Genomic DNA, 62,230 nt, shown 5'->3' with positions numbered 1-62,230 from the left:
CCCGATTTTATCACAAAGAATATTAATACTCCGTCTAGTGGATCTACCAAAAAGAAAGCCAGGTCTGTCTTAAAATACAATTTCAGTTTCTATATTAGTATTTTCAAAAAATGTCGTAACACCTTTTCACATTAAAAAAACTAAAAATATCAAGATACATTTTTCCCCCCCAAGTTCTTCAATAAACATAGCCTTTGATTATTACACTATTACTTTCAGAAAAAATTATCTTATGATTATAGTTCAAGTTTACAAAACCTGAAGTATATAGAATCATTGCTGGTAAAAGAAGAAATGGAACAATCCTTCTCCAAATAACAATATCTATACAATTTTTAACCAGCTATATAATGGAAAGTTATTATGATAAGGAAACAGGTTCTCCTCTTAAATATATTAGATTCTTCAAAAAAGAAAAAAAATCAAAACATATCAGCTAACTATTAGTTTTTTGTCCTTTTCATTAATTTCTAGTTTTCTTAAAGAATTTAATAAAAAAAGTTAGTTTTATTAAATTTCAAAAGACTGGCTCATTGAGCCCAGGAAGCAGTCATAGGCCTAGTGTAAAATTTTGTGCTCTCCTAAGTTGGCACCCAGTCTTTTCTGAAAGCAAGCCATGCAGGTATTGCTGTTTAAATCTTCTAACTCTATAATGTACAGCAAAGCATTTCTTGTCCTCAACAGAATACTTAATACTTAAGTAGCATTTTGCAGGAACCCTGGTGGTCTGTGCGCAGGATCAGTTTCCAAACTACTGCTGGGAAAGTGGAAAATACATTTGTCAGTGTTAACCAGACTGCCTTCCTAGTTGCTATCTTATCTGAAATTGATAAATAATAATAAATCATAGGACACTAATATAAAATATATATATTAAAAAATTGGCCAGATACATAAATAATACTACTTGCACTACAAAACCCCACAAATCTTAAATTTTGATTTTGTTACATCTCAGCATTTTATGGAACTATAATGCCTAAAGACAAAAACCAGGCCCATAGCTCAGAATGCAACCCCACTTGTAAAGGGCTAAATTTGCTGCATGTCTGCTTCCAAAGATTTAGGGTCAGAGTGACAATGCTATAAAATAAGGGTCAAAGCACAAAAAGACCAAGGCCACAGAACAAAGCGCTTTTCCTGTCCTGAAAGAAGTTGCTTTTTGTAAGCCTGCCTTCTGACTCAGACAGTAAATTTGTCTTTTTCTTGACATCATCCCTACATGACTTCTATAAAATGCCAGACAACTGTATGACTTATGAAAGGTGAGACCGAAGTTAGAAGAAATCAACTCTACTGTAAGGGAATCCACTAGTTAACAGCAGAGGAACACCTCCTAGTAATTGCTATAACTTTTCCAATCCTTAGCTGTATTTCTGCAACTTCATTATTTAATTAGTCACTTCAGTAGAAGTTTCAAGTGTCCTTAACATGTTTGGGGTGCAGACTCCTAGTCATACTATCTACTTCGATTATTGTTTATTCAATAGCTGAGGAAATATGCAGGAGCAGTAACTCAGAAAGCTGTTTTAATCTTCCCCCCACCCCTCCATTAAATATTCATAGAAGAGACCATCTAACACACAGATGCATATACTCACTTTCAAAAGCGTTTACGGGTTAGTTCCCCACTTCCCCATCAGTGAGACCCACTACTCACAGAACTGAGCTAACACAAAATAAAATGGTGCTTTCTAAGGCTGACTGACACAGATTGCTAAGCAGTGAAGTTCATTTTTCCAGCTAGAAAATGAACTCCACTTAGGATATGCTTTTTCAAAACAACAACAATAGTTTTGCCAAATGAAAGGAACTTTATCCACAAAAAAAAAAAAAAAAAGAAAAAAGATAAGGATGCTGGGTGTCTCTTATGGCTTTATATTAAGCTAGATTTTCAATATTTCACTAACAAGCTTAAAGTAAAACCATGCTGAATTAACTAGAAGTTAATATATTAAGAAAAAGATTTATAATCCAATACCTAAAGCACACTAGTAGTAAAAAAAAAAAAATCAAAATTGTACTCTCAGCCCTATGAAACTGTCTAGTAAATATCCACAAACCAAAAAGACGACATGAATCTCTGAAAAATTAGCATATGACCTTTTTTTTTTAAATAAAAGGCTAGTTCACAGTACGTTCTTTGAGCAATTACCAGCACTGCAAGAAGTCTCTCTCCATCATAACCCAAACCTACATGAAAGAATTGGAATTATCACTATGTTGTGCATTATCTTTTGCAGCAGGTCTAAAGCATGACATTTTGAAAATCAGATCTTTCTTATTTAAGTAATTATTTTCCCCTTCAAAACAGATGGCTTCTGCTCTCAAAGTTACTATATTTATTTTTTTCCCAGTCCTACTAAGTTACTTAAAAGCTGGAACTGGAGATTCAGATATGTGGAATTAGGTTAAAAAAATATAAAAACTTACCTTTTGACTGTGGAGATCTACAACAGTTTTTGAGTTTCAGTGCCAGCAAAACAGAAGTTTTATCTTTTCAAAAGGAAGCAGATTCCTTTACTTTTACTCTGCATTAAGGTATAATATGTCTGATTCCTATTTTAAGCATTAAATGTAACATTTAAGAACATTATGGGTTTTTTTCTTCCTAAAAATTTAATACAATCAAAAAATATCTTATTATAGGAAAAGCCTAGTGTAATATATGAAAAGCCTACTCCAATCATCCTACACTTTCTGAAGGAAATGATTACTCCTCATCTCTCAAGAAGGACTGGTGCGAGTATACTGATTTTCCTTGTGGTGAATAGCAGCCCGCAAGTTAAGGAACTGATGCAAACTGGCAGAGTTCCCCTTCTAATTCTGAGTCATATGCGTCATCTTTTTGTCAAAAGCTGGGAAGAAAAAGAGTTTCTCTTCCAGCCTGCCACATGAAACCACCTGCTTAAAGATAGAACAAACCAATACTGCAATACTGGTCTGCACATGGGTGGTACTTACACATTTGTTCTTGCTTCGTTCAAATAAACAAAATTCTGAAGACAGCCTTAATGTTAACTTAATGACAGAACTTACATCTTTGATTTAGGGCCAAAAATCAAGCTGGTAAAAGGAAAAAAAAAAAGGAGACAAGAGTCATGTTGTCATGAAAATGCTTATTCTTAAATTGGTAGTGTCTTACCTGCAAAAGACTAAGGATTCAGTTTCTTAAAAGCTTACATGTATGCTTGGTTTAAGCACTTGACTATTCAGCTAGATTATCAGCTTAAAAAATTCACATTCTCAAAATCAAGAGTTCATGTGTGTGATTAAGGCCTCCTTATCACTGTACATGATTATCAACTAATTCCTCAACACCCCACCCCCAACAAACCCAAAACCCTCCCCTAAAACCCAGAGAATCTAACAACTTCAGAGGGTTAAAAAAAAAAAAGGCACATGTGGAATTTCTTTTATGCATATTGAAAATTAAGAAGTGAGAAAACTATTTTCTTCTTTCACAGATTCATCAAGGTCACTCATTGTTGGACTATATACTGTGTGATGACAAAATCTCTCTTCCAAAGGCTCCAGCACCGATTAAGGTTGGGCACACCATTGCCAGCAGATTACATATTTTCAAATTGCACTGGAGTTGCTGATCAGACCTGCAGAAAACAGGTGCAAATGTTTACTGTAACAATGCATTGTAGTATTTCTATTGATTTGTGGCAGTGCCAGAGTGATTGTAAGTAAGTATTCTTTATAAAAACCCCCCAAAACGTGAGAGCAGTTAAAGCAAGAATAAGTTTTGCACAACTTACTACAAACGTCTAACAGAATGCAAGGATAACACTACTTGAAAAAATGGTACAGCGTGTTGGAACAATCATGCCATTTTAATCTTAGATTAGCTTTTTTATATAGAAGTACACATAAAATATATAATAATACATTATATATACATATATAAAATTAGAGAGATAGGTATAAACACACACACTTCTAAAATGCTCTTGTGTTGAAATTTGTACTGTGGCACAAGCATTTACATGGCTGGGTGCATACATTTCAATATAATGAGACAATTTGCATTGCTAAAATAAGAACTCTTGAGTGCTTTTCAAGAACCATGACATCACCATTTGCATTACAGGTTATTATTTACAAGCATTCAGGATGTTCTGTAAATCTATAATGAACATCGCAACTGTGAAAACTAATTTATTACATAATGCACTGTTACATAAATTGTTTAAATTGTGCACAATATACACAAATTACCTCTCCTCCTCAGGTAAATATTAAATACAGCACCTGATTGCTTATCTTCAACTAATTTTTATTTTATTTTTTAAATTTGATACATTATATTTTCCTTGATAAAATTATGGACACGAAGTACCTGTCTGATGCCTTATCCTGTTTGTGGTGTGGTTTGGGGTTTTTTTTGTTGTTTCGTTTTTTTTTTTTTTTAAAAAAAACGAAAAGAATTATTTATACTGTCTTATTAATTTGCATAATTTTGCAGTATTTTCTAAGAAATTTGTAAGAATATATTTTACTCACGATATATTCCATTTTCCTTGATACTTAACAAAAGGCATTTAAGTTTCAGTGCAATGTTACCCTACCTCCCAAACCACAGTATCTTTCAGACAAAGGGCTCAATGTAGCACATGAGAGCAAATTAAAAACAAACAAAAAACCACCACTGAATAAGTTATGCCTTTTTGACAGTGGCAAGAGTGAGTGAGGTAAGACACTGTGGAAGATATTTCTTAACTTCTAATTCAGCAAAGCATAAGAACTGGCTTAACTTCCTCCTCATTCAGTGGGGCACTCAAGGATATGAAAGCAAGTTAAATAAATGATTTAGGAGGGTAATCACAAAGAGCAGCTTTCGCCCGGGGGAGACCCTGGGAAAGTCTCCATAGGCTCCCTCTTTTTCAACACAGGGCCACAGGCACCCGTAACTGTTCTGGGGTAAGCTGCTGCTTTGAATTGCCCTCTAGTGTTAGCCTTCATGAATTCCTACCTCAATGATAAATTCTGTTCAGGTTTTTACATAATGGAAAGTGGGTCAGCAATATAAGTTATATTAATCTAAAAATAAAACAAACAAGAAGTTTGAACAGCATTTCAAATGATCACTTTCAGGTCAGAGGACTGTGAGGTTGGCAAATTAAGTATTACACACCAAAAATGCAAGAAGAAATCTATATATCTAAATAGCAAAAAAAAAAAAAAAAAGACAATAAATTTAAGAGCTAACTTCTGAACATTCTTGTATTTTATATTTCTCTTAGTTTCTTATGCAGTTTCACAAAAATATCAACTTCTGAAACAAACACTCAGTATTCACAGGCAAATTCGCTGTAATTCCAGTGACATAGCTGGGATCAAAACCTTAATGAAAATTGAAGAGTTGCTGGTGTAAAAACAGAACACAGGCTAGCAGTACTAATACCCTGGAAGGAATTATTCTCTCACAGCTAATTCAAGAGTCTCCCTAGTTACACTCTAAACCTGGATGCAAAACAGGCACCATGCAAATGAAGATCCAGATTTTAAACCTGGTAATTCGAGAATGAAAAGTGCAAGCATTTTCCTGTGAGTTTATTTCAAACTGTATTTTATCTGCTCTTGAACTGATTAGAGAGGCCACGAATTCAGGACTTAAAGAAGTATGGAGAACATGTTAGTAACACTTGCATATCATACAGGCTATGGAGTTCCGCGTATATAGCGTTAAAGATGAGCATATGACCTTTTGTTTAAAAAAAATACTCTGGTCATACAGAACTACAATCCCTAACTAACACTCACTCTGCCTGAGAACTGAAACATATTGTTAGAGTTAGGTGATAAAACAGATGAAGAAAATACACATTTGACTGCAGCTTGTATAACTCCTGTGCCTGGCATTAAAAGCTTTATTCTCCCTTCTCCTGAGAACCTGGAAAAAATATTTTGGTTTTGGAGAGCATGGGCACAGGGTAACCAGTACATAACCATTCTTTTTGACATGGAGGTTTTTTGCCTGTGCAAGATACTGACATAAGTGTGACAGTATCAACAGAGAACTCTGTTCTGCAATAGACTTTTGAATATATATTTTGATTTACAGATAGACTTTCTCATAAGAGCCATTACAACGTTTCACAACAGATGGAGCATCCTCCTTTTTCTAATTCTTGATCCTGACTGAAGTATGGACTAGCTTGTAACAGGAGGAAGCAAACTGTTTTCAGAATTACTAAAGTAACAATACACTTAAGACTACAGTATCTACCCATTCTACCAAGAGAAAATTTTGGTCCAAAAGAATACAGAAATTCTAAAGCAAATATTTTTTATTTATCAGATCCACTGCATGCACTGGAAATTCTGTCTAAATCTAAAAGGGACTTATATTATGCTATATCTATTTTGAAGTAGGAAATTACCAGTTAAAGTTGGGAAGATCACAATCATGTTCATAATTACAATACTTTCAAAATGTTTACGTTCACTTTCATATTAATACTTAAATCCATTTCCTTCTGTGGGGAGAGGTGGAACTTAAAAAAAAAGTCACTCTTCATATCAGCTAAAAAGTGAATGGATAAAATAATTAAAATCTTTGGCCTGAAGGCTTAAAAAAAACAACAAAACCCACAAAACAAAAAAACCCATAGGACACTCACAGGAAGTAAAAAAGCAAGCCCTTAAAATTTGGTGGGTTAATGGAAAGGTGTAAATATTTTAGAGATATTTGCACATTACTAAGATTTAAGTACTGCACAAATTTAAAAAATAGATATTGCTGATTTCTTGCTTTGAATATATTATCTTAGCAGTATATTTTGCTAAAACCCACTAATTTTCTCAAAAGATTGCTGTAAAAATTTAAAATAATGTAACAGAGAAAACTTGTTCTCTGAAAAAAAGAAATCCTGCCCCCTACAAACTTAAAAAAAAATTTGCTGTGAATATCCATGTATTTAAAATAAATTCAAAATTAACAAAGCTAGAAACAGTGGTTTATTCAAACACACTACTCAATTAAAGGGCATGTGTGAAGATGCAGTTGCTTTCATGTTAGTGTGTGAACAGCAGTCTAAAAGAAGGTGGCTTAACAAGCCATCAATACAGTAGTTGAACATTTAAGAAGTCTGATTAGATTTCTCATTCCCCCACCCACAGCTTAAATGTATGGGTTTACATAAATTTCTATTTAGTTTTTTGTTGAAATAAATAAATAAATAATAACGAAAAAGGGCAATACCTTATTTCATATATTTGCATTTGAGTGAGAAGAATAAGCATTTAAATATCCCAATTAGCATGTTTCAACTATTTTTCCTAAAGAATTTGTATGTAATTTGTTTTTCTTTTCCTATTGCCTTGCAAGACCATTTTATCAACAGACAAGGAAAAATGAGGTGTAAGTAACCAGTCTTAAATCCTTCCTATATACATGTTTCATTAAATGTCTAATCTAGTAATAAAAGTTAATGTCTATTTAAATCTAATAGTATACAAAACTCCATTTTAAAATAATGTTAGGGCTGGATCTAGTTTAAACTAACAAAACCCAGAAAATTCAGTTGTTTCAGATTTCAAAACTTAAAACAGACATGCCTAAGATATCATAGGGTGTCAAACAATGACTGATTTTACATGTGTTGTAATAACTAGCCATGGGTTGCATTTATAGCTACATATCTCTTTCAGGAAAATTATTTAAGTTGCCTTTGAAAAGCAAGAGAAGTCCCTAAAGAAAGCATAGATGAGTTCACAAAGTAATCTGCAACAGTTCTTTTAGATGAGCAATAAGCATGCATTGTGAGCTTTCGAATTAGGATTCAGTCAACAAGGTCTTTAGAGCCCCAAGTGTATACCTATAGTGCAAATTGTAAAAGTGGCGATGAAAGTTACACATGAGAAGCACTTCAGCAAAGTCTGTACATTTTTTTCTTTTCAGCCTCATTACAATTAGATATTGCAAAACAGTTTACGAAGTCAAGCATACAATTTGCAATAGCCACACCAACAATTTTTAACGGGCCAGCACTGCAGCCCTTATTTCAGACTCAGCTTCCAACAAAATAAATGGTAGTTTTGCTAAATAAGAACTACAATAGCAGAAGCTAAGAGTAAGAAAATAAAACAAACACACCCCATATCTCCCTTGAAAGTTTCACCTACTCTTTGGGCCATGAAACAGCCATGCTGACCACCAAATACAAAACAGTTCAAAAAAAAAAATTAATATGGGCCAAATTTCAGCATAAAAATGTTCTAGAGCCAATCAACACTTAGAAAATAGATTCTAATGATAACTGACAACTGCAGCACTCTTGAAAGATATTTGAGCTTGTAAACAAGTAAGACTCAATTATTGCATTACTGCAAAACTCTTCTCTTTGGACTTTGTAAAAATTATTTAGATTTGTCTCAAAGTTCAAAATACTTTAATATCTTTTATTCATTAAAGGAAATAAAGTTTGCATCTAATGAGAACATGATTCTGCAAATCCTTATTCATGGCAGTGAGTCATTAGGACTACTTGTGTATTTAAAAGTTTGCAGGATTAGGCCCTAAATTTAAAATCCCTTTGATTTACAGTTGTGAACCAGAAACCATATTTTTTTGCTGAATAAGAATCTATGAGAAATACTCGGAACTTGTGTCAGACCAAGGAACACTCCATCAAACTTTCACCTTTTAAATATGTCACAAGGGAGCCTTAGATACCTTTGCCTTGCAATATAATCCTGATTTTCATTAATAAGAATGTAATTGCTTTTGTACAGAAAACCCAAAAAAGAATGAACAAATTCAAAGAGGTGTTCTGTGATATTCCTAAGAGAACTAGAAGAAAAAAGGAAAAAAAAAACCCAGAAATGCAGTACATTCGGAGCAGAGTTTCTAGACAGACTGTGAAATATTTATTTATTTGTGAGCATATTAGGCATGTTACCCGAACACTGTTACAGCATTAATAAAAATACTTTCACTGTGATTTTTAGTCACAGAAAGAAAGAAAAGATTAAAAATTAAAGAATTAGCTACTCACTAATCACAAACTACAAAGCTTATATAAAGTTATGTTTCACTTCCTACACTTTCTGTATTCAACATTTTGTTTCTCAACTGATAATTTTCCATAAGAACTCTAAACTACTCTAAAATCATAGTATTATATGAAAAAATATATTCAGAACATGCCTGCCACAAATACTTCTATAACAGGAGGTGAATTACTGGTAAAAGCCAGCAACTCTTCAGTTACACTAGCCATTAGTTACAACAATGAGGAAATATGAAATTTACACCTCACTGGATTTGCTTGGTATAAATTAGCAGTTGCTGGGGTAATCTAAAAATTTGGGTTTTTAAAAACTTCTCTTATTTTATGGTACAATTACTTCCTACAAAAAAACGTGCTCTTGAAGACAGACAGATTTGATTAAGGATAAAAACTGGATTCCAGCTGAAAGCTGGAATTGCTAAAGTCACGACATGTTCATAAAATTTGTTGCACTGTAATATATTTTGCTGAAGATAAAGTCTTACAGTTTTTACTACTCTGTGTAATACTTAAACAAATTTACTCAATCCAAGAATAGTTACTGTTTTAATTTCAATTGTTTATGTAAATGGTTAGTTAAGATTATTCATATACAAGTAGATAGGTTATGATTACTCTGAATGGATTTCTCAGTTTCAGCCAAATTGGTACTTTTAGTACAAAGCAGGACTTGCAATATGAGTGGAGCATAGTCCATATTAATTATTCTTAAGTGTTCACCATTTTACTATATATAACTATTTACTGACAAATAGATAAAATAAATAAATTTTCTGACTATTCTGGTACAGATGGAGGGCTCTGAAGACCATTTTTTCCTGTTTTCTGCTTCTTTGCTTGTCAGGTAGCTAGTTTATTACTGCCTTTAAAAACAAATTTTGCACAGTACCTTGAAATCCACTCAGCTAGCTCTCTATTCTATTCTTTAACACACCCTCCCAACAAAAAAGTAAAGTTATTTAAAAATATATATCATCCATACTTTGGTTTTGGATTAGCAACATTGCATTTGGAGTAATTCCCAAGACAAGAATATGAGAACAATACTATATAGAGAATTTATATAACTCCAGTGATCAAGGCTGTTGCAAACTCAGCTTTTTATACATATTTTTGGCCACTTCATTTCCTTCTGAGCACAGCTTGTGCTAATGCTTTTACTGAGTCTTTTATAATTTTACAGAAGGAGTGTAAAGAAGAATTACTTTAACAAATAAAAAAATCTTGAATAAACCCAGCAGAACTGGCCTATTTTGAATAATCTGAATAAGTTATACTACTGTACACATTTTTTAAAATAAAGAACATATGTAATAATAGAAATGTTAATATAATATATACCATGCTCATGCTCCATCAACCTTCCAGAGAGTTTTTCAATCACAGGAGTAAGCCGTTCTCCAAAATCAGCTCTCTATTGAAAGGTCGAAACCTGCAATAAAAATGTCATGTATTATAACATATTTCCAACACTCACAGTTTCATGGTTGATCCCCAAACATAGATGTAGGTCATCGGCTTGACCCTTGCATTGTCTATGTTACAGGAAATCCTAATTTTAAAAATACTTATTTTTTTTTAACCAAACTGACTTGATTAGGAACACCTGTGATATGCCTCTTTATTATCAGAAGCCTCCTGAAACAAATCAGATTAGCATGTTTCTGCTTTCATTCTTCCCGCAGCATTTTAAGATGAAAGTAAGAGGAAGGGGAAAAAAAAAAAGGGGGGTGGGGGTGTTGGGTGTTGTACACCCTCCCCCCTGCCCCCAATGTCTCCCTCCACCCTCAAACAAGCAAACAGGTAAGTATAAATTGCTTAATGGATGTGTGATGACTACTCTCATATTTCCTAAAATATGCTATTGACTGGTAAGTATTTAACTTCTAGTGTTTTTCTTTAAGGAGCTACAATTTTTTTTTGCTCTTCAAGGCAGTACCATTATTGCCTTTACTAAAATGTAGCCTACAAATATTAGCTACTTTAAAACATATAATGGAAATATTACAGTGATATAATATACTCTGAGAGATGAAATAAAATTTTAAAACTTAAAAAAAGCTATGAGAGTAATTAGCCACGATCAGGTAAGAACAAAGTATAACTTGATAAAGGTAGTAACTATAGTCAAATATCTACTGGAGGAAACAATGCATTCACACAGCCAAATTCTTAAATTTATTTTGACTTTTTCACTGCAGATACCATGACAAGATACATCCTATGCCTAATAAATGAGTAGCAGATGCCTAGATCAGGTCACCTGTTTACAAATATTTCCATAAATTTGTTCTTTATTCTTTAAGTGTATTCCAGAAAATACTAAAACCCCCCTCACAGCTATGGAACTATAATAAGCACCCTGCTTTAACAAGAAAAAGGAATTTGTCTTTATTTTCATGTATTCTACACATCTTCTATTTCACGTTTTTAAAAAACAGTTTCTGTTCTTAAACCAGAAACACAAAAGTTCTTCTGAAAATTCCCCCCCCATGCTTATATTGAGATTTAACATACTTAAAGATAATATTAAAACTGGACTTACATAAAAACTTTTAAAATGAAAATACAAGCTCAAGCCCTATTCGATGTGTAATTATCTTTTTCTCAGACCAAATCTTCAAGTGAATTTTAGTTCACGCTAAATAAAATAATTAATTGCAACTAGATTCAATGTTGAAAAGTTTATTAATAATCTATTTACTGTGGATACACTCATTGCAGTGTCTGAAAACAAACTGAATAGTCACGGGATGGGGGGGTCCTATTTCTAACAGTGGTTTCCTTTAGACATTAATAACGATCACTGAAAGTCACTGCTATTTTTCAGTTTTGAGGAATATAACAATATTGTCTTCAGTTTAAGACAACATCTTGGGAAACTTTTCACAAAATAAAGCTAAATGTACATAATTTACAGTTTCTACTGTTGTGTATGTGGTAATAAATGTGTGTGTGTGAGGTCATCCTTATACACTAGCAACTGTTCATTACCGAGATATGGAAAAGTGTTTAGAATTATATGAAGTTATAAAATTTAGTATTCTCTGTAAAGAGAACCTGTTTTTTTAAATAATACCCTAAAATATTATCAGATGGAAATATTAAAGTAAAAAATTGCCAAACTTTAAGTGTTAGCTGCACTAGAGCTCAAGTTCTGCTACCCTCCTCTAATATTTGTGCGAGCCTGCTGGAGTTCTCACACAACAACATACGAAGCTAAGATCAAAAGTATTCCTCAATTGTGGTACTATCAACTGTCTAGTGAATAGATGTAGCCCAAAGTTTTTTTATTAGAAATTATGTATTTTTAAAACTTACAATAAAGGGTTAAAAAAAAAAATCAGTCACTGCCTTACACCTTATTAAACACGGGCAGAAATTTTTATACCTAGCTCATTCTAACCATTTCTGAAATTGTCCAGTATCCAAAATTACGACCTTTTTCAATAAAGAGATTCCTTTGGAAACCTAACTTACCTAGCTTGTTATGTATTAACACACCAGTTACCTAAAATTCTACGTAACTCCTGCCAATAATGCACAAAACAAAAATAAAATTGCAAAGTAACATTTTCACTGAGTAAAAAAAGTTACCGGACATCTGTGGCTACACATCTCCACTCTGCCTGATGTCCCCTTCGTATTTGTGGGGCATATATTTTTTTTTTTTATATCTTTAAAATACATTACTAGTTCTATTAAAAGAAATAGATGGCTGTGAGAAGCGTCACAGAGGACTATGTACAAGAGGAATTTGGACATCCTGTTAAAACAAAATTTTTCAAGTATTACTGATAATAGAAAAGGTCATAATTTTTGAGATCAGGTTCCAGTGCTAGATGTTAAGTGTTTAGAACTTGTAGTAATCTCTATGTGTAAAAAAAAAAAAAAAAAATTAAAAAAAAAATCTGTGGAGAACTTATTGGTGTACATAAGGTTATTTTTAGTTTTACAAACTTTATCATAAATATAGTTTTCTCTTTGTACACAAAAGCCTACAATTTCATTCCCTATTTCTTTCACAATTAAAACTAGTCCAAGATGTGCTCTACCTTTGACAGTTTGTAATGAATGTAAATTACTGGAATGACTTGCAATGGGCCTTTGGGTGTGGGTGGATGACTGAATCTACACAACAGAATACCTGCAGCATATTCGTAAAATATAGTGATAAGCTTCTCAGTTGTCCCTTATATATTCAGCAGTTAATTGCTTCCCAATGCCAATAACAAAAACAGTAAGGTCCTGTAAAAGACATGCTAACTGTTACATGACTACTTTTTATGTAAAGAAAGGTTGTGTGCTTGTACACATGTACAAGTGTTACAGAAAAGCATTGATACACCTGTTAGGATGGCTTTTGACATTCAAGATGGATGAGATGTGCTCCTTCCCTACAGTGTTCACAGGCAGGGTGTACATACACAGGTAGTGTGTATGCAGTCCCAGTTGTACTTCACTACAGAATCTGACTTACTAGTCATAAGGATAATTAAGGAAATAAAAACTACAATTTAGCAGCAAAATTCCTTCCATGATTTTGGATGGGATAGTAAGAAGTTCAGAATTCCAGAAGCTAAGCAAAAAAACCAACCAAACAAACAGAAAAAGAACCCCATGACACCTGGTTATCGTATATACAGTCTGCCTTTAAAATGTTACTACGATAAGCTTCCTATGTAACACTAATCTAACACATGAAAAAGTCACATAGATATATAGTCACACTTTCAAATTACTGTTATTTCTGAAAATTAAAAATCTCAGAGTTAGTCCAAACTTCAGTAGATTTATATCCATAAAATGAAAGGCTACCTCTTGGAAACTGTCAGTACAACTTAGTGGGCTTAAAAACAAACACAAAAAAAACCCCAAAACAAACAAAAAAAAAAAGACAACTGAAGCTTATTTGGATGTTTTTCCTAAGAATCAAGATAAAAGATTAGACTGAAAAGAAACAAATTTAAAAAAAAAATACACACACTATGGTACATGGTATACCTAAGCAATATTCTATTAAGCACAGAACTTTAACTTTCACTTATTGATATAATACAAATATATGTTTAGATCTTTAAGTTCATTTGATATTTCCTCTGAATGTAACTTTTCCAGGGCCAAGTAATCCCAGTTAATGTTTGACATTTTAACTAAGGTGAAAAATGCAGGCAGTTCTACAATGGTCTATATAAGCTACATGATTTTTTCTCCAAAATACCCCCAAATGAGGAGTACATCAAATATAAGAAAGGAAAACCTACTTAACATACACTGTATATTGATACTAGATTGCTTACTGCTTTCATTTTAGCCACACCCACCTTTATGTAATTGTAAAATATGGGAATGGTGCAGCTGAGAAATAAAAAAGCTGAAAAGAACAGTTGTTTTATGTACTCAGATATGTGCTAAGCACAGTTTTTAATTAAAATGAAAAATAGGTATAAATTGCATGCTATTGAACATGACTGTCAAATAGTGGGAAAAAATGCATACGCACCTGTACAATACTGAATTATAGATTTTTTTCCCCCCTAAATTAGCTGTGAGTCAGGACAGTTATTTCCTTGAAAGTGAAAGTCAGTGTCTGTGAGTGCACTTCCACTGTTGAATAGTGTAAATCTTTTCAAATCCTGATATTTCAAAGTATACACAGCTACAATGAAACAGCTTTGTGCACATTCCCATACTAACTGTTAAAAACGTTTCTGAAAACACTCTGAAAGTAATGACGCAAATCTAAAGAAAGAAGTGCTAAATTTCAATAGGATCTTAACTAGTATCGCAATTTCAGTGATTAAACTGAATTTTCTAGCTATCAGGGCATAAAGGTATAAACTGCAGAGACAAACGAAGCAGCTAGTCCCAAGAAAAAAGGACTGAAAAAGTGTAATTTGTGTACTGGATTAAAAGAATCCAGGGAAACTAAGGATTCGAGGCAGAAAAACCTCCTTGAACTATTGTATTTCTGCGTTACACAGAAAATACCTTGAATCACAGTCCAGTTGCCATGCTGGAAACGCTAAGTTTTGCATTTCACTTTAAGACTACTCGCTCTCAGCCATGTACACAGAAATCTTTTGTACAGCACTTCTGCACCCCAACTCTTCTCTACGTCCCTCCTACGTTCTTCGGTTAACTCGTTATTTTCGGTGGCGAGGGTGCTAAGCGCAAGGCGGCCGGTTCTGGCTTTGAACGCCGCGGAGGGATGGGCGGGGGGGGGAGGGCGGGGGGGGCGGGGGGGGGGGGGAGAGGAGCGGGGAAAGGCTGTGACCCGGTCCAACCTCCCAGCCCCAGCACCGCGTCCCCACAGCCAACCAGGGGGGGCAGCAGCCGGTCCAGTCGCTGCTGAACGGGCGCCTTAACGGGGGCCCGATGCTGCCTTCGCTGCGCATCCTGCGCACCCGCCAGCTCGACGGCAGCCCCGAGCGCCCGCCGATCACACGGCATCGGGGAAAATATCCATACGCCTTCCTGTCTCCGGAAAAAATAAACAACCAAAAAAAAAAAAAAAGGTCGGGCGGCCGAAAGTGAAGAGGGAAGTAGGAAGAGGAATAAAAAGTAACGCTAGAAATTGTAGCCGGGAAGGAGCCCGCTGGCCTGCCAGCGCCTGAGCTTACCGCGCCGCTATGGAGCTCCCCACCCCGCCGCACGGTGTTGTCCCTGCCCGCGCTCCCACCGAGGAACCGCCACGACAAAAAGATGTCTTGTGTCTGTGCGCGCAACTCCGAAACGCGAGCGCCCACGCCAAACCCGGCCCCGAGAGGGTTAAACGGCGTCGTGGAGGAAAAGGCACCGTGTCGCACATTATGTGTGTGCGGCGGGGGAATCGCTCAGCAGATAGACTGCGAGAGCGATTTCGGCGCCTATCACAATAAGCACGATCGCGCTTCTACAGCTACGAGAGACCGAGAGCTGCTGGCCACCGAGAAATGACATAGAAACAGCCACCAAAAAATAGCTAAGCCAATGACAAATAGCGACCCGGGTGACAGAGACAGAGAATTTTGTAGGCGGAGAAGAGGAGGTGAATGGCCAGCTCTGATCACAGTATTAGGCTGGGCTGTCTGCGGGGAGGGTATTTACTCGGTTTTGGGGTGTGTGGGAGGAGAGGAAAAACACCTACAAATAGCTGGCACGATTCAAATGGCCTCGGATTATGTTTTCCCCCCTCTAGTTCAGGAAGGAAACTCGCGTTTTAACGCTGAGGGGGAAAAAAATAGCCCTGTGCAATACGCGATGCGGAGCACTTTGGTCCTTCGTTAATACCCAAAGGGACAGAGATGATAAATGTGATAGCGTGTGGCAGCATAACCGTCACCCAGGTTTCTGCTAAAGGCGGCTCCGATATCGTGACACGGGAAATTAAGCGCTTAAGTGGGAGGTGGAGAAAGCGCTTAAACAGAGAAGTTAATCTGCTAACATGGAAAGGAAACAAGCGGAGAAAAAAAACGAAGGTTGTCCTCTTATTTGGGGGGGGGGGGGAGAAGGGAGGGGGAAGAGAAAGAGCGAAGGGGCATTAATCCGGGTTACGAAAACACGGGGAGAGAGGAAGGAGGAGGCGGGGAGGGGGGGGGGGCGGGGGGCGAAAAAGGGAGATGTACATGTAAGTGGGGAAGTCATCCTGGCTGCTGCTGCAGAGCCGGGAAGCGGAGCCGCCGTGTCCCGAGCGCTGCCCCGAAATTTCCACGGCGGAGAGGCGGGGGAGAAGGCGGGAGGGAGGGATCCGCGGAGGGGGGTGGGGGTGGTAAGGAGCGGGGGGAGATCAGAGGAAAGCCTGTCATGTCATGTCACGGGAGAGCGGGGCGCGCACCGGGGCCGCTGCGCGACCCTCCGCTCCGGCTGTCCCGCGCCTCCCGCCCGCCCCGAGCTCCCCCCACACGTCTCCGCGCCGCTCTCCCCCGGGGCGAGCCGCCCGGGGTGGGAAGCGGGGCTCCCGGGATCCCCGCCTGGGCGAGATGCTGCCCGCCGCCGTCCCGGGGAAGCGGGGTTACCTGTCGGAGGAGGCAGCCGCTCCCGCCCGTTCCCACCCTCTGAGGCTGAGGGAAGCGAGTGACAGATCCGCCCAGCAGCCAGCGGCGAGATCTGCCACCGCCTCCGGGAGCCTCCCGCCCGCTGCCCGCCGGGCTCCTGAGGCGACTTTTCCGGGCGGCGACGAGGTACAGGTTGCCCCCGTTTTCCGATGAGGGGCTTCCCCCGCCCGCCCAGTTCCCTCTGCCCCAGCCGCGCCCGGTCCCCCCGGCTCTTACCGCCTATGCCGGTGGCGGCACCCGCTCCGAAGCACGGCGGTGGTAGCAGCGGCGAGAGGGGGGAGCGGAGGGAGGTGACTTTTGGCGGCAGCCGGCGCGGCGGCGGGCGGTCCCGCGAGCCGCGGCTCCCCCGCGGCAGCGATGCGATCGGGCATCACTCGAAAATGGCGCCGAAAGAGCAGGGCTCTTCATTCAAATTCGTTAGAGCCAGCCCCGCTGCCCTGGGGCATGCCGGGAAGGGAGGGGGGGCGCGCGGGGGGAGAGCCGCTCGGGCTGAGGCAGCGCTACGGACACGGCGCTCGCTGTCAATGCTGCCCCTCCCCCCCCCCCCCCCCCCGCTCGCAGCCAGCGCGCGCTCCACGCCCTCCCCGCTAGCGCGCGCTCCCGCGCTACCAACCCAACCGCCACTAATGGGGGGGGGGGGGGGAGGAGGAGGGGGGGGAGGGAGAGAGAGAGAGAGAGAGGGAGAGAGAGAGAGAGAAATGTCACCCGGAGTCCCGGCCCATGGGGGAGAGGTGGCGCGTTAGAGATGTGTGTGGGAGAGAGAGAGAGGGGGAGCGAGACCTCCGCCGGCCCCGCGGACTTGTCAAGGTAAAGGCGCCGGGGGGGTGGGGGGGTGGGCAGCGCGTTTTGGGAAGGTAGGGAAAGGAAGCCGGCGGGGGGAGGGGGTTGTGTGCCAGAGGACCTGAGGAAAATATGAAGAGCGCCTTCCCCCCCGGCCCCCCCCGCGCCTCCGAGGACCCCCGCGGCTCCCGCACTGCTCAGGTTGCAGCCCCCCAGCCCCCCCCCCCTTCCCCCCCAGCCGCGCACCCCGCCGAAGCCGCAGGGTTTGAAGCGCTCGGCGCTTGCCCCCATCGCGCGGAGGCAGCCCGCGGGCCCGATCCCGCCCTGGCAGCCGCTGCTCCCCCTCCCCCTCCCGCCGCCTCACGCGCTCCGCCGCACCGGCTCCGCGGCAGCGGCCCGGCTCCCGCCCGCCGCGGCGGCAGCGGCCCGGCGACCCCCCCCCCCCCCCCCCCGCCCCAACCACCACCCCTCCCCGCCCCCGCCCGGGCTCGCGAACAGCCTCTGGCGGAGCGCGGCTGAGCGGTGCTGTGTGGGCGCATCTCAGGGCAGATTGGGCCCGGAGTGCCGTACGCTGGTCATTTGAAAAAAAATATCTCTCCGAGGAACTTGACGGAGCGAGGTTCAACTCTGAGAGCGCTCCCGCCTCAGCTGCTCGCAGTGCTCAGGGGAAAACGTGAACTTTCATTTTCACGCCGCACGCCCCCTCCCCTCTGCCCCACGTTGCGACTGATCATAAGGTACCTGATAGTTGGGTTAGTGCTCCTATCCCCATTTCACAGATGGGGAAACCGAGATGGAGGCTGCGAGCTGCGGAAAGCCGCGGAGGGAAGGCAGGCTACAGTGCCGCCCGAACCACTAGTCTGCACTTGACTTTTGGCTGCTGAAGGATTCTTTCCTGTGAGCTCTCCTCGGGCTGTGCGGACCCCTGCCTTTGTAGGGAGACCCAAGGCATCATTGCGAGCAGCTCCTCAGGGTTTTTGACTTCAGTGTGTTTTTTTTAATCTGATACGCTTTTAAAAAGGGAAAAGAAAGCAGTCAAAAGCAGAGGCCTCAAACCTGCAAGCTGTTGTTCCCATGACTTTGGGGAAGATTTTCAAAAGTACATAATGAGAGTTTGGGAGCACTGTTCCCACTGACTTTCAAAATCTTCCCTTCACGTCTGTGAGCTAGTCTTACACTCAGTTGGACTACTTGCAGACGAACGTTAGCAGGCTCAGGGCCTAATGCTTTCTCATGATTCCACTGCTCCCTTCTAGAGCTGCACTGACAAAAATATAAGCAGAACAAGTTTTGAAGGGAGAGGTAATTTCTCTCTCTCTCTTTTTTTTTTTTTTTTAAACCAACTGACACAGTTGAAAACAGCAAGCTTTTGGGATGAAAAAGCTTAGACCATCATGGCTACGAAAACTGTACTGCTACTCAGAAAATATGTAATTCTGGAGCTCTTTAGTGAAAAAGTAGTACAAGGCAACATGTAAGTAATCACATAGCTAATATTATGCATTTATGTTGTTACATTTTCCTTGGATTTGAAGTTTGGTGTTGCTAAAGAAACTGATTCCTAATTTTTTGAAGCAAGTTCTCAGTGAAAATTAGTCAGATGAAAAAACTTCAGTTCGTAAAACCTTTCTGTGAGAAAAGAGAAAATATAAATGATTTGCAGTACATTTACATTTTTGCTCTTATTTTATTAGAATTACCATGAGTGAAATTTTCAAAAAGTGTGCCTTTCAGCTGAAAAGAAATGTCTTAGAAATTTTTTTTCTGAAGGTTATGTGCCTGTGAAAAGAGCACTCTGCAGTAGAAATAACAATGAAAGCAGTGAAGAAAAATATAAAATTATGATGTTGCTGATACCACGTCTGTGTGCTTAGATTGTGTATAGTTTTGCCCTAAAATAATTCTAGTTATTATTTTTCACCCATTTTTCCAACCGTAATATAAAAATAAGATACAGAAGATGGTATGTCATTCAGTTTAACAGGACATGGTATTCTTTTATATGAATTACACTGTTGTCCTTTCAGATGTCATTCCTAAGGTTTCATTAAGATTTTTAATGAAAGTGAAATTTTTACATCCCCTAATAACTAATACTTGCTCTCAGATGCCGTACTTAATGCACATAGGCCCCGATCCTGTACAGACTGTAGTGTATATTATTATGTATAAGCACACTGAGTACTTCTTTTCATTATTATGCTGTTGTATTTTGGACTTAAGAAGCTAATAGTGATATTACACAATCATTATTCTCAGTATTACTTAGGACTGCATGAAACATAAACCTAATGTAATAGTCTTGATTTACATCTTCCATTCATATCTCTTAAGTTAAATAAAGCACAATTATAATAATTTCAGGATCAGAATGGGTAAATATTTAACTGAGTATCACAACGAGTGAGAAAGGCAATTGCTATAGTCTAAAAATCCATGTAATACGAGGTGGGTATTGCATTCTCTGGCTGTAGCATCTGGGAGATCATCAGTTTGTTTCCTCAGTGACTAGTGAAGCCAAAAAGTCACAGCAGGAACACAGCTGAGGACAGAAGGGAGAGAAAGGGATTTTGAGCCTCACCAAAAGTGATGTCAATTCTTTAGATCAAACTTCCATTCCAAACAACTTGGGCTGATAAGAATGGTGGAAGTCTTATCTTCTGTGGTAGCAAATACGAGGTTAAGCTGCAGTTTCTATAATGGACTCCTTCCCTCATACAGTTCTCATTACAGCACTACCTGAACACCTTCTAGTAGTGCCTGTCCTCTGTTAGAGATTCTTCTCTTCAGAGAGTGTCACTATATTGTCAGATAATCTCTTCATACTGTAATAAGTGACATGACCAGCATTTGTCATATTATCTGTTCGCTTGTTGCTAGGGGAAGGAGCATGTGCAGTTGAATGTTTTCCGTTTATTTTATCTGTCTTTTCTTCCATATACGTGTTATGTATTTATGTTAGTGAGGCAAGGTCAAAGCAATGTGTTTTGTTCTTCAAGCAAAATGTAGTTAGGTTTCTGATGGCCCTTAGCTCCTAGGCACATTCATTCCAGAGACTTGCACTAGCCCCGAGAAAGTTCTGTCTCTAGAAATGATAGCTTTTTCCCCCTTGTTGCACAAGTTCTCATATGTCAGAAGAGGGAAACTGTTGACAACTGGGTTCAGTCTAGAGACCTAGTAGGCATTTCTTTAGGAATCCTGGATTTAGGCCCTGCAGGATCTTGCGATCCTGAATTTGTCATTTAAAATTCTAGAGAAAATCAGTATAGAGTGCAATAACCCACATTGCTGAGATGACATCCCCCCAGCTTCCTGTACTTAGAGTTTCCTACATGCAGCAGACTTTGTGCTTGGATATACTGAATTGCCTAGGTTCAGGTGAGAGGTGGCAAAACCAAAGCAAGGTACTTATCTGCCAAAATGGCCCAGAAGCTCATAGCTAGTCAGGGATGATTAGAAAGCTGGAGGCTGTCTTCTGACTCAGGCACACATTACATTACGAATTACCTTGCTATGTTTTTCTAAGATTTATTTTACAACTATGAGGATTAGAGGAATTTGTTGTAATGAAAACTGGCATTGTGTCATTACCGTGTAACTTTTTACTTAGTTCTTTGGCTTGCCTGGGTACTTGCATGTTACTCCATTACCTTCATCTGGACCAGTTCCTAGGTGAGTTAGACCAGTTGGAGGGCATCAAGATACACCCACATGTGGTAATTATAATAATCTTTTCAATAATTGCACATCTACATATTATTTTGGTATTCTGTGGCATATGGACATACAGCCAGTGGGAATTCCAAAATTTTTTCTATTTATTTTTCTAATGTGAGTCCTTCCTCACTCCTGATGCTTGTCCAGCCTTCTAGATCCCTGTTATAGATTCATCTAAGCCTCTCTTCAGACCTCTTCTGTAAATTTGCTATCAGTTAAAGTTTAAAGTTTCAGTTTAATAACCTAGTAACTGCAGTTGAATGTCCTCTTTCATGTATGAGTTTTCTACATCCTTCTGTAGCCATTCAGTCTCTGATTTATCCTAACAAATATAGGATTTGGAATTAATTAATTCTGCAATTTCAGTCTGCTAGCAATGATAGAGGTTGCAATCTAGAAAGGACTGAAGTGGACAGCATTTACTATTGTACAGTGAAAACAGAGTTCTGAATTTGCCAGTATAGACCTGATCTAGGGATGCTTCTGTAGGCATTAAGTATGTGCTGGCTTAGGATTTGCATCTACTTTATGAGCTTTCCTATAAACTTCCAGATGAAGAACCAAGCATTTTTTTTTTTTTTTTTTACTGTAGACTACCTCCTGATTTTTCAATAGCGAACTTTCAATTCAATTTTTTTTTCAGCCTCTAAAATGCTCAACGTAGCATAAAGACCAATGGTGTAGTCGAAAGGTTGGATTTACAATATTTCATTCAGATCTTCTAATACTGACTCTAACATAGCTATAGGCCTGACTCATAATAATGAACATATCCCTGAGGATTTAAGAAAGATTTGTTGTTAAACTTAGGATCCGTGGTAAAGTTTTGCTAGAATAGCCTAACTGTAACTTCTAAATGTTTTAATATTTTTGTGGATTTAATGGTTGTGAAAAGTGCTGGCTGGTATCTGTGAAAACTGAAGCCCATTCTTTATTCATGGATTAATTACAGCAGAGCAGTTGCCAAGTAATCTTCTCCACAGCACCCATGAACTTCAGCCTTGAACTGAAGAGGACTCATCGAAGGGTGAGAAAATAGTGTGGTTGTCGTAACTATTAAGTTATTGAGGGGATGCGCTATTATTTTTTAATTCCTAGCATTGATTCTGTTATTTAATAGGTATTGAAGTTAGATTTTTGTAGGGTAATTGCTGGGGCCATAACCTAATTTCTCTCCCTCTCCCAATATTTCAGCTGTTAATTTCTCAAGCTTCGCTATCTTCTTAGCTGTCCTTGACTTTTCAAAAATAATTGTTAGTGATACACTGAATTCATTAGCTAATTTCTTTATTACTTGCTTTAGCCTTAGTCCTGTGCATGTGCTTAACTCTGTTCACATGAGTAGTTCTATCAGTAGCACTGCTTAGAGGAGTGAAGTTCAGATATGTGGAACTGTTTGAAAGATTGACGCTTAAACTTTGCAGATATGTATGCCTGCATTTAAATGAAATGCTACTGAAATGAATGCAGGAGTGAGAGATCTGGGAATGCTTTAGCTAGTACTAATTTATTTGCTTTTATGCTGTTCAGTTTATTTCTTTTAAGGCAGCTTGATGTAAGTTGTTCATTTTCTTCTCTAGTTTCCTAATTTTAGGGAAGTTTTGAAATCTGAGCTTCAAAATGTTTATAAAATTTTAGTAATGCTCATAATTCTCCTGAGAAGAACAAAATATTGTTTTATTTAACTATTTTATGAAAAGGTGACTGAATCTATAGAGGAACTAATTCTATCTCTTAACTCACTGCCTTAATCAGGTCTTTAATCTTACTCTAGCACCCTACCTTCATTACGTAATGATTCTTATAGGTATGGATTTATTAAGCATGCATCTTAAAAACAGGGAGTTTCCTTTTTGACAGCTATAGATAAAGGATGGAATATTGTTAGGAGGGGGTTGTGTGTGTAAGAATGTAATTGTTGAGTGTTGATATTGGCTTCCCAGTCATTTGGATAGGTGACAGCTTAAAATAATGGTGCACAGAATGATCCATAGTTCAGGAGACAGATCACAATGATCAGAAGTTCACAGGATGCTGAGAGATGCCCCAGACCTTTCTTGGTACCTCAAAAAGTGGCTCAATTTCTGTTTAGTAACTGTATTGTAACCCTACTAGCGGCTTACAATTTCCACATTTTCTCCTATCTCTATGGTTGTTACCATAGAGATTGGAATATGGGATATTAACCCTCTCCCAGCTATTTACCAAATTGGGTTTGGAAGTGCAAGTGTGTTTGAATAGGCAGGAGAGATGGTGAGCCCTTTATACCAATAGCTGAACTACACCCTGTGTTAAGAATTACTTTAGTACTGTTATCAACCACTGAACTACTTTAACCTTTGCCAGGGTTATTTACCATTTCGTGTATTAAAAATAAGATTTAATACTTAAGCCAGAAAGAAGCAGTAATTTTCTGGCAGAGTGCATTGAGATATAACCCAGAGATCATTTATTTTTAATACAGATTCAACAATCTCTTTCTTTTTCCTTTCTCAGCCACGTTTTCTTTTTGAGACCTGATTCTTGAATTAACTTTAAGTACTTAATTATTTACGTTCTACTTCATCAAACAATTAATCTTGTACGTAAGTCACAATACTTGCATGAGTATGGCTTTTGAGAGAACAGTTTGAATCCACATTAGTCCCTTGTGTCTTGTGCTTGACTTTGCCTATCTGATAACCAATAGGCTGGATCCAGACTAGCACCAAAGTGTGAGTCTGCATTTTAGCATGGTAAGGAGCTGGGGCTCAGATTTGAATGCACACTCGATGCTACAGACATAGTGAGTGATTACAAGATGATTTAAATTTATTTTCAAATTTAAGCACTTCTTTAGTTGTTTAGCTGAGCAGAGTTTACATACTCCATATGCTTAAAGTTAAATGGTTCAAATTAAGTGGCTTAAAGGTTTTCCTAAAGCATTTCTGGAATTGATGTAATTCTTTTCTTCTATTGAAGTAAGAGATAGGCCAATGTCAAACAGTTTTGAAAAGCCCATTCTCATTGCTCTGCTGAGAAGATAATTTTGTTTCTTTTACTCCATCCCCTTTTTGGTTAAATCACTTTCACTTCCCTGACTCTTCTTATACCCATTGTTTCCTGCTAACCTTTCCTCTAATGTCCAGTTTTCTATTAACTTTTCCATACTTATTATTCTTTGTCTCTCTTCTTTTCACTGGAGTTTTGGGGAGGTCATTATACTTTTTCAGTTTCTTCCCTTCTTTCATCAGTTCCTGGAACCCAACAACAAATAAAACCCTCTGATTTCAACTCTGCCTTTTTGGTGAGAAATGCACAAGTCAAAATTTAGCGCTAGATCAGTAGAGAGGGTAAGCAGAGCACTGTGGGTGTTGTTTATAAAAAAGGGAACTGGGACTTGCATATTATTAAAAAGCATTCCCTAAATTGGGATATCAGGATCTGGATCTAGGCAGTAGGATCAGGATTTTAAAGTGATTCTTTAAAAATCACTTTGCTTATTCTAAAAAAAAACCAAACAAAACCCCAACTAAAACCCCCACAAAATAAAAGGCCAGGTATACTGGATAGGTTCATTAGACCTAATGTCACTGTTCTTTTATTGAGCTATGTATCACTGAACTTCTCTTAAGCCTTAGGAGAGACAGCATGGAATTGGAAGAGAAGTGGGAATCTCCATGAAGGGCAGTCAACTACAGTCTTGGTAAGTTCAAAAAATATATATAAAATTTTATTTCTGTTAAATTTTCACCTTTATGAAGCAAGATATATTTAGGGCCCTGTTTACAGTGGCAAAACAAAGCCAGTCTTCTTGAAACAGTCTCTACATTCTCTGGATTCGTTTATGCTATCACCACGTAAAAATCTGTGTTCTGTTATAGCTGAGTTTGTGGTGTAACTCCTGAATGAAAACAATAAATGACACAAAATTCATTAGTTATTTTCACAGTGATTATGCTGCAGTTTTTTCACACCCAGTTTCTGAACAAAACAAGATATATAGGATTGTGTTGTCTCCTAATAACTTTTGAATCCATTGTTTAATTTCAACTGCATTTGGTATAGAGGTAGAGGTCACAAAGGCAAGTTTCTACAATTTGAGTGAAACTTAGCAGCTGGGAGTAGAGAAAGGACTCAAAATAGTGCCCCTGGGGTAGAAAAAGCTGCAGCATGGGCTCAGAAATTTTCTGTTCTGTTCAACCTGTTGACTTGCCCGTCAGCATGCTTGGTTGGTCTGCCAGTCAGCGCATGTGAAGCTCAGACCTGGCCACAATGTGAGCTGCCTCTTTTTCTCCTAGAAGTCAGAAGCTGGTGTTTTCTGCAGGAACTTAGGAAAATCTGTTTAGAAGGGAATGAGAAACCAGCCAGGGTAGTGTCAGTCTGGGATGCACGCTGATAGGTAACTAGACTTCATTACTTCTGCTAGTCATGAAAAAAACCTTGCTTTTGCCAGGGTCTTCTAGTCTCCCAAACGACTTGTGAATCATTCCATTTTATGGTAGTTTCTATACCTGGATTAGATGCATGTTTTTCCTGTCCATGTCAGAGAAGGGAACTGTTGAGACAGCTTCAGTATTTCATTTCTTTGACTGTTTGGATGTCAGCTCTGAGCTATTCCTTAGGCTGTCAAAATTGTAAAACTGTGTTTTCAGCTCTCCCCAGAAACTGACTGTAATTTAGACTGCAGCTATATGTCCCTGATCCATCCTACAACCTACACTCTTGGAGCAGTGCAGGAAACATGCATTGTATTGCAATTAACTTCCTTTGTGAAGAAAGATGTGGAGCTAGGCACAGGGACAGAAAACAATATTAGGATCTGGCTGCATCAAGTTACCACACTGCATTGCAACTTGGGAAATGCTAAATCTGTAGCTGCATGATTATGGGCACCGCGATTGTTCTGAAAGGTATGGTCTGTCCATTCTTCTTAGTCGGTGAGAAATGGGCAGATTACACTTGCCAGAGGTACTGGTTCACTCACTTTGCAGGCTCAGGTAGGCAGCATTAACTTGGCAGATGTCTGACTTTTTTAAATTTTCTGCGTAATGTTAGACAGGGGTCAAGATATCTTATAACACTTTTTAAACAGAACTTAGCACTGTAGCACTGTTCTTTAGAAACAGTTGAATTTCTCAGAATAACAGAAGCCTAAGAGTCATGCATATGGAACTTAAAATTTAAAAGCAGTAACATGAGGAGAAACATTTCCAATTCAATATTGTAAGACAATTGCCTTGAAATTTGTCATGAAGTCTGAAATGTGTATTTTAATTTTTTTCGTTTGTCCTCCTGCCCAGTTGAAAACCATCGACCTGGCAGCAAGGAACAAAAAAACTGTGATACCCTTCTCCATTTTCTGATTATTTTCATGTCAGTTGTTTCACAGAATCAAAGCCAGTAAGAGAAAACCTGCTCATTAAGGGAAAAAAAAAAAAAAAAAAAGAAAATACTGCATTCCACTTATATGGAACTTTTGGTTCTTCTGTTGGATTCTCAAATCCTTTCATTTGGTCCCAGCTTTTTTTTTTTAGAAATATATCGTTGTTTCCCTAATGCTGTCTGTATTAAAGGAAGTCTTCTGCATGTTTCTAGGATGTAGTGGTTGTTCTTACAACCTTTATCACCAGTACTCTTGCATAGTGTCACCAGTTAAATATTATTTCATGGAACCTATGGCTAACCTCTTTTTAAATGGTTTATAATATATAAAAACATTGTAACTTATAATATTTTCCTTTTAAAGATCAACATAGATGTGTTTTTAATAAGAACAGTAAGGTCAAATCATGAATGCTAAGTTTTGTGTGAACAGCAAAGTGGTGGTATATTCTTGTTTAACATTATGTTGTGTGCTTCCTGTGTTTTAAATGGTGTTCACTAAGAGCTTAAACTTAGAAAATAATTAATTACAGTTTATTTTAGGAAGGATTTTTTGTTTAAAAAAGCTGACCCTTTTTAGTCTAAAAATGCCTAATACTAAACTGCTTTTTATCACGTTATTTTCTAAGACCTTGGTCTTGGATGCTGCTATATGTGGCCAGATACTTTCATGATCATGAAGATTTCAATAAATTCACAGGCCTATGCTGTGTCCCCAAAATGGGTGTTGTGTGACAGATTTTAAGAAGGCTTAAGCACTAAAAAGCAATTTGCTTACTTAGTTTTTAGAAAATAATAATTAAAAAATTATATTTCAAATATATAGCAGTAAAAGCTCCCATAATGTGCTGTCACTACATGTAAAATCCATAAGCAATTTTAAGCCAACATTCTTTAAAGGAGGAGCTAAAAATTCCTATAAATAATATACAACTTAAAGATGTATGGATCTCCTTTATTATGTGCTAAATGCTGTAATAAAACAGGCTATCAGTAGGTTTTGCTGCATATGACTAATTTTATTTTTTTATCCTGATATTTTTGCAGGTGTGTGGAGGAACAGGTCCTGTTCTCGCTGTTGTTACTTCCACATAGGCGGACTCTGTAATTGATTATCTGTGGGTAGGGCCCTATTGAAATTAAGGAGATTCTGCCATAGTGCAGGGTTCTTTTTGTGAAAGTTCAGTTGCAAGATCAGGACCCTACTGTGACTCCTTACTGTGAATTCTATCAGTGTATCATTGATTGTGCTGGAACCTGCCTTTTGGGATAATGTAAGTCCTGCTTTTCCCCCAAATGTACTTTAGACATGAAATAATCATAAAACATTTCTAATTAGAAAATTAATATCATTTACATGCATTCTTTTAATTATGTTTTTTTGGCAGTACCAAATAATATATTCCTCAAAACTTCTTAATGGCACTGAGGCTTTGTGGATAGTTGGTCACATGATGAGAAAATTCAGCTGTAAGTACATTGAAATGATTGACTTTTTCAATAGTTAGTCTTTACTGATGTTGACAGACTAATAATGATAAAAAGGTGAAACAAGAGGTTTGACTTACGACAATTGACCTCAGTTCTTTTTAGAAAATATGTACAATATATCCACTAAGGATTAAATTTTTCTTGGGTAGTTCACCATGTGAACCTGGAGTCCTTCCATACTGCTATTAGGTAGGGAGTTCTGATTTGTTTGGGTTTTTTTATTTTCAGAATAGTGGGTCTCTGACTTGCCTGTATTTTCAGCCATAAACTTTTTGAAATTCATAGATCTATAAAAACTGTTTATACCACCAATATTTGTGTAGATACTGCAAACAGATTTACTAGCCTAATTGTCTTGCTGAGTTGAACGTTGAAATGTTAATAAATGTACACTTATACTTGTGTCAATGTAACTTGGTTAAATTAAACTAAACTGAGCTGGCATTATGAGTGAATTTGATCATTCATGCTGATTAACTATAGTCTTAAGCAGGAAGTACATATTTTATTGTACCTAAGTACCTTGTGCTTAATCAATAATAATTACCCATATCATATGTCAGTGGATTCACCCAAAATAACTATAAATATCTATGCTTGGATTAAGGAGGAAGTTCTTTTCCTGTAGCTATGGGTACAGTCATTGCTATGGCTCCTATTTTTATATCCAAATGAGCAAAAACTACGTGTAGGTGTTTTCCCTCTATAACAAAAGGGGTATTATAAACTCCGTGCCCTTTTTTATGGTGCTGTATTTCCTTTCTGTTGTATTTCAAATACAATAATGTTTTCAATGGGGTCTTAGTATCTGAAAAATGGAAGAACTGGAAATGTTGTTGAATTTGTGAATCATTATTAGAAGACTGTAAAGGTCTAGAGGAGTTGTATGTAAGGACAGTTAGAGATTCTTTCCCATGGAGTAAGGACACAGGTAATAATTGGTGAGTAAAGATTAAGGAGGACAGGATTATTTTTTTTGCTTGGCACAAGAGCAGCATGAAATGAAAGTAATTTGAAGAAAGAGCAAGACCAAAGAAGAAATCATAAACTCAGATCAGAAGCAGATGAGAGTGTCCAATTTAAAAACAAAACAAAACAAAACAAACAAACCCAAAAACCAGAAAATGGATGGCAATAATATGCCTGAAAGGAGAACTAAATGCATAGCTACTGGTATTTCTCATCGCACTGAATAAGGGATAGATTTAAGTTAAATACTTTCAGTAAGTGTTTTTCTCTAAAAGATTTTTTCTGTTGGAGGGGAGTATATGGGCTTTGAAGAAGACTCAGTGACTAGTTGGGAATTACCTGCATACATTGGGGATTTGAGATGATGGTTACAACTAAGAACAGAGGACAATCGATTATGTATGCTAAACTACACTTAGTGCTAAGTAGAAACCATGATTTCTTGTTCAAACACAGAACTTAATGATTTTGAAATGTACCCTCTTCAACAGTGCTCAAAACACAATTTCATTATGTTCGTTACAGGATAGGAATTTTCAAAGTTCTAGTTTAAAAACTTAACAGTGATTCTTTTGAGATTTTGCAATATAAATGAAATTGAGATTTTTCAATATGAAATGAAATCAAGATTTGAGAACATTGGATGTTTCATTTTGCATAAAAAATCTTGATCAGCATATTTTGTTTTTAAAATGTTTAGACCTATTGGTTTACTGTTTTCACCTTTTAATCCTATTGGCCATATTTATTCTTACTTGCACTAAACTGGGTAAAAGAAAGAAAAGGAGAGGGAGATTAGGTGATTGCAAAAAAGCCCCAAACACGGCCCTGTAGCCATACCTGCCCTGCCCCGAACAAGGTCAAAAGAAGTGCCTCAGAATAGATCTAGTTTCAAAGGAGAAAAGGGAGGAAAGTGACATGCTAGTGAATGGGGTACGAGGAGTCCCCTGCATGTTTCATATGTATCCAATTTTTTCACTCATCATGGAGAGACGGATCACCCAGATTTTGACTGCTTCTCCTTCCTGAGGTGGCAACTTCCCCGTACTTTGAGGGAGATAATGTCAGGGCATAGCTCTGTTCTTTGGGTGGTAGTGCTGCTACAAATATTGTTTGTCTCCTGCTGTAATCAGCTCTCCACTACTCACTGCTGCTAACCCCCATTGTTGAGCACCTGCTCTGATTGTTTCTTTGGTTTAACCCATGCTGTGATGCCGTAAATCACTAAAACTAGGAGAACGGCAAGAAAGCAGATATCAAGAGAAGGTGTTGATGTTGTGGAACGTAGGAAGTGGGTATTTGCTACACAGCTACACATTGTGTGGCCTTGGGTATACTTAAGAGTTAGAATACAAAACTACAGCAACAGAGAGTAAGTTTCCTTTAGAGGCAAACCGAGGTGATAGCCCTGGTCCTGTGCACTAAGAAGGAAGAGCAAAGGAATATGCCTGAACATTGAGCATGCTAGTTGTTGTAAGCTTAAGTTGTGAGGTCTTTTTCTCTGCTGCTGTTTGCGCTTGGCTTGTATCATGACTGTCCTGTCTTCAAGCTGGATGTAGCATGTTTTTGTTTATGTCGAATGAGGCACCCATCATATTATAACGTCATGAACATTGTTTTTCTTCAACTCTTGGAAAGTCAAAACGTGGTAGTATAGATAGCTGTAATAAGTTAGTAATAAATGTGACATGAAAGAATTTTCTCATTTCACAGTATTTAAGGAAAAACAATGTTTTATGTGTTTCATATACCTCCTCCCATCTTCTTTGCCACTCCTAAGCAGATCTAATGCATGAAAATTTTCTCCAGTAGTGCCCTCAGTTCTTTATTTCCAGTTGCAACTATTGGTCTTTTGTTAGTAGGTTTTCTTCATATTTAGGTTGAGGCCCTAAAAACCTCTCTGCATCCTCTGTGAATGACACCATGATGCTGTCGTTTGTTTTAAGTCCTCAAATCTAGGCTGAATCTGAGTTTTGGGAATCTTTTTCCAACCCTGTAAGGATGGTCTTTCTTCTCTGTCAGATGATTATATTTTTCATCCAAGTTTTCCATGGATCATGTCTTTATTAGAGAATCTTTTTCTTTTGCCTTGACAAATGCAGTCTTGCCATGCTCGTTATCTAGTCAAAGTGCTACTTTGCTGTAAATATCAGTTTCCAAACTTACTCCTGTGGTATTTTCAATTTCCTCCTTCAGTTTAAAGCAATAAAGATAAGCTATCTGTCTTTATTTTCAAGGCCCATCAAGACTACTTCTACCTGATACCTCTCCTTCAGTATCAAGAGGTTGACTCTGGTTTTGATCAACATATGATGCCACCTTCCATCATTCAGTCGTTAAATTTTCAGACCACACTGGATGTTTTCTCCTCAGCTGCCTCTCATGTATTGGTTGACTTCTTCGTAAACAGAACTGTTCACTATCTTCCTTTAAATATCTTCTTAAAAGTTTTGAATACTGTGAAACTTAAAACAATCCAACTAGACAACAGTTATATTGCAGGTATATTAATGCCAACGCTTATCACAGTAGTACTGTGTCATTGCATTTGTACTCTGCCATAATCTCTCTGTTGTCTCTTTATGTAGAACTCAAGTACATCTACTTTTTGTTGTGTGTTTATTCGTGGCCCAGCATAATGAGAAGTGGTCCAGGGTGAGGCCTCCCAAGATTTATGGTAATACAAATAAATAATAATGAATACCCACTGGATACTGCAGTGTAGCTGTTGGATTCTGCTATGTCACATTATATTTAATGCAGAAAGAAGGTGCTCCAACCAGAGGCCTCACAAAAGGGAAAGAAGAAGTGAGTTGCAGCCAACAGATAAAATGCTAGCCCCAGAGACCTTCTCAACTGTCAAACCCAAGTCAATAGCTACTGGCATTGTATTGTGAAAGCATCCCTCTCTTCTCTTCTCCACTCCACAGCAGTAAGAACAGACTTTCCCTTCTCATAGAAGGAAGTAAATGCAAATATTACAAAGTTTTGCAGTGTGTGCAAGAGGTTAAAGGACCTTTTGTACTTCCGTAGCATCCTTCTGCTCCTCAGTGCATTCCCTTCCTCACACAGCATCTCTTGGTACAGAAATCTTGAATAACCACAAGCAGTTGTTCCAGCCATGCTGTTGGTCAGTCTTTTTTCAAATGCCATCTGATCTCTGTTGAGAAGGAACCTACACTAGTTTTGATTTGGTATCTTGGTACATTGCTATCTCCTAGTGCTCCGTTTCCATTGTGCCTTGAAGGTAATGATTCTTCAGAAGAATGGTAAGCATGAATTCCATCAGGAATTCCCCAGGTATGTCACCCTCTTTCTGGAAGTGGGTCTGCATGTATCCCTTCTCTTTCATTCCAAGGGTCACTGAAATGTCAGAGTATAGATTATACAGAGATGACAGAATGTTTAGTGCCTAGCTGATACAGAGATGGTAGATTGGACTATGCAGACAAATGGCACTGTATATACCAAAGAAAGCATAGTGAAATAAGTTAATTTTATCAGAATAAACCACAAAACATAATTGCAAATGGTTCTGTATCTGAATAGGAGAAGTCTAGTAAGAGCTCTGGACTAGTTGATGGGATGGAGACAGTGACTGTGAAATACTGTGGGAGACTGGAGATGCTATACAAGCTGAAAGCTTGATCATAACAAGAGTTCTCTGTTATCTATATATAGACTGGATAAACTTAACATTAGGCCACATTAGGCCATCATGCCCAGGCTGTATTTTTAGGTATCATCAAGAACTACTTCTTGAGCAAACCACCTAGAGAATCCAGAAGAGGGGGGATAGCCCTCAATTTAGTCTAGATTAGCACACAAGAAGTGACTATAGAAGAGCCATTCAGTAGCGGTATCTCATATCATACATACGTTTCTCGTAGGAGAGAAAAAGATTAAAATAAAAAAAAGTCCAGTATTGTTTAAAAAAGAAGAATTGCATACAAATGAAGATACAGTTTAAATAAATATTAAAAGAGACACGGGGACTTTGCTTTCTGATTCTAACCCAACTGAATAAGAATTGTCCAATACAACTGAACAGTAAAGGAAGTTACTAGAAATAAAAAGAGGTTTTTCAAAAAGTGAAATCCAAGCAAGCAAAGCAGAAAAGAGCACAATTCTGGCAAGTTAAATGTAGACCTGTTGTAAGGCAGAACAAACAGATTTTGAAGTGCAGCAGGCTAAAATCCTAAAAGCAAAAAAAAGTTTTTTTCAAGTGTAAATTTTGCTAGTAGGGAGGTGAGTTCAATAGATAATTGTGGATTAAGAGAATATTTAAAGACAAAGGCATTGCAGAAAGAAACAAATCAACTCTTTGCATTGGCAAGGTTTATTACAGGGAGATTAGGAACATCCCCACATAAAAATTGTTCTTTATAGGGAATATTTCAGATTTGAAATAGCAATAAAAATTTTTTTAACAAATTGATTGAATAAACATTAACATATTGCCAGATAGCATGTGGTTCATTCAGTAGTCTAGAGAAATTCAGAAATTAAATTGGTGAGCCATGAACTGTGTTATATAATCTATCACATAAATTAGCCTTGATAACAGAGGAATGGAAAGTAACAAATGTGACACTGGTTTTAAAAAGGGCTCTAGGGTTGATCGTGGACTAATAGACTAATAAGTCTGACTACCATGACAGGCAAAATGCCAGTGAATGTGATAAAGAATGTAATTAATAGGAACATGGATAGGTGTAATAGGCAACCATCATCTTGGCTTTTGTACAAGGTAGTTTTGTCTTACAGCTTTGCTAGTTATTTGAAGAAGTCAACAGATACACAGGAAAGCGTGACCCAAAAGTTTTAAAAAAGCTCTGTAACCAAAGACAGTTAACAAAAGGAAGTATTGAGTTACCTAAAATTCTTTGTGAATTAGTAAAAGGTTACCAGATAAGGAGCAGTATAGCAGCTAATGGGCAGCTTTAACAATGCCATCTCACAAAGATTTGTACTGGCACTTTTGCTGGTCCACCTGTTCCTAAATGGTCTGAAAAAGTGCAGTTATAAAGATTGCAGATGATAAAAGGAAAATATTCAGTTGGAGTCAGACCTAATGTTGACTCTGAAGAGTTGCAGAAGGATCTCGCAGCAGGACCTGTGGTGATCCAGGGGCCATGGCAGTCACAGAGGCCAGGTATTGTTGACCCTGCTGTTCAGCCATATCTATTGGCAGAGAGAGGCAGTGGCTGTTGGATTACAGCAGCCATCACCGCGTAAGCTGTGAGCGCAGCAGGCTGTGACCAGTCCTACCACTCAGCAAGGCAGGGACTTGTAGCTGTTCTTTATAACCACAGCAGGGGCTGCAAGTTGAAGAGAAGATTCTTCCTCCCTGTTTCTCAGGGCTTCGCAGCCCCGATGAGCTTAAAATACAGGTTTTGATCTTGGAGTTCCTGCCTGTCACAGGGGTGGAATATCACTATTAAACTGATCGGTGGTATCTTGCTGCTGTGAGAAGCCAGGGCTCTCAAGCCATCTTACTGGTGGTTGCATGGATTTTTAGCAGCTCCTGCTAATTTCCTAAAATCATTCTGGATGGAGTTGATGCTAGCAAAAAGTGGCAAAATGGTATTTGAAACAGAGAAGTGGTATTGGCATATTGGTCAATTTTGAGCATTGATGAGAACTGTATATGATACAGAAAAGGATGACTAAGAGGTATGGCGTAGCTCTCCTTCAGGGACAGTAAATGGATCAGGATTCCTCAGTTTGGAAGAATGTTGACTTAGGAGTAGGTAACGTGAGAAAGGTCTCTAAAACCATGAATACATGGAAGTGTTTAATAGGGGACTATAACTCCCTGTTTCTTGTAATAGAAGAACAAGGGTCCACTGTTTTGTTTAATTTAGGTGATCTTTAAGATGGCAAAAGGCTGCTTAGCACCAGTTTTATCTGCCATAGTTTTGTGGATACATCTTTTCAAGTGCACAAAACCCAACTGTTTACTGGTCTTGAAAACTCCACTTGTCCTTAACCAGTTGTGGCCAAAATCCAACCTGTGCAGAATTATAGCTTTTCTGTAAATAAAAGTTTGTAGTCCTCATTGATTGATGATAAATTTTCAAACATGAATCAAATGTAAACTGGACCCATTTTCCTAAATCTGCAGAAATTTTTTTATCCTCTGCTTCTGTTTGTTCCTTTATCTGGCAGTAGCAGTATTATGGATGGGTAGATCAGTTTTACTTCTGCTGTTTACAAACCTGTGGGCAATGGAGAATGCCAGTTTGCTGCTACTTCAGAAAGCTAAAAGCAGTAGCAGGCCCTAAAATTAATCCCAGGAGAAATCAGGTAAAGAAGCAGAAATGTTTCACGCAGCAACCAGAAGGTCTGGAGGGAGGGATGGAGTAGGAGATATCATTGTACCTTTGAAACAGCTGGAATGGTTTCCAGGCTGTGGTCCACAAACCCCTGGTGGACTACAAGGCTATGATAAGTTGAACAGCTGTTTGGCTAAACCATAGTTAACAGTGTTTTAAATAGTGTTTCCAAATAAAAGTTTGATCAGATGGGTGTGTGGTGGTTTTTGAAAAATGTTAAGGGCTGATAACAATCTGTTGTTCCAGAAATATGGGAACCACTGTTCTGGAGTGTATGAAAACTCCCCACTTTCTCAGCTTTAGATAGGTTGCATGCCTCTCCACCAGAAGCAACAGTGAGAGGTTCCCCGAAAGGAGCCAGGAAGAGCAGCCTGGTAGCATTAACCTCAGGTTTCTCATTGCCAGAAAAACAGATTTTAAAATTTTCTATTCTGTCATTATCAACAGACATAAACTTTCCTTACAAGTATTAGCATGTCTTACTACAATATCTGTTTATTACTTTTTATAAAATCCCAGTTCTCTTTGACCAACTTATTTTAATTTATGTCAGCTCCCTGAATGGTAATTTTACACTGTAAAAATCTTCTTTGTCCTCATTTCAGATCTCTTATTACCTTTTTTTTCCTATTGAAAATTTTCCAGAATCATAAAGTGTTTGTCTTGTCAGTGCTTTTAGTTGCCCTTGACATAGGTTACTTCGCATTGTTCTGAGTACCGTACAAGCACATCCATAAGTAATTTGTAGAGATGTTGTCTTTTCCAACACACTGCACATCTTTATGTTAGGAATTATGGTGGTGTTGAATTTGAGAAATGCCAAATTATAAGCCTTATTCAAATGTTATAAATATGTTTATTCTGAAGAAATCAGTTGTCTAATCTAAAATTACTGTAGTGTATTCTATGAAATTTAAACAAAATACTGGAAACAAACGTTACTGACAATAGTGTTCTAAAAGGAACTAAGGAAAGTTGACAGGCGAGCATGCTCTGTGTACATTTTTTTTTGTTCCATATTTCTTACTCGTGTGTTTTGATACATATATGGAAAATGAGGGGGTTTGTGCATGTTTTTATATTATCTTGCTAATACTTGTTGCTAACTTACATGATTCTGAAGTTGTCTTGCTCAGGCTTAAGCAACTAGCTGAATATGGGATGGAGGGGAATCTTTGCCTTGTATCAGAAAGGAACATGTAAGGGAGGTGAGAGTGACTTCTGCTGTAGTGTGGAAAAAAGTTATTTCCTGGTGTTATCTGTGAGTGACAGGAGAGCGGGATGCATGAGTCTAGGCAAGGCATATGGGTACTGAACCAGCGATGTGGTGTATGGGTAGGACTGGGGATAAGTGTATGTGAACAAAGAATTTGGAATAGGGATTAGAACAGGGTTTCTATAAGAGTTGGAGAGATCACAGTTGGATAAATATATTGGAGTCAATTGGAAGTCACTTTACCACAGAACATGGCTACAGCTCTCTACCTGAATCTAGCTCACTCCACACTTGCCCTAGCTATGTCCTTCCCTGTGTCTTTTGGAACCCCAGCTTCTTCTCCAGTTCCTGCACATGACCCTTTTAAGTAGAAAACCTGCTTTCCTGCTTACTCCAGGAACAGTTACACACAAAGGTACAAATGGTCCCACAAATCCCTCCAATCTAAAGCTTCCTTTCTGTTCCACTATACTTTCTTCTGCCTCCTGCCTATTGGGTTCTGCACTGCAGTTGCAGACAGGCAAATGAATCATAGAATAGAATCATAGAATCATTTAGGTTGGAAAAGAACACCACCAAGTCCACCACTAAACCATGTCCCTAAGCACCGTGTCTACATGTCTTAAATACCCTGGGCAGCCTGTTCTAGTGCTTGACCACCCATTCAGTGAAGAAATTTTTCCTAATATTCAATCTAAACCTCCCCTAGTGCAACTTGAGGCCATTTCCTCTTGTCCTCTCACTTGTCACTTGGGAGAAGAGACCAACACCCACCTCTCTGCAACCCCCTTTCAGGTAATTGTAGAGAGTGATAAGGTCTCCCCTCAGCCTCCTCTTCTCCAGACTGAACAACCCCAGTTCCCTCAGCCGCTCCTCATAAGACTTGTGCTCCAGACCCCTCACCAGCTTCGTCGCCCTTCTCTGGACACGCTCCAGCACCTCAATGTCCTTCTTGCAGTGAGGGGCCCAAAACTGAACACAGTATTCGAGGTGTGGTCTCACCAGTGCCAATTAAAAAGGGACTCAAATGAGATGCTGTGGAAGTGCTGGGTGCAAAATAATAATGCCTCTCCTTTCCAACATACAGTTTGCATCTTCTCCAAGTGGGACTTGTCCCATCATTTGAAATCTGCTGGTCATAGATGAATTCTTCTGTTCGTTTTCCCCTTTTCCTGTAGTAGTCATTAGAATGTGATCATTTTTTTCCACATGATGAATTATGATTTTTTAGACAATGTTTGTCTTACTAAACAGCATAAAAAATCTTGGATTTCTAAAGCCTTGTCCCTTTGATGTGCATTTTTCTGTGACCTATGACCTTCCTAAAAATAAATAAATAAATCCAGTGGATGATTGCACCTATTGGTGATAAGTTGAAGCTTATTGACAGGATGGTTGCATTTCATAATTACTATTTTGCAGATCCCTTAAAAGTTGTTCATGAAGACTGAAGAGTCTGCAGAAAGATTGCAAGCCAATGTCTTAGGGCATCCCCCTAACTGCAAGGGGTTTTTTAAATGGGGGGGGGAAGGGAGGGGTGGTTGGCGCAGATCTTTTCATAAGTCTTAAGCTTTTATTTAACAGTTTTCTTTCTTAATATATGATTGCATACTTATGTCTGTGACTAAACTTAGCTAGCCAAAAGCATGATTTCTGTAAAAGTTTCAAATTCAGTAATTAATAAGCCTTTCAGCACCTGACAATACAAATAGGTTAGGTAGTAAGGTCACCGTAACAATAAAATAAAGCATACTCTTTTTTTTTTTTTTTGTTAAAGGGTACATTTTGATGGAAAACTATTTTGGTGTTCCTTTCTTGCGCAGATTTTTATAGCGAATACAGAGATCAGTCTTTTAGTTAGTCAATGTTGGTCCCTAAAAACTGGCTCTACTCTTGTTGCTTGTCATGTATCATTTTATCTTTAAAGACTGCAGGAGTTCATGATTACTGAGAGGTTACACCTTGAAGTTTTGTCAGTATCCTCTACAAAGTAACTTATACTGAGCTGACTTTCTGTTATCATGTCAGTGAAACATCAAATGTTGATACTATGTGTGAAACAACATTTGATATAATGGCTATTAAGTTACTTGAAAAAAATCTTGTAAAGATGGATTTTGTGTTTAGAAGAGCTGGCATCTAAAAATGTATGTCATGGATACAGGTAATAAATGTTGTTTATGAATCGCTACAGGAGAAAAAATATTTACATTTGTATACAATATGCTAGTCTTAATTCTAGCTATTTTTATCTCCTTCTAAATATCTTATCATAAGCTGGTTATAAAGTATTTAAAGATATGAATAATTTCATTTGCTGAAGCATTCAGTGCATCATTTAAAATGGCTACTAAAGGAGAGAAGTGGAGATGCGCTTCTCGTAACAGCTAAGCATAAAAATAAGATATCAGAGATAATAACATAGTTCCAAATCAGTAAAAATCATTGTTGTGTTTTGCTGTATGAGCATAGCTCTTCACAGAATGGTGATCTCATTCTAAGATTACAGTTATCTTAATAGATTTTCATTGCTAAACTTTATTCTGGTGATTTTATATCTTTGTTGGAAATGAGAGAACACAAACACTTAAATTTTAAGTCATTGATCTTCAGCCATGCTAAAAGCTTTCAGGGCTTGGTATTTCACCCCAGGATTGGATCCATAGCCCTTTTAAATATTGGAATTTCAGAAATTGTGCAGGTGAGTAGGAAAAAGCAAATGTGAAAGGAAGAAACTGAAATGGAGAGGAGGAAATTATTTTCCTTTACAGAAGGAAGGGAAAGATGAAAAACAATGTAATGAGCATAGGAGAAATAATAGGGTGAAAAGGGAGGAGTCAGGTAAGTATTTATACTAATATTTTGTATTTAGTGCACAGACATGTTATGTTTTATGCTTGCATGGAAAACAGATTGAGACTTCAGCTTTCTGACTAACTGCTGTGTTGAGCTGTACTTTACTCTCCGTGCATTTTTGCTTTATAACGGTTGCTTCTAAGGAAGGCTTTAAATTGACTTTCAGAGCCAACCTGAATCACAAAATGCATTATCTACTAGAATACGATGACTACCCCAATGTTCTGTCTTCCTAAGTTAGCTCTTAAAAAAAACACTATTAGACATCAAAAAATCAAAGCCAGTTTTTAATATATATTTCTGTTGTTAAGTCTAGTCACTAGCATTAGGAGCAGAGCATGGGCAGGTGGACAGGCAATAACACTTAAAAGTGGCACAATTTGTGTGCAAAACATAATTGTAATAATGCTGAAATTGAATAATGATTAATTAGCAGTTTTGATTTTCAACAGGACTAGGCAAAGTCAATTCATAACCAGATCTAGCTGTAGAACAATGGATTACTTACATTGGCTTTCATTACAGGTTAGGCATCAGTGTGTGGATTTCATCCATAAGCTGTAATAAAATAAAATAAAAAAGTTTAATTTAGTAATTTGTTCACTTACGTGCTTAGTTACTGCATGATTCCCATGAGTATACATGGTATTATAGCAGAGTAAATGTTTAGGGAAATGATGTACTTTTTAAACTGAGCAATTAACTAATATTTATATAGTGACTATAACTGGTCTTCATGAATTACCATGCTAAAAACTCACTTATTTTTAAATACAGATATAGACACCTCCCGTTTTCTTATATTCACTTCGTGGTATGCATAAAACGCCTTAACTGTCCACCTGAGCAACACTTCAGTGTAACTGAGCCCCGAGCTGATGTACAGCAGAGTAGCATCCCCTCTAAAACTGCCACATTGCTGACTTGGGACAGAAACAGTGAATATGGGTGGAGCAGGGCGAGGCCTTATGGTGCCAATTCACAAATAATTTTGGAGGGGTAACATCTACTTTGTGGAAGGTAGTGTATTAATTTCTGCTGATAGAGAGATAGGTCTGCATAAGAATTATGCTATAAATTGCTGTGTGATACGGTTCTCTTTTCTGTGCAGTGTCTGCGTCACTGGGCAGCAGTTTTTAAGGGCACCCAGTGAAGATACAAATACTGAAACCTGACATAGCTGTACTTTCTGTGTTCATTCTAAAAGCAAAATGAAATTAAATGCAGATACAACTTTTAGAAGTTCTAAATAAGAGACTTCATGCTATATTTTATAATCAGCCCTTACTATTATGTTGTTTTGCATTAGCGTTACACTATTTTATGTTACGTGACTCTAGAATTGTTTAGATCATAGAAATTCTTCAGTGCAAAATCACATTTCAACTGGACCAATATTTAGATTTTAAAAATGTCTTTTTAATTGTATTGTAACTGACAACTCTGTGTTGTCCTCATGTAATAGGCACTATCAGGATGACTGTATTCTGAAACAGTCATTAATGGAAGACCATTGTATGCATAGGTCTCCAATGAGGTATGAATTGCACAGTCCCAGGATTATGTCGCTCAGACTTTCCGTACTAACAAGAAAGTGCAGACTGTGAACTGTCCCTTTGGTATACATTCCAGCCCCCAGATCAGTGCCCAGGAGGAAAGCTCCCTTTCCCATCCTCTTCTGTTACTTATGCTTTGGTACTGCAGTTCGGTAGGAGCAGAGTCTTGTTTTTGCATCTGGCCCAGCAAGCTGGTGAAGGTGGTATGAAGAGGTTGTCCCTACAGACCTGCTCCACACTGAAGCTTCCTGCACATAGACTGGGCTATATACCAACTTTAAAACCAGCCCTTCACCCATAACTCTTGTATTTAATTATAATTAATTTAAAATAAGCATTCTAATGTAAGTATCCATGACTATGACACAGGATTTCAGCATTTTTTCACAACAGTATTTACTGTATTTAGTAACAAATTACTGAAATATCAGCAGTGCCATTTTAAGTATCAGTTAAATGTGATATTGCCTGAATCAGGTCTTAATGTTGGGAATATAGAATCTCAGTGATGTGAAGCTTTGATTTTTACTTACAGCAGATAAATTTAAAGCACCAGTAGTACATAATTTGTCCTAATAGAAAAGCAAACTTTTTTTATTTGGGTCAGACTTTGTTTTTGTGCTCAGTATAGTGAACACAAGTAATGTTCAGTAATAAAAAAATATTACGCAGCACAAACCTATTACATGTTGTGTGCAGATGAAAGTAATTAGTAAATTTTCTTTGTTCAGAGTAAAGGAAGTTGAAAATATGCTGTTTCTCATATTATTTTAATCCAGATATTCTTATCCATAAGTATTTGGCTTAAAGATATGCTGCTAGGTTCACAAATACCTAGTGAACTTCACAAAATTAATTACATTTCAAATACATGATTCAGAGTCTAAGATTCAGACCTTAGGATGGGATGAATCGCCCTCTGGAGGTGCCCATTTCAGTCTGCTGACTTCACAGGAATCCTGCTTTGAACTGACTAGCTCAAACGAAAAGTTTAGTGAGTGGCCTGTCACCTTAAGAAAGGAATAACTGAGCATTTCATACCATACTAGGTCTTTTCTGTACACCTCTTTCTTTTTAAGAATGGCTGCCTTGTTCCCCACCTTTTCTGTCAGTGTTCTTGTACTGTTTCTAAAATGAAGAAGCACAATTGTTACTGTTGCTATTTCCTGTGTATTTTGTTTTTTCCTGTCCTTTTGGTCTTGTCTTATCTTTCCCTGTTTTTTTTTTCTTTTTCCTGACTCTTTTTAGCTACCATCTCTTCTGAAGCTTTTCACTTGCTACCTTTCTGACCATCCTACCTTCCATGTTGAGAGTATTGTCCTACTTCTGATGTGGAAGATTGCTGACCCTTTCCTTTGATGCTGATACCAGTATTTTCTGTGAGAGATAGTACTGTGGTGAAGACATAGAAAAAGAAGAATCTGGCACTCGTGAATTTTTTGAATAGTCAAGAAGTATTGTTCTTCTGCCTTCATATAAAGTGTGCTGGTTCCCTAATGTACTTGTAATTTAAAGATGTTTGTAGAAATGTAAAATCAAATGTGAAGAATATAAAATCTATATTAAAGACATTCAAATGTAACAAAATATAGCATTAGTCTTTATTTTAAAAATTCAGTCCTACATGGCTCACCTGCAAAAAGTGGGATAAATTTAAAAGTTGTGTACTGGTGAAGTCTGACATTAAAAGCTGAAATTATTTTCTTCCTCCCTATGGTAATATTTTCTTGATTTATACCTATTTAAGATCCCTCCTTCTCTTGAGTTTTCTGTCCTCTCCCTTTTTTTGTTCCTTTTGTTAACTCAAGTTTCCTGTTCCTTGCTGCACTGGACCCTCCTAACTCTTTTGGTTCAATACCGATCCACTTTTCTCTCATGTATGTATCCATTTGCCTAAAATATTGCCTTAAGCATGATCATATATATTCAAGAATATATTTACTTCTAAACACTGGATGGATCTGATTTTAGGACTTCCAGTAAACCAGATAAGAAACTTAACAATTCCGTGACAGCATTTTAAGTTTTTTATGACACATGTGCCTTCATAGGATCAAAGTACCTTGCCTTCTACATCAATGGAATAATAATTATGGACAGAGAAAAACATTCCTGTAAAAATATAGACTTACGGTACTTGTTCAATATAGGAATGCTAACTTAAAAAGAGCGTCTGAATGAAGCCAAACATGCTGCATGCATAAATGGTATAGCAGAAGTTTTCAGATTTTATTTGCAGATAAAGAGAAATGCTAATGCAAAGAGTGCTTTGTACTGATAGTAATATAAGCAGTTAAAGTTTAAAAAAAAAGACAACGAAAAGATGTACATCCATAAGAGATGAGATTTTTTGCAAATCATGGAGATTTTTTGCAAATCATGCCTTGTTGTAGCAGAGTTATTAAATAAAAGTTAATGTTTTCTGAGGGGTAGATACCTATATATTTTATTATCTATACTAAATGTTCTTTAGATAATCTGAATTCTTTGGATTGCAATAAAAGGAATGCCAAGTACATGATAAAATACAAGTAGTGACGTTCAGAACTTTCCGGTTTAGATGTGTAAAAAATGATTGTGAAGCCTCTTCTGATACTTACAGTAATTTGCAACAATAGTAATAATAGCAACTTCCTAGAAAATGATTGGAGGTGTGGCTGAGAATGTAGTTTATGGTGCCTAAAAGTTTTTAACTAGTGTAGTTATAAGCAGGACTTTGCATAATTTTCAGCCCACTAAAAAAGCACCTTCTTTGCCAGATTCATTTACTGAGCATGAGGATGACACTACAGACAAAGGTTAGAAAGCAGAGGAAATTTGGAATCTCTAAAACAGTTACACTGATTATGAGGTTTTGTGTTGTACAGTAGTAGCGGTAAGTTTTTTGTTAGAATGAATCAACTGCAACTAATTTTGTAAAAATGAGCCATATGAAAATTATCCATACAAAAAGAAAGAAAGAATATTAAAAACTATGTGAAACCTGTTAGGATTTTCTGGGGTATATCCTCAAAAGGTATAAATTGGCATGCATAAAGTTAAGTCACCACTGCGTACTGAAGATTTGTCCTTTCTATTAACTATATAATACAATACAGATCCTGAAATAGTCCCTTACTTAATACTTGTATTCGTTTTATAGTAGAGTAGTTATGGAATAAGGTCTTACTCATCGTGACAAATAATACAATTCTAACAATGGCATATTATTGTTAGAAGGAAGTACGTCAAACTGACTTGAATTAGCATAGTTTTAGTAAATTACTTCGGTTTTGAAAGAACTGTATTGATATTGCTTGCTAAGTTACAAAACTATTGCTTTTTTAATAGTACTACTAATCTAAAATTTAGAGTTGTAGTTTGAAGATAAAATTATTTTTACACTCAAGTTTATGTATTTTTGATTTGCAATTTTTGGGTGATAATGTCTCAGTTAAAACAACCAGATTTAACTATCTATCTATAGATTTGTCTATCTTTTTAATATATGAAGAACAGTGAGGAAAGCATAGCAGGAACTACTAACAAAACAGGAAAGATTTTTCAGCAGATGAGTAAGTGTAACCACAGGGAAACACTTGCAAGAGGAGAGTAAAGTTGAGTGGATATTGTGAATACTGTGAGTATTGCTACATTGAGATCTGAAAACATACTTCATCTATAAAGTCCTGCAGGAAGTAATAATGAAAAATTAGGTCTTTCTGTTCGTAAACACAGCTTAGGTACATATGGTCTTGAGAGGTGCAGTACCACTGCAAATTCCATGAAATGCTCTTTGATCGCATTACAAACAAGTCTGGCTAACATGTAAATAGAATATAACTATCTGTTGCTGTATAAGGAAGATAAGGAGAGGGAAGCATAATTTATAAAACAACCACCCTGCTTGCAGATCCTGCAATTCACACGGCTGGCAGACACAGAAATAATTTCACAAATGAAAATGGAAGATGCAAAATCTGTGAAGACTGTGTTGAAGGCTTGTTTCATTTGACTTTCTCTAGGATTATGAGGATCTCTACCATTATGATACATATACACACATATTATCATAATATATGTATATTATACATACATATATTGCTATGTATGTGAAAATAAATGTGTGAAAAGCTGTAAAAGAGGAATTCAAGTTACATGCATGAAATGTTTCAAAATAGATTACAGGAGGATTTTTTTTTATAGTACTTAAAACAACTGGAAGAAGTAATGAGAGTTAATTCAGTCCTGGATCTGATAGTGATCAGAAAAGAAAAAGAGATACTAGATCTAAAATGAAGACCTTATGAATGTACAATACTTCTGGTTTAATAAAGAGACCAGAAAAAGGGTAAACATTGTGAAAATCACTGACAGAAATGTAAAGAGTTTGAAGAGTAATAGCAGAAAGCTGGTTCAGCAATAATATTGCAGTAGAGTGAGAGCAAGATTCCGCTGTAAATAAATGTTTAGTGAAGTATAAAGTAGGAGAAAAGAAAACGGTACTGGACATGGGAACTTTTAAGCTTGCCATCGTGCAAAGATAAAATAAAACGGAAAGAAAGCTTGGACCATGTGGTGCTATCTGAGAAAGCCTAATTAGCCGCTTAGTTAGTATAGTTTTGCTAATCTGAAAATATGTGAAACTTTTAAAGAAGCACTAGAAAGCAGATTTTTTTCAAATTTTTTCAGCTTTTTATTTTTCTTTTTGCTTCCAATAGAGTAATACTGAATAAAAGGAAATCTGAGACCACTGTCTACAAATCAGATCATTTATTTGAAAAGATAGTTGAAGAGACAACAAACAAAAATGGCAACCGATAATATAGAAAAGTATCTGAAAATATGAAGGAGTCCAGATTCTGTACCCCTGTTCTGCCCACTGGAGGTTACACAAGGTAGCCAAGATCCATTCCTACTCACAGGCTGAAAATTCTTCTGCCATGGGGAAGTCACAGTCAGCCTAAGGCTGGTCTATCCCTCTCCCATGCCAACAGCTCTCATCCTTTGCACAGGTTTGGTAATGGGACCATAAGAAGGTACGCCTACTCTCTACCAATTTTCAGCTGCATTTAATTTCTTAGATGGCATCTGTACTAGAAAACAAAACAAAATGGGTGATAGCCCAGTCAAGAGTTGGTAGCAAATTACAGTTCACATTCACATGGCTAACCCATCTGCTCTCCTGAAGCAGGGTAGCCTCATTCATAGGGCCTAGTAAGAACAGTCCCTAACCCATGCTATTCCCCAAATCTTGCTGTGTCTTACCTGAGTGCTCATTGGCCTGAGCCAAAAGCATACCAAAGAGCATGCTTATGGTTAAATGGCATGGATTATCACATGGTAGAGCTCAAGCATGTGCCTAGGCCCTGTTTAGCTCAGTAAAACAGATGTAACCTTATGAACTACATCCAGTTGGCAATGATTACAGCTGTACTAGCCTGCTCTAGATTAAAATTGCAATGGCATGAAAACCAATAATCTATAGGTATCTTTCAGACTACTGTTTCTTGAACAGAAATGTCAATGAATGTATAAATTGGGGTGTAATGTATGACTTAATAAAAAGGAAAGAAAGTGTAGAAAATCTGAAAAATCGGTAAATTAAGAAAGTCAGAGGAGGACAATAAAAGGCAAAACAGTACTTATCTGATGTGGAAGTATTTTTAAATGGAAACTGGAAAGCCAGTTAGGTGAGTGAATATTCTTTTCAAAATAAGCAAGGTTACAATAAAAAAATCAGTACATGACCATTTGGGTAAAAAGATTTAGTTCATTACTAAAATGTAGTTTGGGTCCAACCTATGTGGACCTCCTTGTAGGATAAAACCCTGAAATACAATGCGTTTGCTTATGGTGTCTTATTCTGAGACTCTTGAGAAGGACCTGATGCTCAAGTGGGCACACTTCAATATAAAATAGTGACCTCATCATGCACATGATGGTATAAGTGCTTTACTGAGTATTTATACAGATTTCAAAAAGGGATATGCAATAATATCTTGGGATTAACATCATCTCTGTATTACCTGGACAGTTTTCCAGTATGTGATGTAATTACTATTAGGTTCCAGGTCATATTTTGACCTAGTGAGGTCACTAGTTATTTTCGTGATCATTTCTAATTTTACAGGTTGTAGAAAATTGTGTGCAGGATGCACGAAAAGGGGAAATAAAATTACATTCATAGACTACTTTGTAACCTGGGATTAACTGCTTAAGTCTGAAGACAGAAAATAAAAAGGGAAGGGAAAATGTGGCAAGTCAGACAATGTTGGAACATAATGCGTTAGTTGAGTTTTGTCTTCTGAGTTACTCAGAGGTAAAAAGAGGAAATAAACTGCTCAAATAAAAACTATATGCAGATTGTGAAAGGGGATCAGCTCCTTTGGTGAGTGCTGAGGAGCTCTACTTCCTACTTTACTTTGCAAAATCAACGCTTGAAATATCTGTCTGTGTGGTAAACTCAAGAAAGGTATCACAATGCCATTGGGTTTATGTGAAGAAAGCTGTCACTATTTTTGTTTGTATGTTACATGTAAAAATACAAAATTAAGGAGCTACTAGATCTGTTATATATAGTGCTGTTATAGCCACGCCTATAATGCTCAAGGCATTTTGTCACAGGTGGTTTAAAAGAGAATAGATAAATGCAAAACAAGGTAACCACTCATGAAAACATGCTAAATTTACTAAACGTATGTAATCCACAAACAAAGTGATTTGGGGTGATTAAAACTTTTATACATACAGTAATGACTAATTTTAAATTTAGTCAGTATATAAAGGACATAAATAAATTGGGCAAAATTTTAGGATGCTATAGATCAAAGGAAAATGGCCAGAAGTTGAGAAGGAAGGTTGGGAGTAGGTGTTTGGAAACAATTCTTAATAGGCAATGATTCTGAATGGAACACTGGGAAGCAAATAGACAGTCATAACAACTATTCAGCAATAAATTTACCTATAGATTAAGAAGCATAATTTGTTTGGAGAAGTAGTCCTGCAGAAATGCAGGCAATTTTTCTGGAGGAACTAATTGGCTATTCTGGCTGTACTGTGTTGCCATCCACCCTATGTGCAACGCAGTGGGGAGCTATGTTGGGAAAAATCACTTCTGTAATATGAAGGTACAATTCTGGACCTTTGGCTTGTTTTGGCTTCAGCAGAGTTATGTTCATGCAAATAATAGAAATATGTTCTTGCAAATAATAGAAACTACATTAAAAAAAGCAAGAGAACATCAATGAAAAATATAAGAAAGTAGAATTATATACACATAGATGGAGAAAAACATAAAGCAACTCTGTCACATATATTACACACCTAGCTGAAAAAAAAAAGTGTTCTTTCTTATAATGACCTTGTAATTTTGAAATGCAAATGCATTATATAAAATACTATGATCCCCTTCAGCATATATTTAGAAAATGACATGAAACAAGCAAACAAAATGTTTGAAGTTGTCCACTTCTGTCTGAATACATTGCATATTCTAAACCTAATGTCTAAATTACTGGAACTTGTAGTTCCTGTTTTGAGGAAAAAAGCTGGTTTAAGACTTCTGTGAAAAGAGATTCTGAAAAATGTTATGGCAGATAGTGCAGGGATGACTATCTGCTAGAGAAGTGCTCAGAAACTGCTTCTCTTTTCATGGCAAACACATTCTGTGCCCATCACTCCTCCTTAAATAGTCACTTGCTGGGGGGTTGCCTCTCTCTGTTTCCCGAGGAAGTGGGGGAACATAGTTTTTAGGAGCTGCTGGAAGCTACGTTGGAGTATGGCAAGGAGGAGATGACTACATCAGAATTTTGGTTGAAGGATAGAGGAATTATAAAAAGGCTTTTCCAGAGATGGGGAACAAGTTGCTCTGAGCAGGAATGTAAGGCTGCTGGGAGCCCTTAAGCCTATTTACTCATTTAGTATATTGAGAGGACACCTAGGTATCATGGGATTTGGATGTTTTGCAGTTGCATAGATTAACTAGATTACAAAGAACAGCTACTAAATTTCAGGAATTCATTATGAAAGTACCCTATGAATAAACTATATGAATATTAAAAAGCAAAACCAAACCGTAGAAACCACTTCTTAGAAGAACTTTCATATGTGACTGTGGTATAGTTGCATAGTCTGTGCAAGTGAAGTAGAGCAAAGAAGCAGAAAGTCTGGGCTAGATGTCATCAACCACTGCCTGGTTTTTCACTTTTTTTTTTTTCTTCTTTCCAAGGAAATAATTTGGAGATTCCAGGGATAAACTATCTCTGGTTAAAAAAGTAAATCGACTAGATTCTCTAGAGACAGGCATCTGGAAATAAATGTGAAGACAGCCAGCCACTGCAGCATTTAGAGCACTTATTTGATCTGTTATTATCTTACAACCTTTGTTTTACTTTCCATGGTCCAGAATATTTCTGCTTTATTCAGACAAAACTCATTGAAAGCAAGGCAGAACATGACATACTTTTACCAAGAACTAATAATTGTGTAACCATCAAAAAGAGACTCCAACTAGCTTCAACTAGCAACATCCTTCTGCCTCTATTTCAGCAGACATTATCTATTTTGAGACAACTGAAAGAGATACAGGGTTTGAGTCAAATCTTCCTTCTAGTATGCTTGATTCTCAAAGAAAACTAGATTCATGCCTGCCTGTCCATCCATCTATCTGTCTGCTTATTTATTAAGAACATTATAATTCTTGTTTTAGCTGTTAAGTGTAAAAATAAAAGTTATAGTATTACTGAGTAGAAGGCATACAAAATCCATGGTTTATCCAGTTCTTTGAAGAAAAGGAAAAAAATAAGAACAGGTGAATTACTCAAAGAAAATAAAGTGTTATTACTGATTTCCAAAAAAGTTACTGAACAGATGGACAGATGCATTTTTTTTTTCAAGGGTCTGTGGGGCCTACTGCTCTAAAGTACCACAAAATTCCAAGTAACATTGATACTACCTAGTTTTGCAGATGAAGCAAAATCAAAGAACACTCATGCAAAATGGCCAGAACAAAAGTCAGTGAATAAAATTGTTGTATCTTTGTGTTAAAATAAAATCTGGAAACGGAAAATCATTTCAATGTCCAGGTAAAGATGAATCCATGGGAGAGCACATGAGTCAAAAGGTTTTTGAAAAGCAAGATTTATAAGGCACATTTCAAAAGAGTTTTAGTCTAGAGAAGACTGGGGAAAATAATCTGACATCTAAAGGTTATTGTGAAGAAGATTGTCATCAATTGTCTTTTGTACCCAGTTGTGGAAGGACAAGAAAAAGTTATCTTAATTTACAGTGAAGAAGAACAGGCTACATATTTGGAAAATCCTTCTAAGTACAAGGACAGTACAAGGACAGACTGGAACCAGGCTATCTGGCAATGCTGGAGCATCTTCCTCACTGGCAATTTAGAACAGATTAGACAAAAAGTTTCTGTCATCACAATGCTCTTGCATCTATCGTCTTTCATAATTGTTGGCTGTACTCAATAAATAATCTGGAATATGAAGAAGTAATATGAAAAATAAATTCAGAATGTGGAGATGGATAGTCTGAACACATGTTAAATCATCAAAAATGCAGGTATCATTTTTTTTGTTAATAGATGTATTCTTGTATTTTGTATGCCTTTCTATATTTTAATTTTCACTTATTTTAATTTTTAAGTTCATATACATGTAATTTCTATTTACAGATCGTCGATAAGGATAAAGCATTTTATATGTTCATGCAAGCAGTGCTATTACTCTGCTTACACTACTTGATCTTCTGGGCAGGAAGCTGGTTTCAGCATTGTCAATACCCTTTTTCCTTGGCTTCTAATTCTATCTAGCACATGCTCTTCAGGTATGTATAGCTTTGTAGATATTACAGGGAAATATTCTGCATTCAAAACGCATGTAGTTTCTTTTAAGTCACATACAGATAACTAGAGTTTATTATTTGACAGAATATCTGAAAAAGTCTGATTCCTAAACAAAGCCAGAACTTTGATGATGAGTTTTACTTTCTGTGGTTAACAGCCTATTTTTACTGTGATGAGTAAAGCCTGTTAGTAATAAAAATGAAACCTAGTATCTATGCTGTGATAGTGGAACCCTAAAGTGAAATTAGTTAGTGATATTAGAAAGTATCACTTGTATTTCTGCCCCAAACCTCAAGATATTTTATTTTCCTGTACTCAAAAACAACATTAAAGAATATGTATGGTTCATGTTACCAACATTCATGGCCTTGATTATGATGCGAATCATTCGTGTATATGCTTTTGTTAGAGCATAAAATATGTAACATAAGAGAGCAAGGATATTGAAGGAATGAAGATCATTTGCCTATTCAGAATAGTGACAGAATTCAGTCTATTCAGAATACTGGCTAGTATGCCTGTTCTTTCTAAGAAATTCAATTTGAAGGATGATGAGAAAACCGTTTGTATTTATTACTGTGATAATCTGTTAGCTGCTTAAGGACTTATGTGTTCATATCAAACAATAATTAAAGTCTTCAAATTAAAGCGTTTATCTTCCAGTGTTTTTTCTTGTATTGGGTCTGCAACAGGTAAGGCTGTGAACATTTGCAAATGGACATTTCATTGTACCTTCTTCCCTCAAATTGTGTTAGAAATGTTTCAATTATTAGAAGCAGCTGTATTAAAAATGCAAATAGTGTACAGCGAATCAAGTGGCTTTCACTCAGTTAACTTCCCAGAGAGGAAGGTCTAAGTAAGAGAAGTAGCATCCCTTCACTTTTATAGCTCACTCTGTCTTGTTATCTTGATATAGAACCAAGGGGTTCCAGTATAACTTTTCTGTTTAATACTGCACTTGAATCATCTAGATTTTGCTTTGGTTTATGTTTTTTTTTAAAGTAGGAGACATCTACTTATGCTATTTGAGGATTAATTTAGAAAGAGACCACCAAGGTCTTAAAACCTTTGTAATACAAGCCAATCTGGAGAAAGATTGTTCTCAACTTGAATAGAATTATTCAAGAATATTAATCACATACCACTGCACCTTTGTATTAATACAGTTTATATAGAAGAAAACCAGAATAAATCCAAGAAACTTTAGGAGGAACATGTCTAGCAAATAACTTTTGAATGTTTAACTCACACTTTTTTACAAGGACAGGAAAATGTAATTCCTGGATAGAAGTGAAATACTGCTTTAAAAAGACCTCTGAAAGTTGAGTGACTTGACTTCTCATGAAAGTCGAAGAAGTAGCTTATGATCTAAGATGTTTCGTGAAGAGAGAATAATGGTTCTAAATTGTGAGATATCTTAATGAATTGAACAAATTGAGAAAAATGAAAAAAATACTAAGGCTCTTTTTACTTACAATTGAAACTAAGGTTGTCCGGTTTTACTTGACAGAACTTACTTTTCAACATATATATTAATAATTTTTGTAATTGAACATTCACATTTATATTTATAGTTTGAAGTTATAAAATGCAAACTATATTTCCAGCTTTCCCATTTAATATTTTATTGACCAGTTTAAAAATAATTTTTGCTGACTAAAGAAAATATTTACTTAACCAGAGGGGATTTATTATTATGAGAAATTTAGTTCTCCTGCATATCTTCAGAAGCCCAATGCAGCTACTACAGAAATCAACCCCCAGCAAGGTGCCTGTGTCTATTTTGGATAGTATGATACTCAGAAAAATATACCACTAATAATATAGAAGGATCTAACCCCCATTTTCAAAGGTGCCAATGAATTTGTCATTTAATAATTTTGAAAATATTACTTATAGATTAAATAAGGACGTTCAGAAACAGTAAGAATAATTAAAAGGTGGTTAGGAAGAAAAAAGAATATATGCAGTTTGATTAAGTGAGGTAAACAACCATATACAAGGAAACTGAAATGATATTTATTTAAGTTGTCAGGAGAATGTATAATTGGAGGTAGAATTGGGAAAACATGGTGTGCAGTTATTCTGAGTTACTCTGTTTTAGCAGATTTAATAATGTTTTAAAGTGGTGGTAATCCCCTTATTTAACATAACTGCAATTGGACTGGACAAAGTAATAGAAACTGTACTTCAGAAAGACAATCCTATGGTTGAATATAGATTGGAAAATATAAGTGTTAGCATTTAAGAGTGTGGAAGTTTTTTGGCCAATTTTGAGAAATAAATAAGAAAATGTCAGAATTAAGAAAATATTTTCTCTGGAGTACTAGAAAGTGTATTTGTATGTAGTTTTGGGCTCTCCAGACTAATACCGTGATGTACAGTAACAGTGTAAAGAGATGGTTGCTGTCTTAATGCAGTCTGTGTGTATGTTAATTTATATAGCCCAGTTTTCCATCTAAGTTGGCCAAAGCACAGAGAGTTATTTTAATTGCCCAGTTTTTATAAAGAGCATGAATAACTCATCTGGGATGCTTTTGGCTGCTTCTTTGAGTGGTTGTGTAGATGGATTTCATTGCTGGTGTGTATGTGCCCCATGAGTGCAAGGACAAATTATTTGGACAAGCAGAGTCCATTAGATGGTATCAGCAGACTACTACTTGAAGTACCCTACTACTTGAAGTACCCTCATGTCCGCTGTCCTCAGGGCATTAAATAGCGACGTGAGTACAAACATTCATGATTTCATTATTTCCATCGTACCACAAAGATGGAAATAATGCACTATATGTACAGCGTGATTCATTTAACTTTATATGTAATAGTAAAATTAATTTCATGCAGTAAATTAAGTCTCCTTATGACTATTAGCAAAATACAGTTTGAGTTAACATACTAGATATATCTCCTTATATATGGATAAAGGAGTCATAAGTTACTGGAGTTTAAGATTTTACCTAGTGGGATTTTTCAGAGAGCAACATGTCCCATAGTAGCACGTCCTTTTTCCAAGAGGAAAAGTACAGCAGGGGAGGGAGGGAGGAAGAAGACTTCCCTTGAACAGAAATAATTTCTAAATTCCTCAAGTAAAACTATAGTTATGATTTAAGACACTGCCTCTTATTCAGTGTCCTAAAGCTGTGATTCTGAGCTTCTGGGGCACATCCATTACCAGGGTCCACTTGTATTGGCAGGGAAGTCTGATGGAGGCAAGAGGAGCGTGATTCCCAGCACAAGTTGCTGCCTATGTATGTAGCAATGGATAAAAGATTCATCAGCAATATGGTGTGTCTTTGATTCATGTATTTTAAAGTCTAGGGCCTGAAAAGACCTATTTTATTACTTGCATGCTCCCTGCAGGGACTTTGATAGTGACTGGCTTTGTGTTGAGTATATGTATTTATAGCCCCAAGAGTAGTGATTGTATTTTCAGCACCATGTTGTACATAGCGCTGAGTGACTTGTTGGTCTCGTGGCTTTTTTCTCTCTTATTCTTTAACAAGCTATCTGGCTTATTAGAAACAATAAACACCAAAAATAGATACCCTTCTATGACTGATTGCAGCAGCAAATGTACCATTACAAATCAGTGACAGAGCCTTCTATATCTACAACTTTACAGAAAGGATGAGGGGGCTAGCAGTTCAGTGTCAACTATCAGTGCCTCAGCACTTTCATTTGCTACTTCAAATTCTGACTGGAGTAGTATCCATAATCTCCTAACCAATCACTAATCCTCAGGGATTTTGAACTGCCAGCCTGCAAGATGTCTATTTTTACATAGGGGTCCATGCAGCAGAGAAAACGTGTTCGATTCCTCATAGGAACACTGGGCTACATTACAGAGTGCTACCCTTCAATCTTTCTTGTGAACAAAGCAGGAATTTTCTGTTGGTTTTGTGTTCCCCCTGCCTCCTCCCAGAAAAAGTAGCCATCACAGCCTGTCTCAGAGGATAAAGGACTGAAGTGTAGTACCACAACAGATGATTGATTCAGTTCGCATAGGTCTAAAACTATACAATCAATAGTTCTCAGACTTAAAAAACGAGCAACATTGATTTGAAACACTTGGTTACGGTTTTGCTGTTATACATCATATTATCAAGAGTTTTTTACTTCCCAGAGAAGAGATCCTAGACAATAACAGGTCAATTAAATCAGCTTCTAGCTCATCTTTAAAGAACAGTGAAAACATCTCAGCATTTATAGTCTCTCACAAAACATTCTGTACTTTATCTACATTGTGCACAAAGTTGACTGAAACCACAGCCTTGCAACTACCTGGTACATGCTGCATCAGATGTCTGTGGTGCACAAAGAAGTCCTCTCCTCATTAAACTTTGAACAAATCATACTCAGTACAGCGTCATCTTCCTACCTTAATGTACCAAGGGTCTGGGTGACAGACAGGTCTATTCAGAGATAGGGATTTGCTCACATTCAAAATCTCTGTGATGCTCAGGGGATGCTTTGTCTCCATATAAATATCTCAGAGTCAGGACCCTCTGCCTTGAACAAAAAGTACATTTGGTTTTGTTTTTCAGGGACTTGCCAAACAAGTGCCAATAGTCAATGTGATAATTAATTATATGTTTTGTCAACAAGCCAGTGAGGGGCAAGACCATCTCCAGGAACTTTTATGTGACACGTGGCTCTGAGTTAAGCCAGTCAGAACCAGGCAACTTTTGGGGTTAGAGTTGGTAACGTTAGAGGCTCTGAGCCTTTCTAACCTTCAGCATATCTAACCGTCATAGCAGGGAGTCAACAGCAATGACCTGTCTTCCAGAATTACCTTTTTCAAACAGGGACTCCTAAACGTGTGCTTGTTCATAACAGACATGAATAGGTGTCCCATGCAAACTAGAGGGATGCTGAGAGCTCCTGAAAAAATGTTTTGTTTACCTGTTTAATAACATAAGTTTTGTATGCCTTTTTTTTTTTTACCTTTCTTTGTGTCTTGTGAAACTTTCAGTACAGTCTCTTTACCTGTTTAGTCAAACATACTCTTCCGAAATAATAATTAGATCCTGCGGCCAAACCCAGTATGATTGTAGCTGATAGACTGGGCGTTGCCTAGGTGAAATCTGCTGACAGAAACTACTTTGCAACAGTACAGATCATTTTGTGTCAAATGGAGTTACTTTAACTAGAGTTACTCACAAACCTAAATGAAAAGACCTTCTGTTTGAGTATTCTAGCATTGTCAGTCTCCCTTAACCTCTTTTACTTCAATAGTACAGGACTGTTTAATAGCTTTGACACTAACTGGAGCTTATATAATTTCTCTAGAAGTGCATTTTTCTGCAATAGCCGCTTATCTTCTTCTGTACAGGGATACAATATACCTTAACTTGTAGAAGTATTTCTGAAAGAACTTTGTTTAAATTTTTACCTAAGAATGGAGACCTGTCTTACCTGTATATTTTTTTACGAATAGAAACTGGGCTTTCCTGTCTGCTTGAGAAATATTCCTGTGCCTTGTAAAACACATAGCAGGGAAAATGGGAGTATACTGCATGGGTTATGAATCTTCTACTGAAATAATAAGAAACTCTCACAAGCTTCTGCTGGTTTAATTATCATGTTAACTGTGCCCACTGAAGGTCTACTGCCAAACTCTAGAAACAATGCCCTCCTCCTTTAGAGGAAGCTTGAACTACTTTATCTTCAGTTTTCTGCTTCAGTTTTTAGATAAAGTTTACGTTAATTCCTTGAGCTTTAGTTCTTAGCAAGTAATTTTCTTAGAATGGGACTTATTTCTGTGGATTGGCAAATTTTCTTCTCTTCATTTCCACTCCCTACTATTCTTTTAGAGTCTGCTTGCAGAAAGACCAGCAGGGTTTTAAGAGCACAATATGCATGACTGCATCTTTTCCTCCAACGCATCTTCCCTAACAGTGGGAAAGAATGGCTCTCTCAGAATGTGCTCATCTAAGCTTCCAGTTCCCCAGGATCTTGGAAGGACTTCTGTGCAATAGCAGCTTCAGCATCTGCCACAGATAGCAGGCAAACTGGTGGTTGATTGGCAGAGCTAAGAAGAAATAGATTTCCAGCACAGGGGCAACAGACTTTTCTTCAGAGACTTTAATTATGACACCCCTATACCACTTCTTCAAAACAGCAATAAATGTTTCAAAATCACACATGAAAAGGATCGTCAGGGATCAACTTGTCACCTTCTCTGTCAAAAAAATGAGGGTGCGTCAGATGAAGCTGGCAGTAGGCAGGTTCAAAGCAAGTAATACAATAAATTATATTGTTTTATATGTCCATGGGTAATATACTCATGACATTCTTTGCCTAGACAGTATGGATGAAAGATGTTCACATGGATCTAAAGAGAGACTGCATAAGACCTTGGAAGAGAGATCTAGTAAAGGTCACTGAATAGACAAACCATATCAGGCTCAGGAAACCCCCCAAGCTAAAACAAAGCTGGATGCTGGAACCCATGGGCAATATCAAATGTGCTTGTCCTGGTCCTGCTGTTCTCTGCTGGATAAGTATTGGCTTATGTCTGCTGTTGGAGATAGGTAAATGGGCCAAGTGTATGCCTGGCCTGAACCAGTCTGACTTCTCTTGTATTCTTAAAATACGGTTTATTTATGAAGCTTGGCCTACTCACAGTCTTTGCAAAATGAAACACATACTTTCAGGACTTTCCCCTCTTTAAATTCAACCGACTAGAACCAACCTTAGTCAGTCCTTCTCTTCCCTGTTACTGCACTGTCAGCTTTGCTAACTACGTAGTCTGTGGTATTTCAAAGATTTGATGGCATATGTTAAAGAAATGCCTCTACCTCATCTCTTTTTCCTCACTTAATCATGCCCTTACCTAAACCAAACTTTCTTCATCTTTATCTCTTTAGAAACTTGTTGCTACCACTGTAATTTTGAGTAGTGACTTCTCTTGTTCCTTGTGCTGGCCTTCAGATTCTCTCTACTACAGAGAGGAAATCTTTGAGCCCACCAAAGGAAAAGAGGAAGAAAAAACAATAGAAAATCCATGTGATAGTGTTGTTTCCATCACAGTAATTTGGGAGGAGCAATTTTATGCTAATTCTTATTAAGTCAGTAAATTGAACCCACAGATCTGTAATGCCAAATATGTAAGCATGTTCCAAAATTCAGCAAGCCAACATCACAACCTTTGGCATTCTCAGAAATAACTTTCCTTCTCTTCCTTTCAACTTGGGGAGCTGTTCTGATAGTAGATTTATCCTCCTAAGTCACTTAGCAAAGACAAGGAAATTCAATGGGAAGTTTCCATATTTAGCAGAGATTAAGGTGGTCAATGCTTATGTTCAGTTCACTGGTTAGCTTAAAGTCCTTCCAATGTTCAGTAGATAGGCACAGGTGAATGCAGCTAGAGCTCAAGGAGGAGGGGAACAGGAAAGGATGGAGGAACAGGGGAGGATCTAGAGCCCTCCTTTCACCCTCTGCCTCCTGCTGCTGGTAAATATGCACCTGAACAGCCAGTGCTTTACAAAAAAAAAAAAAGCTTCTCCTGTTTGGCTTTTTACTTTTAACACCTCAGGTGTTGAGCAAATGAAGCAAACCTCTGTGCCAGGGCTCTGTCTCTTTAACTTTGTATGTACACCAGCAGGCACAGTAGGAACCCATTCTGTTTTGAATATACTATAGCATAAATGGCTGATAAATCAGAAAGGAAGGAATCTACATTTTCTATTACTTGTCTGGCCTCCTGGAATGATTAATATATGTTTAATGAGTTCTATATGTACGCTTAAATTAAATGTTTCTTTTTTAACAAGACCACTTAAAAATTAAGTATGGAAGTAGGGCAGTCTGTATTAAGGTTAAATTTACTATAGTATTTTAAAATAACACAATAAAAATACTATGCAACACAGTTCTCGATGCCAAAGTTTTAGAGAAAGTTTAAAGTTCCACCCACTGAAGGGGTGGAAGTCACTGGCAGAGCCCTTGGAACTATAACCTACAGAACGCTGAACCTGCTTCTGATAGCTTTTTTTTTTTTCTTTCTTTTAATGTACTCATGTACTTTATAATAATTACTAGTATGTTCAAAATTGAAAAATCCACTGGGAGATGAAAAAGCAGGCAATTTCATTTTTTCTCATCAGGTCCATGAATGAAAACTATAAGAGGATGAGATGTACTAGTTCTAAGTCTTGAAGGTCGTGCTGACCAGAAACAATCACTTAAGTTCACCAACTAACAGTGATTAGTCCTTGTTGAATAAATCAGTTTTCAGTGCAATATGTTCTGATATTTTTTCCTTACATATTATGTACATCTATTGTTATTTAATGTAACTGATTAAAAATGAACTGCTCTTTTGCTACATTTTAATTGAATTCCATCTACACACAGTTTACAAATTATAATTGGAAGACTGAATCATGTGGTAAAGAAAAACCATTATGTTTTCTATCATAAAATGTAAAAATTAAGAATCAGAGGTTAGCTATATGGATAATTAAATAAAAAAAAAATTGTACGGGCATGGAATAACAATCTGGATAGCAAAAAGAATCGTATTTTGTAAAGAGGGTATATTTAGTTGAATAAGGGCCTTTAAAATGAAAAAAAAAAAAGGAAATGTAAAAACCTACCAAAACAGACTGCATAAGGCAAGGTCTTTCTCTTTTCTGTTTTAAAAGGTAGTTAGAATTGATAATTTAACTCAGAGACACAAACCAATCCACCCAGTCTGCTGATAACATGCACTTGTAGTTCTGGGTCCTAAACAAACACAATATGGGCCTTGCAAGCGCTTTAGAAAGCGCTGGTTAATGATCAGTTGTCCAGGAGTCCCCTCTGACCTGTGCAGGCCCTCCTTAGTCTTGGAACAAAACCCCAGCAGCTGTTGCTTATATGAGCCATCATGGTGCAGTAACTGCACCCCTTGCCGCTGCCTCTGCCTCCCTCGGCTTTCTCGCTGCATGTAGCGAGAGAAACCTGCGTCTGCAAATTACGTTCAGAGCAAATTAAAGAAAGCTGGGCAGCTGAGTTACTGAGACCTGCCTCAGAATAAGGTAGAAGGAGATGACCTAGGGTTAGATGACCCTGACTATCAAGTGTGTTGCCTTGACAAATAGTAATTGCCTGACAATTGCTTTAGGCTCGGAAAACATATGTTATCATGTTCATGCTGTATCCACTGATAGAGGTTGTTTTCATTACACATACTGGATATTTCTAACTCCACTGAACCTACTGATGTGTGAAAACATAGATAAGTTCAAACTAGAGGTCTCAAACTTGAAAGTCTGAAACTTGAAAGTCTCTTCTTTTTTTGAGTTATTCCTTTTGGCTAGCGGATGTCTGTCTTTAACTCAAGAATCAGTCTATGTCCAGCATCTACAGTGGTCTTTGGAAGGCTTTTTTTTTCTGAATGGTGTCTTTGTTAGAGCTGGAGAAGTTTCAATGAAAGAATATCTCAGTTTTATGTTTGATGAATGCTATTGTATTAATTATCTCCTTGTATAGGTTTCAGCATTAAGGCTGTTGGACACATTAAAGAGCAGTCCACACTCACATCTTGGCATTTAAGGCATATGCAGAAGTTCAATGTTGATAACATATTTTATATACTTAAATTTTTTTCTGCACTGTAACAGAACTTCCTTTTGAACTACTGTCTACAGTTACTGTTTCCTCCCCTTTCGGCTAAAGTTTTAGTGATAATATAAACATGAGCCTCTTTCAGTTGAAAAAGATTGTATTTTCTTCGAAATAAAGTATTCCTTTTTCTGAAAAACTGCAGTCTCTCCCTGAAATAATCTTATATTTTTATGTTTTTCCTTATACCTTAAAACATGTCTGCTTAAGTACTGAGAAACTTCTCAGTGCAAGAAAGGCTGTAGAGAGACATAAAAGATGATAGGAAATTTTTTGGGGGGTATAGATTGCTAAAATAAATAAAAAGGAAGGGGAGGCAGCATGTGATGTATAGCACTCATATGGGCTCAAGTGGGTAGAGAGGTGTATGCTTGCTGTATTAAAGAAAAGGGGGCAGGAGTCTGTCAGGGATCAGTACATGGTCACTCATGACCTCAGGGGCATAGAGAGGTAGAATCCTTGTGACATGATTTACAAGAGAATGCGTGGGCTTTGATTCATTCATTTACACAGCATCAGAAAGTAAGTAGGATACTGCTTTCTTATTTGATGAAGACTTCAGTCATCCAACTCAGCATCTTCCATTAAACTTCTTTTCTTATCTTTCTTTCATTTTCATGTGCCTCTTGCGTATTTCCAGCAGGCTCTCCCTGTAGAATGATGAATCTTATGCATGAGAAAAGGACAGTTTTGCTACTACTTGTAAATTTGTTGTCTTACGACACAACCTGTCATTTTAATTCTTGCTTTCAAATGAAATGTCTGCCAGTCTGTATGTTGAAAATGTACAATAGTAATACCTAGATCTAATATACATCTTTTTATCTATAGATTTCAACCTTTTTTTAAGCCTGGAATGAAATTTTGTTCCTTTTAAAACTCACAGAGCTCAGGTGGAAGTGGCTGACGCAAGATTAAACAGCATTTATACCTTCTCACTGTTGGGCCGCTTGACAAATGATACCATAATGGTACAGCTCTTCTAGCCTCTGAGTGCCACTGACTCACAGCCCAGCATCTATGCAATGCTTCGTGCAGACTCTCCCACTGCACCCAAAACTTCCCCTATTCCAACAGGAGGAGGTTTATGGCTTCCTTCCACAATTGCTACAGAAGGATCCTTCCCTGGGTGAGATATGAGGCTTTTAGTGCCCTTTCCCGGTCAGGTCTTCATATCTAACATGAAGAGTGTGGAAGACTGGTGAAGATTTCAATCACTGTAATTTTCAGTTCTTTTATTTGGAGATATCATACAGCATGAGAACTCCTTTAAGGGAGATCTTCCGAGCTGGACTAGCCTTTTGACATTCAGTAGGCACTGCTAACTAGGCACCTTGCCTCTGGAAGTATGACTTTTATATTTTGAAAAGGCAAATACACAGGTAAACAAAATGTTGCTAAACACTTATTTCAGATCTTAGGTTATTTTAGACTTTT

General features: G+C 37.4%; 2 long non-coding RNA genes across 2 annotated transcripts; both read left to right on the top strand.

The window, feature by feature from the left end:
- Window positions 1-17,828: 17,828 nt before the first annotated feature.
- Window positions 17,829-22,577, top strand: LOC132318686 (uncharacterized). Its single transcript, XR_009484352.1, has 3 exons — window positions 17,829-17,866; window positions 19,192-19,313; window positions 22,509-22,577. It is a non-coding gene; the product is annotated as an uncharacterized LOC132318686 (long non-coding RNA).
- A 1,480-nt stretch (window positions 22,578-24,057) lies between these two features.
- LOC104257566 (uncharacterized) lies at window positions 24,058-42,956 on the top strand. The gene is made up of 5 exons (XR_009484268.1): window positions 24,058-24,137; window positions 25,171-25,241; window positions 27,968-28,194; window positions 28,309-28,390; window positions 42,595-42,956. It is a non-coding gene; the product is annotated as an uncharacterized LOC104257566 (long non-coding RNA).
- The last annotated feature ends 19,274 nt before the right edge of the window (window positions 42,957-62,230 follow it).

This window comes from Gavia stellata, chromosome 1 (genome assembly GCF_030936135.1).
Source record: "Gavia stellata isolate bGavSte3 chromosome 1, bGavSte3.hap2, whole genome shotgun sequence".
Lineage (NCBI taxonomy): Eukaryota > Metazoa > Chordata > Aves > Gaviiformes > Gaviidae > Gavia > Gavia stellata.
This window is presented reverse-complemented; position numbering and strand designations above follow the sequence as displayed.